The sequence below is a fragment of the Dromiciops gliroides genome, chromosome 5 (assembly GCF_019393635.1).
Source record: "Dromiciops gliroides isolate mDroGli1 chromosome 5, mDroGli1.pri, whole genome shotgun sequence".
In the NCBI taxonomy this organism is placed as follows: Eukaryota; Metazoa; Chordata; class Mammalia; order Microbiotheria; family Microbiotheriidae; genus Dromiciops; species Dromiciops gliroides.
The window spans coordinates 28592000-28664088 of record NC_057865.1 but is presented as its reverse complement, the minus strand read 5'-3'; the positions used below and the strand labels follow the sequence as shown (position 1 = coordinate 28664088).

At 42.0% G+C, this 72089-nt stretch overlaps 1 long non-coding RNA gene across 1 annotated transcript; it reads right to left on the bottom strand.

The window, feature by feature from the left end:
- Window positions 1–31871: 31871 nt before the first annotated feature.
- On the bottom strand, window positions 31872–59797 carry LOC122727858. Its single transcript, XR_006353208.1, has 3 exons — window positions 59664–59797; window positions 41441–41589; window positions 31872–31990 (listed from the first exon to the last, which is right to left on the bottom strand). It is a non-coding gene; the product is annotated as an uncharacterized LOC122727858 (long non-coding RNA).
- Window positions 59798–72089: the final 12292 nt, after the last annotated feature.

The window sequence follows — 72089 nt, the reverse complement described above, 5'->3', positions numbered from 1 at the left end:
AGGAGGCAAAGATGAGGGGGAGAAGCTGACTATCCCCAGGCCTAGGATACACTGCTCTGTCATGTCTGCCTAATAGAACCCCTGGATTTCTTCAAGGCTCCAGGGCCATCGCATACCTGATAAGGGAACGACTGCCCAACACTGGGCTGAGATAAGTGGAAAAGCCTGTGCTAGGAGCAATACAGTCAATCCCAGGTCAGGAAGTAGTCAGTCTAGCAATAAACATTTATTAAGCACTTATGGAGTACCAGGTCATAACCCACCACCCTCTCTCAGTCACAAGCCAGTTGCAAAAGCTGAGTTCAGATTGTTTTCTGCCATTTGGCTCATGCAGGGTTGTTGTTTGTCCTTTGTTTTCAAAGAGGACCAATGACACCATAAGTTATATTTGAGTTAGGCATAAATTGGAGTTAAGTGATACAGAGTTTCACAAAAATAATCTCTTCTTGAGTCACAGAAGTCTGCACACCTGCAGGAGGAAAAAAAAATGCATCATAGCTTTGAACTAATTACCAAATACCCACCCTCCTATCAAGTCATAAAACTGAATCTATTTCAAAATGAAATTTTAAAAGAGAAAATAAGGAATCTAGACATTAAAGTTGGATTGACTAGATGGCCTCTGATGTCCCTCCTTACAATTCTGGACCTATGATCCTCTGATCCCAGAATCCTTCCCCCAGGAGACCTACCCAACCTTCTGAGGGTCATCTTCACTATCTGTTGACATTAAAAGAAGACCACTGGAGAACACAAGCTTTCTGTTATCTTTCAAGCTTCCTATGGGACCTGCCCATCCATGTTTTTACTCATGCATACATTTCCTTGATACTATCCTTTATACCACTCTTCCTTCCTCAATGTCAATTCTTTGGATATTATAGTAACTCGGAAACATAAATTAGAAAAATAATAGCCTTAAGAAGATCAACTCAAAGATGATGACATTGAGGAAGGACCAAAGCCACTAAAACAACCACGCCATTCTCAGGCTCCAAAGTCAGAGGCTCTAGGGTTGGTAGAGGTTTTTACTCAGACTTCAAATGGCCAGACTCAGAGGCACAATGAGAATTGTAAAGAACATACAAAAGAAAGGAAACATGAGGGTCTTAGTCTGGTCTCTCCCTACCCCCCAGTTACTAGTATCCCCTCCTAAGAAATTATTTTCTAGATATTGTATAGTGAGAGGCATGACGATACCCAGTGGATGGGGAGCTGGCTGAAGAGTTAGGAAGACCCAGATTCAAATTCTGGTTGTAACCTGAAATGGTACATCACAGCTTCTCAGGGGTCCAGACAACCCTCTAATCCAGGGATGCTTGACCTGGGCTCCGTGAACTTGATTGTATTTTTTAATGTTTTTATCAATGTACTTCAGTAGAAAAGGTTTAGTTTTAATCCTACATATTTTATTTTATTCACTTAAAAATCTATTTCAGAGAAAGGGTCCTTAGACTTTGTCATAAAGTCAAAGGGGAAAATTTTTTTAAATTAAAAAAAAAATCCTCAGACATTTAACACTTCCTAGCTGTGTGACTCTGGGCAAGTCACTTAACCCCAGTTGCCTCACTAAAACAATTTAATTTAAAAAATAAAAAAATAAAGTCAAAGGGGTCCATGACAAAAAGGTTAAAAACTCCTACTTGGAGACTATAAGTGATAAAAAGGTGCCAATATTACACTGGTAGAGGGGGTTTCCTCACTGGGAAATCACAAGTCTAGTCCATCTCATCCATATTCTGTATTTAATTTTTTACATGAATCCTATTTTCCTTCAGTAGAATTTAAGTTCCTTGAGGGCAGAGATTGTTGGGGGGAGGGGGTTGTCCTTAGATCCTCAGAGACTTGCACAATGCTTGGCATATGCCAAGTACTCACTTAACTGATCAATGACATGGAGTCTTAGAGTCAGGAACGCCCACTTCTGACCCATCCAAGTCATGTGACCCTGTACAAGTCACTTAACCTCCCAGTTCTCCTGGCACCCATAGAAACCTATAAGTTTACCAGTGAGCTTGCTGATTTCAATTGGTGGATAGAGTTTCCACCCAAGGATTTCCTCACACTAATGAAATCAAAAGTTCAAACATCTACACACAAAGGGAACTAAATAGAACATAAACTCATAGGAATGATTGATTGACATTTGAGCAAATAGGTGCCGAGAGAGAGTTTTGATAACTGGATCCACAAAAAGTAAGGAAAACAAAAATGTTTTGAATCTAAACACCAAACGGTTGGAGGTGGACGTCAGAGAAGACAATAGTGCATCCCATAGCATGTGGCAATGCCTGGGCTGCCTGAAACATCCATCTACCCCAGTATGGCTTATGCCAGAACCGTAGAATTTCAGGCCTAGAAGGGACCTTAGAGATTATCTTGTCTGCCCCTGCTATGTTGTACAGATCCTAGAAGCATGGATTTAAAGGGAGAAAGGATCTTAGAACTCAGCTGTTTCAGTTCTCTTCATTTTATAGATGAGGTAGCTGAGGCTCATCCAAAGCTGAACAGCTAATGGGAAACATAGGCTGGATTTGAATCCTGGTCTCCTGTCTCTCTGCTTTAAAATATCAAGTTTTTTTCTTTTCTTCTTTTTTTGCCAACCTGAGCCCAATATGCAAATGAAACAGTGGCTACTTGAGAGAAATCTCCTGATCTTATGCTCAGATATTTGCATAATTTGTATCTAATTTTTCAAGTGGCTTTAACTATGAACAACTGTTGACTAAATGTGTCACTGGGATTTCTGTTCAATAATGATTACAATGAAATTAGAGTGGAGATACTTGACAGTGAAGGCAAGGCTCAGCTTCAATTAATTTTCTTCAGCTGGGCCAGTACATTAAGCAGAATTAACAAACAGGATTAACCCCAAAGAGGGGACTTATGGACCAGCAGCCTTGTTTTTCCTCTGGGCTAAAAGTAGCGGGCATCCACCATGCATCTTTCAAACACACAGAATAAAAATGATTTCTCAGGGCAGCTAGGTGGCGCAGTGGATAGAGCATCGACCCTGGAGTCAGGAGGACCTGAGTTCAAATCTGGCCTCAGACACTTAACACTTACTAGCTGTGTGACCCTGGGCAAGTCACTTAACCCCAATTGCCTCACAAAAAAACAAACAAAACAAAAAGCAAGAAAAATAAAATCAGTGAAAAATTATAAAAAAAAAAAAGATTTCTCTTTTCAGGTTGCTGTGTTCATTATCATCGTTCCATCAGGAAATGGGCTCCTTCTTTAGACATTGAGATTGCTTTCTGTGAAAATTAGAAATAGTCATAGTTTACTTTTGACATTTGTACAGTCCCAATTGGGCCACAAGCCACACATGAGTTGTGGTCTTCCAGTTGGGCTATACAGAATCGCAGGACACCCCAATTTGGGAATTATGGCTGGGGAGAAGAGGGGGAGACAACCATCTCTTCCTTTGCTCTATTCCATAACTTTGAAGATGACCCCTATCATCACACTAAGGTTCCATGTTTCAGAACGAGGAAAATGATAGAAGTTTTATGGCTAACAAAAGTTTCAGAAACCGATTGATCTCATAGTGAGAGACAAAATCTTCTTAGGGTCTATTCTTAGACTTACTCAAGATTCCCTGAGTGATCTAGGATGATATATATGGCAACTCTTTGTCTCCATTTTGTTTTCTTGTTTTAAAATGTTTATTGGTACATTTTTGGTTTTATATCATTTTAATTGATTATTATATCCATCCCTCCTTTCCTACTCAACAATATGTCCTCTGGAATAAAGAGAAAGGAAGGAGGGAGGGAGGGAGGGAGGGAGAGAGAGAGAGAGAGAGAGAGAGAGAGAGAGAGAGAGAGAGAGAGAGTGAGAGGGAGGGAGGAAGAAGGAGGAGGAGGAGGAGGAGGAAAAGAAGAGAAGGAGGAGAGAAAAAGCAGTTCAGTAAGACTAACCAATTCATCAATGGAGCCTGGCAGTATATGCAATGTTCCCTACCCATAGTCTCTCTCCTCTATAAAGGAGGTTGGCTCCATGTTTATAAGATCATCGATTTAGAGACAGAAGAGACCTTTGACCCAATCTGGTCCAACCTCCTCTTTAAAAAAACTGATTTAAAAAATTATTTCCAAAGAAGTTAGGACTTACTCAAGATCAAAGCAGTAGTAAGTGGCAGACTCAGGATTTGAACCTTTATCTTCTCCAAAACCAACACTCTTTCCACTAGGCCATCCTCTATGTTGGGAATATTGGCCCTTAGGACCTCTGTTAGTAATGTTACCATGCTTTAAAGATAATTTAAACCTCCATCATATGTAAAAATGGATTGTAAATGTGATGCTTACTCTGATCCCTTCTCTTGACATGACCATAACCTTGACTTCTGGAAGGCTTTGCCAGTGTACCACAAGTTTTGACAGGTTCTACCAAGGCAGATTGGCACCATTTCTGCAACTTATAGTCTCAGAGAGTTCCCTAGAACAGTGAAATAATTAGTCACCTGCCCGGAGTCCTGGAGCCAGTATGCGTCTGAGTAAGGACTTGAATGCAGGTCTCCATGTTTTTGAGGCTGGCTCTCTGTCAATTATGTACAAAATATGTACCTAATAAACAAGTGGTAATTTGGCAGAGTTTGAGTAGGGAACAACTCTGGGGAACAAGAAAGCCTTCCTGGGAAAAGTGATACTTGACCTGAGACTTGATGGGAGTTGGGGACCCAAGAGGCAGAGATGAGGTAGGTGAGTGTTCTAGATCTGGAAAAAAATCCTAAGCAAGGAACACTAATTAGAACATTGGGCTGGAATGTGGAGCATGTGATGGGGGAGGAAGGCAGGTTGGAGAGAGATTGTGAAGAGTGGGGAAACTGAGGCTCCATGCAGATTCACTAATTTACCTGTAGTTGAGTTATTGGACATAGGCAGTCCCTGAGCCAGGCTGTCCTAAGTACAAGTCCAGCACTCAACCCAGAACAATCTGAATACAATAATAATATAATGAAATCTTGGATGGGTTCCATGCTCTTCCTCTTCCAAGAGCTCAGAGCTTTTGTCTATATTTTCATAACATACGTGCAGTCTTCCTGGTGAGCAGTGCTTATTACTGCCATTTTACAGATGGAGAAACTGGGCACAGAGTGTTGCCAAGTAAGTGCTTGAGGGAGTCCCCCCAGACTGTGGAAGTGGCAGAAATGCCCCCAGAGCCCAGGCATCGACAGTAATCAGACTCAAATTTCTTAGCACCCACGACTCTTCCTCCTCTGCCCCCCTTAGGATTCCTAGACTCAAGCTCATTTTCCTCTGCTGCTAACTCTGTCCCATAATGCCCTCTATCTTCTCTCTCCCTGTTCAGATCCTTGCCATGCTTCAAGGCCCATTATTAAGTCCTACTTTTCTAGGAATGCTTCCCATTTATTTGGTTGTTTTGGAGCTCATGTATTGTCAACTGTGGTTTTCTGTCCCATGCCTTTGTACGGGGGAGAGAGAGAGTACAGTAGAGAGAAGGTTGGCTTTGGAGTTAGCCAGACCTGAGTTCAAGTCCTGACCCTGACACAGACAAATGTGTGATCTTGGGCAAGTCATTTACTCTCTGAATGGCCACCAAGGGAGTTCCCACGCTATCTTAACAATGATAAACATTCATTCAATAATTCATTCAATAAACATTATTAAGTTCCTGCTATGTGCCAAGCACTGTGCTAAGTGCTAGGGATAAAAAAGAGGCAGAAGACAGTCCCTACCCACAAGGAGCTTACTGTCTAACAGGCATGGGTTCAACCCTCCCCCCTTCAAAAATGACTTATCTTGATTTTTAAAAAGGCAACGTGGCGGGCAGCTAGGTGGCGCAGTGGATAGAGCACCGGCCCTGGAGTCAGGAGTACCTGAATTCAAATCCGGCCTCAGACACTTAACACTTGCTAGCTGTGTGACCCTGGGCAAGTCACTTAACCCCAATTGCCTCACTTAAAAAAAAAAAAAGGCAACATGGCATCATCAGTAAAAGGGCACAGAGTATTAGGCTCAAGAGACCTGGGTTCAGTACCAGACTCTGATACTTATAACCTGTCTGACTTTGGACAAGTCACTTCCCCTTCGATTTCTTCCCCTTTCTATAAAGGAGAGGTTGAGCTAGATGACCTCTGAGTCAATTTCCCTGCCATATACAAACTTTGGGAAGATGAGTTTGAGTCTTGAGCCTTTCCATCTTATTTCCTGATTCAGGCTTTTATAGTGCCCTGACTGGCCTTTGGTCCTGCAAAAGACCTTCCCTCTCCAAAGTCTATGAACAACACCCTTATTTCTAGTTATTTTAACTGTTGACTATGTCTCCATCAATTGAATGGAAGACCCTTGAGTTCAGAGGCGGCTTCATTTTTGTCCTTTTATCCCTAGTGTTTACCACAGTGCCTGGTGCATAGTAGGACACTTAGTTAATGCTCATTACTGAGTTGGTTGATTGATTAAACAAAATATGGGTTTTTTAGGACAAAGCCTCCTTTTAGGATATTTCATAGCACTTAGTACTCTGTCTTTTACTTAGCAGACAATCCAGGAAACATTTATTAAGCACCTGTTGTATTCATGGTGCTAGGCACTGGATGACAAAACAAGTTTAGACAAGACTTAAATTAGTAGGTTCTACTAAAAGTAAACTAAATTTTCCTTAAACCTATAAAAAATGTAATAATTGAGTCATGCTACTGGGGGGATGTTATTGGTAGTTTTCATTTTGAAAGATGATTTGCCCATTCATTGAATACGCATTTCTTGAGATCCTACTAAGTTCTAGGTTCATACTCCTATGTGCCATTTGGTCCCATTTGATCCTCACAACAACCCTATGAAATAGGTGTTATTATTATCCCCATTTTACAGTTGAGGAAACTGAGGGGCTCACCCAGGGTCACACAGTGTCTAAGGCTGGATTTTAACTTATGTTTTCCCAACTCTAGGCCAAGTGCCCTATCCACTGTGCTAAGTTCTGGAGATACAAAGAAAAGAAAAAAAGGTTCCTGTATTCAAGGAGTTTACATGCTGTTGAGAGAAACATGTAGCATATATAAGTACATATAAAATGTAGACAAAGCTAATTTAGGTGGGGATGAGGCACAGGACGGGGGGAGGGGGGATAGAGTGGGGAGGTGATGTCAGGGAAAAGTTTCCCATAGAATATGAGCCTTGAAGGAAGCCAGGAGTCCTGAGGTGGAAGTGAGGAAGGACAATATTGGAGCCATAGTGCGGGCACTGAGGAATCTAGATACAAGGTATAAAATCCCCTTTTTAAATTAAAAATATTTCCTTGCAGGTACAAGATAGAACTGAGCTTTATTGGGGGAGGGGGAATGAGCAGTGGACTGTATGGATTTAATTGTGGAGAGTTTGGGGTTTTTCACTTTTAAAAAGAGGGTGTGTACCCACTAGGGGTGCACATATGCCACAGCCCCAACTCCTCAGAGCCATGCTGGAAGCCAAGAAAATTGTTTTGAAAATCTGATCTCCTGGGGAGAGGATGATGTCAAGTGTATGGTGAATGACCACCCAGAAGGAGCAGCTCCAGTTTGCTTACTTAGATTGAGGCTTGCTTGGCTATCTCTCTGTGGTAAGACCATGAGCAGTGGACCAATTGAGTTATCTGCATGGCGGAAAAGCTGCAGGGGGAAAAGGGGGGTTGGGGTGGGGTGGGGTGGGGAGAGGGCGCTTGTCATCCCTGTAGCAGGCCCAGCCAGCTGGGTTCCACGCCTGTGGAAGGAATGTGGCCACACATCTGGCTAGCGGCAGAAGGATGGATTTTGCCAGCCCTGCATCCCTAGCTCACCACGTTCTTCCCTGAGTTGGCTAAGCAGAGATTGGAGGGAGCAGGGACTTGTGCCAGGCTCCTAGTATCAGATTAAGGGTTAGAGAGATCTTTTAGGTCATGGAGCCCCACCCCACCCCCTCATTTTACAGACGAGGAAACCAAGACCCAGTGCACGGAGCTCTATAACCAGTAAGTGTAGCAGGCACTTGAGTGGTACCCAGGTCTTCCAAACTCCAAGTCTAGCACTCTACCAACTACCCTTGGAAAACTGTTTGGGCATCTTCAAGACAAGGCAGTGAGGGATGGCCTGCCAAGAACAAGCCATAGGATATGACTTGGGGCCTATGTCACCTCCTCTTTGAGGGTGCTGGCTTGGGTACCAACCTGCCCTGTTGCTTCTTCAGCAAGGTCTACAGTCAGCCATGGACTTTTCTAACCCATCCCATGGAAAGGTTGTTGACAAGGCCTTCAGATGTTGAGACCAGGCCCCTCTCCTCTACGCTAGAAATGTTTGTGAACTGAAACAATTGAGAACAAAGCAGGAAAAGTCCTAATCACCTCTCAGGAAGCACACAGGCCCAGTTTGGTGCGCACAGAACAGAGAGGGCATTGGGTTTCATTGGCCTGGTCTCGCTGGAAGGCGTTGTGCCCCACAGGAAGGCCTTGCATTCCTGTCCTTTCTGTGAACCTGCCTGAAAGGAATACAGGAGTTATTGGGTAATCACGGCTTGTCAGCACCTTGGTTATGCAGCGTGGTTCAATCCAATAATGTGAATGGAGCCTGTAATAGCACTGATGAAAAGCACACCAGTTTCAAAAGGGCCTTGAATGATTTTTTTGTTCATTTTCTGTTTACATGTAATGTGTTATTGATGTCATTACCTTATAATACAGCTGCTTGTTTCATAGAAAAACCAGGAATTATTCATTATTTTTTTAAGGGGGGAAAAAAAGGAAGGAAGAAAGAAAGAAACCCTGTTACATGAAGAAAATTGCATTCGAATACTGCAACTGAAACATATTGATTTCTTGGCACCAGACTTTTTAGATTAAAAATGCCAATACTAAATTCCTTCATGACCTATAGTTCATATGAAGTTCGCGTGTCATTTACTATTATTCTGGGGGGTAAAAAAAAAAAGAAAAGACTGAATCTGTAATGAAAACAAGGGTTGAGAAGAATGTCTGTGAGTTCGTCGATTTGCATACTATTGTAATAAGGCTTGATTATGCGCTAAGCAGGCTGACAGGCGGGTGGGTTCCCTAATATTTCCAACTAAAAGCCATTTATCTGTTTTAATTGTGCACTTGTCTTGGCTTAATCACAGAATCATAGCACGTCAAAGCTGGAAGGGGCCATAGCGATAGTTTTGGCCAGCCCCCTCATTTTACCCTTGAGGAAACTCAGGCCAGAGAGGGCAAAGCTCCCCCCGCCCTTGTGAACCTGCTCATTGCTGGCCCAGGCAGGACTAGAACCTGAGTCTCTGAAATCCAGGAGGTTGAGTGTATGGAAACATCATCAGTCTTGATTGGGACCTTTGGCACTTTCACTAACAGAATTAAATGAGAAATGATGCCATTGATGGGAACTAGTGTTGGGCTAGGAACCAGAAAAGACTTGTGTCTGAATCCTGGCTGTGAGGCCAGTCATTTTACTTCTCTGGGCCTCAGTTTCTTCATCTGTAAAATGGGGATAATATTAGCATCCCTTACCTCATAAGGTTGTTGTTTGAGTACACTGCTTTGTAAGCCTTGAAGTGATAATAGGCATGTTGTTGTTTTGTTGTGTTTCTTCCTTCATTATTGAAGAGGACCAATGACATCCTGATGGTGATGTGTGAGGAGATATGTTACACTTTTCATTCATTGCCTAAATCTATAAGCATAAACAGCTCTAACTGGGAATTTTCCACCTGGCCAGAGTTGTGTCAACACAAAAGCTAATCTCCAGCCGCAGGTTGTTGTTCATCCTTTGTTTTTAAAGAGGAGCAATGACATCATGGGGGGGGGTGTCTTGACTTTGGTGTGAATTGGAGTTAAGTGAGGCAGAGTTGTGCAAAGTCCTCAGCTTCACTCTCTCTTCCTGAGTCATCAAAGTCCAGTGGCAGGACAAAAGTCCCAGCCACAGGAATGATTAAAGTAGGAGAGTGAACAATGTATTCTCCCCTTCCCCTCGTCCCCCATCTTTTAAGAGCCATTGAACCCCTCTGCTAGGTAGGTCCTACCTTCCCTCTAATGCCTCAGGAGCTTGTGGGAGAAATGCTCAGTAGAGAGGAGGCACATCTCCTTTCCTCCTTCTTCAGAGAGGAAGCATTCGCCCTAATGTGCCGTCCTAGTTCTGACTCGAAGTACAAGGGCCTTCCTTATTTGTGGTTTTATTGTAGTCCAAGGATCATTAATACTGAATGCTCATTGGAGGGCCAATTCATTAAGAATGTATAATAGGCACTCCCAAGTACCTTAGTATTCCTGAGGTCTTTGATGATTTTATACCCCCGTCAATTGCGTTATCAAGTGACCTGAAAGAAACCAGAAAATTCTTCAGTGGCCTCTTTGCTTCCATAAAGAAGACATTAATTGTGAACTCTCTTTGGAAGGGAAATCAGAATATATTTTGCTAAAGCAAACTTCCTTTAACAGTAGTCACCTTCATTGTCAAGGAAATATGTTTCATGGTGAGCTCTCTCTCACTTGCTAAGCCAAGAGTTAGGAGACTCCTTGAATTTGTCTTGGATGGGCTTGGAAAAGACTTATAATTTGCCAGCCTTGGCACACCTATCATTGAAAAGGGGATAAGCAGACCCCAGAAAAGGTAGCTGGAAGACTTTACGTACCTGTGTTGTCGGCCTTTTCCCTGCATGGCAAGGATGACCATGTCACCTCAGAACCTCCACTGAAGCACAGAGATCTGAGGTAGTAGAATGAGAGGTTCATTCCTTGTTTCTCCTCCTCCTCCTCCTCCTCTGCTACTAGTTGGATTCTCTCTCTCTTTTTTTGTTTAATTTTTTTTTTTTAGTGAGGCAATTGGGGTTAAGTGACTTGCCCAGGGTCACACAGCTAGTAAGTGTCAAGTGTCTGAGGCCAAATTTGAACTCAGGTCCTCCTGAATGCAGGGCTGCTGCTTTATCCACTGCGCCACCTAGCTGCCCCTTCTCTCTTTTTTAAAAAAATACTATCTTATTTTTCCAGTTATATGGAAAAAGAAAAAAGATTCATTTTTACAAAATTTTGAGGTCCATATTTGGCTCCCTCCCTCCCCTCATCCTATAATAGTAAGCAATTTGATATGGGTTATATATGTGCATGAATTCTCTCTTCATATTTTCCTACCCTCACCCTGTGCTGCCCCTAAGCCTACCCTGGTTTTTGTCTCAGCTTGACAACCAGAACATGGGATCTTGTCCTGGGAGAGTAGAAAGAGGCAAACCAAGGTCTGTCCCATGCTTCTTTGCAGCAGCCAATCACAAGCACACGTGTGCTTTTCTCTTCTTTCAGATTAGCTAATCGTTCTGTATCTTATGGAACTGACATATTTGTACTCATCCCCCATTAGAGTGTATGCTCCTGGAGGTTCCGGACCGTGCCTTTGCCTGTCTTTGTATCTGAAGGCTTAGCATAGAGCCTGGCACATGGTAAGCTCTTGATTAAGGCAAATTGGCTCCCTGACTACTCCCCTGAGTTGTCCCATTTTCCTCCCATCCTAATGGATTATCTTGTGCCCCACTTTGGTCTGGAGTAATCTGAACTCCAGATGACTGGATTTCAATACTATTTTAGAGTGTTTCTGGAACCCTGTATTGAATCTCTTTGCATCCTCCATATTCCACCTGGTTTTATGCTTCTTGCCTGTTCTAGATTCCCCCTAGGAAATCTTAAGCCCCTTAACGGCCTGGACTGTGTTGTTTTTCCTCATGGGGAAGGTCATGAAGGAATCTCCTATATCGACAAGCATTTATGTAACCCAGAGCTCAAGCCTATTTGAATATGGATCTCCTCAATGGTAGAGAATGATTATTGGAGGTTCACTTCCTGTGTGATGGTTGGAGTTAGCCAGAGGTGGGGAGACATTTTTGAAATGCACACTATAGACCGGCACACGTGCCGGAAATACAATGGAAGGTGAAAACGGGAGCTTGTATTCTCATAGGGGAAGCAAAATGCAAATAACTCTGCACAAAGAAGAGGTAGACTGAACAACTTGGGGTGAGCTCAGAGGGAAGGCGCCGAGCATTCAGGGGACTCTTAAAGAAAGTGGGGTTTGAGCCGAGACATGAAGAACCCCACGGACATCTCAGCAATACGAGGTTCCGTATCTCTAAGATCTGGACAAAATGAGACAAAACTGTGCTGTCTCTTAGCACATTCTCTCATCTAGATAGGCTCTCTCCTCTCCAAAATGCTGCCAGACTTGGCAGAATCTTTTTTTGGGGGGGCGGGAGCAATGGGGGTTAAGTGACTTGCCCAGGGTCACACAGCTAGTAAGTGTCAAGTGTCTGAGGCCGGATTTGAACTCAGGTACTCCTGAATCCAGGGCTGGTGCTCTATTCACTGCGCCACCTAGCTGCCCCCCTTGGCAGAGTCTTGACAGAGCATCTTGGGTATCTGAGCCCTCATAAACTATATGCAAAATGTTCTTTCATTGCCTCCACTGAAATTTGTTTATGTAACAATAGCCCTTGTAGAAAACACTTAGATGTTGACCCCCATCATATAGAATTCTCTCTGAGCCCTTTCTCAGTCATGATTCTTGAAGCCCTGGTCAAAAAAAAAAAAAACCAGGTATTCATTCATTCATTCCCCAAAGAAGTCAGAAATCTCCAAGCCAGTGTAAACAGGTCACTGGAGGGCCTCTGCACTTGGAGGGGATTTGGGGCCAAAGTTCAGAGGCAGCTTAGATGACAAAGAACAGGACTTTCAAAGGAAGAAAGAAGAAGAATGAGACTTGGGAAATGGCGTGTTTGTTTCCAGTCGTGCAGGATTCCTTTTTTTTTTTTTTTTTCCCTATAAGTGATGGGTTTATTTTCCCTTCCAATGAGACCTACTTTCCTCAGGGCTTGTATGGTAGATGGGCAGTTTAGGCATCTGACACGGTCACTCGGAGAACACAAGGGAGAGCGGCGGTAGAGATAGATCTCCATATTCCCCTTGGCTGGTCTCAGAGTTCACCTCCTATGTAATTCAGTTTTCACATTTGGTCAGTCCTGGGCCACTAAATAAAATTCTCAAGGAAGGTTGGGAATGGGGACGAAGGGGGTGGGGAGAGGAAGTCTTATTTAATATAGTAGTTGGTCAAGAAAAGGCGAGAGTATATTTGGAGAAATAACTACAATTTCCTGACTTGAAATCACCTTTGTTGATAAGCTTTGTCTTGTGCTAAGGGAGGTATTTAATGAACTTAGTGAATTACTGGTCAATTTAGTTTGGAGAGCCAAGGAAACCCAAAGCAGAACCATGTTATATCTTCTCTCTCTGAGTCTGTATTTTAAGATGAATAGATATGAATTCCCAATCATAAACCTTTGCATCTGTGAAGCGTTATTGAAAGGTTCGTTTGGATTTGGTTTCCATAGGTCATCATCACTAAAGAGAAGTACAAAGCCAGATAACGTAGAATGGAAGGAATGTGTCATGTATGGGGAATCATTAGTTTGCACTTCTGTCAAGAGGAAGGTAAGTTATAGGTAGGGAGGCCACTAAATTATAAATGCACAAATACGCATACACACATACATGTGTATACATAGATACACATATGTTTGTATATATTCGTATATGTATGCATGTAGACACACGTGTATACATGTGTGTGTGTTTTCTATAGGGACTTTACACCAAGAAATCAAACAAGATTGGAGCTGTGAACCGAAAATTACAAAATTAGATTCAGTGTGAAAAACTAAGCATGAGATGATATAAAACACACATATATTGGAGAAGAAAAGTAACACCAAAAATGGTGGCGAAAGCAAGAGTGGTGATTATAAACAGCAAATAGGATCTATTTGCAATGGACTCGGATGGTGAGCAAAGGAAAAAAAAAGGAGAGACCGCTAGATTGAAGAGGGCAAGAAGCCAAGAATCTTCCTCCCCAGAGCCCGGATGATGTCTTCATATTTCAGCACCTCAGCCTCCGAACCTTCACAAATTGGAGAAATTCTGGTAAAGAGGACCAGATTAAGGACCAGGAGCATTTGGCTTGAGGATGTTGCTGAAGCTTCCTGGAAACATGGAGACATTAGTGATGAGGGGATGAGATATTAATGAGTCATCATTATAAATGGCCTGAAAACAAAGGATGGGTATCCATGCATAGAAAGGAAGATGGTAAGGAAGAATGAGGTTGAAATTCATCACTGGGAATGTCATCTCCAGTTTCTGTAATATTTTTTCAGGTGAGGACACTTGTTAGGCTCTTTTATGGTTTTCCAAGGAAACTGGGGGAAGCTCCATCACTTGAGTCATTTTTAAACCCAGATTGAAGCCAGTCCTGGACAAGACATTCAGAGAATAATCCTGCACAGTCTGGGGGCTTTCCTCCGTAACCTAATCAGTCTCATTTCCATGACTGATGTTGAGGTTACCCAGAGAGGTGCCAATTAGCACCTGCTAAGTGTCAGGGGATCGCCTCTAATGTGGGTGTCCATTTACCTATGGATAATTACAAAAAGAACCTCTCTAAGCCCAGTTCATTAGAGGCAAGGAAGGCTAAACTGGTGAAAAGTCTGAATTAAGGAGGCTTTTCAAAGAGACATAGCTCCGTTGTTAGCTTTCGCTTTTATGTAGATGATAAAACAAACCCAGCAAAGTGGTGCCTAGAAGGGGCCCTTTGGGAAACTGTGTAAGGAGGTGAGCAATGGCTCCTTTTTCTATACTGAAGGGATTCTTAGCCTTTTGGGTGTCATGGTCCCCTTTCACAATCTGGGGGCACCTAGGGACCCCTCATCAAATGCTTAGGATTACAAAGGAAAAAGATTCTATTGAAACACAGTTATCAAAATACTAAAAACAAACAAATAAAAAGGGTCATGGGGGTTAAGAACCCTCACTATATAATGCTTTAGAGTTCAATACCTAGCTCTCCTTTCAGCAAGTGACTCAGCAAGAGAGACTACAAATAATATCATTCCCATCTTAGAGATAAGGACACTCCAGCTCAAAGAGCTTAAGTGACTTGCTTTGCAGGGCCACACAGCTGGGAGATCTAGAGATGACATTTAAATCCAGCTTTTCCCACATCAAGTCCAGAGCCCTTTAGACCCGTCAGTTCCTCCTTATTTATAAGATAACGGGATCATAAATAGAGATCTGGAAAGAACCTTACAAACTATCTAGTCCAGCCTCCTCTCATTTTTATAGATAAATTGAGACCAAGAGAGGCTAAGTCACTAGCACGAGACCACACAGGTGGGACTGGATTTACCTCTATGCCACCTGCCTCTCCATTTTGTCACAAGAATGATAAATAGTTACCAAAAGTAGAGGGTGCTTCTAGCATGCTCAAGGATGGTCAAGCACCATTTTTCTCTTATTTAAAACAATCTCTTGGCAATCGTGTTTATGTTATGAATTTGCTTAGCAAACTCTTCTTGGGACAAATATAAACTTCAAGCCAAACTCTGATCAAATTATCAAAATTAATGGAGTTTGTATTGAGCAACTAGGTGGCACAGTGTTTAGAGTGCCCGGCCTAGAGCCAGGAAGGCTTGTCTTCATAAGTTCAAATCTGGTCTCAGATACCTTCTAGCTGTGTGACCCTGGATAAGTCACTTCACCCTCAGTTTCTTCATCTGTAAAATGGAAATGGAAAACCACTCCAGTGTCTTTGCCAAGAAAAGGGGTCATGGGGTCATGAAGAGTCAGACACAACTGAGCAACAACAAAGAGTTTGAATTAATAGTTTCCTGTGCAATAGAGACTAAGCAACTCTTTTTACAGAAATCTTATATAAAGAACAGCAAGCTCTGGTTGAGAAAGGTTAAACCATTCAGCTACAAAAATGATGATGGTGGTGGTGGTGGTGGTGGTGACAATGACGCCATTTATGTGATACTTTAAAGCTTGCAGGACACTTTACAAATACTATCTCATTTCATCTTCATAATAACCCCAGGGGAGAGGTGCTATTAGTATCCTCATTTTACAGATGAGGAAACTGAGGCACAATGAGATTTTTTTTTTAAGTGACATACCCATAGTCACAAAGCTACTAAGATTTGAGGCTAGATTTGCTAAATGGTAGAGGGAGGGTTTGAATTCAGGTCTTCTGAACCTTTGAATTTTTCAACAAAAACAAAACAAAACTAGAACCTCAGTTTCTTGGGGAAAACTAAAACGTTTTGTTTGAAATATCAAATGCAAGGATCTCAAAAGCCAGTTGGTCCACCCCTTACCTCAACAAGAGTTGTCTGTACAACACACCAGATGAATGCTCGTCCAAGCCTTTATTTGGACAGCTCTGGTGAGGCTCTCCCCTGGATTGTGTCCTGACTGTCTGTCTATGTCTGTCTGTCCCCACCCCCCTACAGTTCTCTGTGCCTTCTCCTTTTTGATTCAATATGCACTTTTAAATGGATTTACCTGATGAATAGATGCACCATCAATGGTTTCCCTCTTTTCTTCTTCTGTTCGCAGTTGAGTTCAGTCACTATCAGCACTAAATTTTGCTCAGGGTTCACAGCCGTCAGAGCAGCTAGTGCAGTTTTAGGTTAAGCATATTTTATCCATAATTGCTATATTTGGTTCTCCAGTTATTATTGCAGGTCCTTGGGGTACATTTAAATCCACCTTATTGTAATAGATTATGGAATATAGTGGCTAATGTGTCTAATGTAGAATAAATGACTGTAATGATTTATGATGTGGCCCTTCAATTTTATTGAACATAAGGATCATTGTACGAAAATGGATGGTGTATTGCTGGTTTAGCATAAAATACTGAATAAAGTATTCAAGAAAATGAATGGATCGGCCAGTTCATAATATTCTGCTCCTTCAGCTGAGAGGTCTTTAATAAGCAAGCGTGTCATTACACTTGAAAATGTATGTGGAGGCAATCAGTTATCTAGAACCATGACAGGGACCGGCCAAAGCTCACTGTGAAGGGCCTTCTTTGTAAGGAAGGGGTCAGACGGCCTCTGGTCTGGGTAGATGCGATGTTAGGTTTGGGGGGGGGGTTGCCCCCCATGACTTTCATGAGCAGGGTCCCAAGTCATGATGAAAATGATGAAAAGGGATGGGACAAAGGTCAGGGGTGGTTTGGGCTCCTGGGGACTTGAGAACCTCACTATTCATTCCCCTTTGCCTTAGGCTACATGTTCCTTTGCATCAGCTGATCAGTCTTTCATTTTTAACACACCTGGTACCTGGTATAAATGATGTATCTCAGGCCAAATTTTTCCCCTGAAATCAGACCTGTCTTCGATGTTGCTGAGCCTGGGGAAGTGAGAGTCTTGTTAGGAAGCTCTTGGTTCCTCATTAATATTCATTTCCTAAGAACTAGGTTAACAAAGGTGATTTCCTCCTCAGGGAAACAAATGCATTGGACATTTCAGGCTATGGGGCCGAAGAAAAAGCCTGCAGTGACAGATGAGGGGCTTGAATCACTGGTTAAGTCCAATTTGCTGATGCTGCCCAATGCCAACATAATGGGGGGGGAGGGAGGCTCTGGGGAATCTTACATTCTCATCGGGGCTCACTGGGTTATCTCCTCCTGGGAGGTGGTTGGATGGGACAGAGTTTCTAATTAATGATGGGATCCTTTTAGGAGAGTCAGAACATCCTTCTCATTCCAACCCTCACTACCTTTGCCCAAGCTTTATCCAGGTGGGACAGGGAAGGATATACTCCTGGCTATATTATGAGTGCTGCCACAGTCAACTCCATCATCCTCAACATTAGGAAATATCATTTCCCATCAGTCATTCTGACCTTTAGCCTGTTTTTCACCCCTGACCCTGAATGAACAGATATACTGGCTAAACATTACAGGCTTATATAGCTCCCTATTCTCTGTTCATTTCCTCCACAATTGAGCCAACTGCCTAATAACCCACAGCAAACAAAAGGGGCCCCAGCCTTATTGGGGACTATATCTCCTGGCCCACCATTTCAGACATCCCTTCACTATCTTTATTCTCCAACCATGTCCTCCATTGCCAAGACAACTGGATTTCCCAGTGTACTTTCTAACTACTACCTCCACCCCATTCACCCACCCATCCATTTCTGGAGCCATGATCCCAACAATTCTGCCATTGTTCCTGGATACGTTGTGTCAGTCTATTCCTCTATGATCCCACTCATTCTACTGGTTACTTTCTAAAACAAAGAGACCCTCCCAGGTCACCACTGTCCTTTTTGCATTGTTGTCCCTTAATGTAAGATACTTGGAGAAAAGGACTGTCTGCTTTTGTATTTGTAATCTCAGCTGCAGAACTTGGTATATAGTATGTAGTTCATTCATAGATATAGACCTGAAAGGGACATTGGAGGTCCTGAGGTCTAACCCCTTCATTTTATAGACTATTCCCAGAGGAGATACAATGACTTATCCAAAGGCATCCAGCAAGTAAGAAGAAGGGTTGAGGGGCAGCTAGGTGGCGCAGTGGGTAAAACACCGGCCCTGGATTCAGGAGTACCTGAGTTCAAATCCGGCTTCAGACACTTGACACTTACTAGCTGTGTGACCCTGGGCAAGTCACTTAACCCCCATTGCCCCACACAAAAAAAAAAAAGAAAAAAAAAAAGAAGGGTTGAGATTCCTGCCCATCTCCTCTGATTCCAAAGCCATATCTCTTTCCACTCTAACCCCTGCCTACCCTGGAATGAAGAGACATCAAGCATCTCCTGGGCTCCTTGAGCAGATGACCATAAGAAAAAACCATTTCCTTTCACACTCATGTTTTCTGCACAAAGTAATAGTGGGTGGGCCAGTCTGGATCCCCTCCTGGGGCACTAGATTCCACCCACTGCCCAGGACAGACTGCTCTGCTGGGCACGGGTGGCCCAGGAAGGCAGCCTGATGTTTAAGAGAACAATATGTACATGAAATTGAGAAGTTTCACATTCCTGAAGACAAAAAATAATGTTTTGACAGTGGACCCTGAGCTGACTGATTTCCCAATGTTTATTTGTTCAGGAAAGACCCTGGGGCCACTTCTTCCTTTATTTGGAGGTGACACAGCGTGGAACCTTCGTATGTAACCAGAGATGACTTGTTAACCCAACTCTTAATTTGGGCAAGCGATGGCCTCTGTGTCTTGCCGTCCTGGAGCAGAGAAGGGATATTCTGTACCATTTTCAGATAAGGAGCACCTGCGTTTTTGACTGTTGGTTGGGATTACTTTATACAATTGCAGAAAAAATGTTTCCAGAGTACTAGGATATCAAGGAGGGTTTCTCACCTTTAATTAAGAAACCCTGCAATTAGACCCAAAGGGTGGTCCCTGAATAGTGTTATTCTTGAATCGTTTTAGCTAAATCCTTGACAAAACAGGGAATGCATATTCTCATTAAAGGACCTTTATTCCTGGGGAGCTAGGTGGCGCAGTGGATAAAGCACTGGCCCTGGATTCAGGAGAACCTGAGTTCAAATCTGGCCTCAGACACTTGACACTTACTAGTTGTGTGACCCTGGACAAGTCACTTAACTCTCATTGCCCTACAAAAAAAATAAAGGACCTATATCCCCTCCTCCAACTGATAGTGTCTTTTCCCAACAAAAATGACCTTGTATTTATTTTTCACATTTTTTTTCACATAATTATGCAGGTAAGCTCCTTGAAGGCAGCTACTGTTTTGTTCTTGTCTCATATCCCCAGGGCCTGGCACAAGTAGGTGCTTAATCAATGGCTATTGATTGATTGACTCATGCTGCTTTCTAGCTGGGCTGGTCATTCTATGGCTTATAGCCCTTGATGGGATTATCTCCAGTTGATCCATCTGTAACATATCTTGTTTTAACTTAGTAGTTTTAAGTTTTGTCTCCCTCGTTGGACTGGGAACTCCCTGAAATCAGAACCTGTCTTTTGCCTTTCTTTGTACCCTCAATGCTTAGATTAGTGCCTGGCATGTGATGAGTGCTTAGAATTGTATATTGATTGACTCACTGAAGGTAGCATGGTGGATCAGTTGTTGAATCTGGAGTCAGGAAGACCTGAATTCAAATCTGACCTCTGTTCCTTATGACCCTGACCTGGTCACTTAACTGCTATCTGCCTCAGTTTCCTCATCTATAAAATGGGGATAATAATAGTACTTCCAAACCAGGGTTGTTATGGAGATCAAATGAGATAATAAGTATAAATTCCTTAGCATAATTCCTGGCACATAGAAAATGCCATGTAGATGTTAGTTACTGTGATGATGGTGGTGGTGTTGATGGCCTCTGTCCATGTTTGGAAAGGGCTGCTTCTTAGGGTACTTCTGATATGAGCTGAATGGAATGGACAGAATAGCTCCTTGGAGGGTAGGATGGTATAGTGGGGAGAGTTTTCAAGTCAGAGGACCTGAGTTCAAATTTTGGCTCCTCATGTGCACATGTCTGACCATGAGCAATCAATCATTTATTAGGTACCTACGATGTGCCGAGGATTTTGCTAAGGGGTTTTATCTACAAAGACAAAAATGAAACAGCCCCTTCTCTTAAGGTATTGATGTTCTGTTGGAGGAAACATGTGCATCTCTAAGTCTATACAAAATAATAACAAACTTGAGAGGGGAGGGATTGGCACCTATGAGGAACAGGAAATGGGTCAAGCGAGAAGTCGCATCTGGGTTAAGCTTTGAAGGGAAGCCAAGGCAGAGAGGAAGAGTGAGTGTGTTGCAGGCAGGGAGGACAGCTTGTTTAAAGACCCAGAGACTGAAGATGGAGGGTCACACTGCGAAATGACTCCACCTCCACATTTGTGGGCTCAAATCTCCTCATCCATAACCCCCACCCCCCCGACCTCCAGCCATTTTCCAGATCAGATCTCCCAAGAAGTTAAGTGGCCGACCCAGAATTTGAAACCTGGGTTACCTGGCTTTAAAACCAGCATGTGTCTGTTTTAAATTGACCCATGCCATCTGCCCTTCCCATGAAGCTTCTTATAGGAATCCGCCCAATTTCCTATAAGAACAAGTATTCAAATACTTGCTCTTTGGAAAAGATTCACGAACTCGTCTGTATTTGATGTCTTCATTCCTTCAATTAATTTCACAATTTGATAAATTGGAGCTATGCATATAGACTGATTACACACATGGATGTTTGGAAACAAGGTCTAGCAATGACATCATCATACAGCTGTTAAGGGGGAGCTTAATTAATAAGCAGGTGTTATTATTTTATTCCTTTATTTCAATCTGCCAACCTTTCATTTTTAATTCTTCCCATGCCCTGTCTACATCATTTAATTCAGACTAAACCTTACTCCTGAGAAACAGAACCTGTCTTCCTCTACCTCTAAGGCTGAAGGTTGGGGTGGGGGGTGTATAGATGCTCCTGGGTAGTGGTGGCCTCGTGAGGCAGGGATTTCAGGTGGCTTTTCTGTGGGTGCCATGAACCCCGTGGGCAGTGTGGTGAAGTCAATGGAGCCTTCTCAGAAAAAGCATTTTCAGGGGGCAGCTAGGTGGTACAGTGGATAGAACACCAGCCCTGGATTCAGGAGGACCTGAGTTCAAATCCAGCCTCAGACACTTGACACTTACTAGCTGTGTGACCCTTGGCAAGTCACTTAACCCCAATTGCCTCACAAAAAACCAAACCATAAAACAAAGAAAAGGCATTTTCAGTAATCAAATAAAATGCATAGGATTACAGAGAAAGCTAATTAGTATATTGAAGCACAGTTACCAGAAATATTTCAAACAACAAGTTCAAAGATCTTCAGATTGAGAAACTTTGACTTAATGTAGGATTTAGTGCTGCACACTGTGGTGGGGAGAGGCCTGAATTGGGAGCTTCAGGGACAGGAGGTCAAATCACAAATGTGACACTTGCCAATTGTGAGATGATTAGTGAGTCATTCAGTGCTTCTGAACCTCTATTTCCTCATCTGTAAAATGGGAGTGATAGAAGATAGGGAGCCTACAGAGTTGTCGTGAGAATCCAGTAAAATGATGGAAGTCAAGTACTCTGCAAAAATGAAAAATATATCTGTGTGATGTGTGTATATTTGTTTGTACATGTATGTATATGTGTGTGTGCATATATATGCATATGTGTGAGTGTGGAGAGAGAGGGAGTGAGGGCCAGGCAGCAAGGTGGCACAATGGATAGAGCACTGGGCCTAGAATCCAAAAGATTCATCTTTTAGCTATGTGACCCTGAGAAGGATAATTAACCCTGTTTGCCTCAGTTTCCTCATCTGTGAAATGAGCTGGGAAGAAGGAAATGGCAAATCAGTCCAGTAATTTTTACCAAGAAAACTCCAAACTTTGTTGTTGTTCTGAGAGGGGTCGCAAAGAGTCAGACATAATTGAAATGGCTGAACAACAGTATAGATGTATGTGTGTATATGTATGCATGTCTTGTGTGCATGTGTTCATGTGTGTTTGTGTGCATATGCACATATGTACATGTGTAGCCCGAGTCTGACAGAAGGACCCTATAGATACCAAAATATTCACAAAAGCATTTTTTGTGATACCAAAAAAACTGAAAACAAAGTATGTGTCCATCCATCAATGAGGAAATGGCTGAACAAACTATGATATATGAATATAATGTAATGTGATTATACCCTAAGCAACAATGAATGTAAGGATCATAGGGCCACAGACTGAAAACTGGAAGAGACCTCAAAGACCATCTCATTCAATCCCCTCATTTTATAAATTTGTTAACTAGAGCCTAAGGAAGTGAAGTGACTTACCCAAGATCACGTGTAAGTGTCAGATGCAAGGGAAGACTTGTATGGACTGATGAAGAAAGAGGAACCAAGAAATCCAATTAACTCTGTAGGTATGTGTGTGTGTGTGTCTCTGTGTCTGTGTCTTTCTCTGTCTCCATCTCTCTCTCGCTCTCTCTCTATCTCTGTGTGTCTCTCTCATATATATATATATAATATATTTCATATAATATATAAGTATATATAGACATATCTCTTTGTGTATATATACATACACATGTGCACACACACATATATGTATGTATGTGAGTATGTGTGTGTGTGTGTGTATATATATATATCCCACCATAATGTAAATGAAAATGTGGCATCTGCTTTAAGATGCTTATTGGCAGCTCCCACTGACACCAACAAGCAGCTAAATCCCTGGGGACTAACTGCTCATTTGTGGCAATGGGAATTGTGATAAGAAAGGTCAGCCAAACTTAGGTTAAGTGCAATGACCAAAGTGTGTGCCAGAGGATTAATAATGAAATGTGCCTTCTTCTTTGGGGGAAGGGGGAAAAGGGGAGAGCTATTGGTATGGGTTATGGAATATGGCAGCAAATGTGATTGTTGTATTAGTTGGTCTTGATTGATTTTTTGTTGTTGTTCTGAGAGGAAATTGTGTTGGAAAATATTGAAATATTATTATGGTACTTAAAAGGCAATGATATAGATAAAAATACCTATAAAGAAATTGCATGCTGTCATCTGACTGAAGATTTGAATGAGATAACATATACAAGGAGCTTTGTACACCTCAGTGCTATACAAAATGTCAATTGCTATTATTATTTTACATGAGATAATGTGTTCATTTAATGCTTACCGTATATTGCCCTATACTATTTATCTGTTGCTGTATATGTCCTATTTTCTCAACTAGATTCTAAACCTTTATAGACAGAGGGAAGAGGAGAGAGAGAAAGAGAAAGACCAAGAGAGATGTTCCTTGCACACAATTGTCCATGTCCCATCTGTCTTTGTACTGTCTTGTGCCTCTTAGTTTCTTTGCCTTAGATTCCATTCAAACCCCAACAGGAGACTTTTCTCATCCCTCCCACACCCAGCCAGTGATTTCCCTTCTGAGATGCCCTTCCCCCCCATGCCATATAGCTCGTATATTTTCATATTTGTTTATATGTGGTCTCTCCCATTAGAATTTTATCTTCTTGGGGGCAAGGACCATGATGGGGGGGTATGCATGCATGTCTCTTTGACTCCCCAACACTTACAATGTTTGGCACATATTAAATGCTTAATAATGACCTTCTGACTTTGTATTTTCAATTTTTTTATCACAATGTTGGATGCATAACAGGCACTTGAATGTCTGCTGTTGATGACTGCTATGGAGGAAGAACAGGATGATGAGTCCTTGTGTCCAAGTTTAAGATAATTTAATAAGACATATGTTGTTCAATCATTTTCCAGCTGTGTGACCCAACTTGGGGTTTTCTTGTCAAAGATATAGGAATGGTTTGCCATTTCCTTCTCCAGCTCATTTTACACATGAGGAGACTGAGGCAAACAGAGTGAGGTGACTTGTCCAGGGTCACACAGCTAGGAAGTGTCTGAGGCCAGATTTGAACTCAGGAAGATGAGTCTTCCTGACTCCAGGCCCAGTGCTCTATTCACTGCCCCTAATAAGACACATACTGGAGCCAATCAGAAACTGTTTATACAGGATGGACACTTTTCTAATTGTGCTAAACTCCAGTGAGCTGTTCCTAAGTTATAGCACCAATTACCTAAAGGTTAATGGTGGGCAAACGGCGATGGGAGGATTGGGGTTTGTCCAAGAAATGGTCTGTGCAGCCTATTATGTTCAGGAAGACATCCAATGTATCATTAACATTGTAGAGTCGCTCACCTGTGGTACCTTTGAGTCATTTGGAGCCGATGAACACTTCAGAGTAGCAGCGCTCAAGCAAAGAGCCAGGGCTACCATGGGAGTGCTTCCTCAGGCAAAAGAGACAGACACAGGGGGACCCAGTGCTGTAACTAACCCAGCGTGAATGGAGCTTTTCCTCAGGGGGATGGTGTCTGAAGTGACTTAGCGTCCCCTGCTCATCCAAGGAGCGCACCCATCCCCAAGCTCCTTATTGCCTAGCACCCTTCACACACAGGGCCTGCTTTTTCTCCCATGCCCCCAGGATAAGGGTAAGACTATCCCTTGAATGGATGACCATCCCCAATGTCAGACCGTCTTGTGCTTCCCTGGAGGATCTCATCCACTCATGATTTTGTGAACTGCTTGCTACATTTGGGTTTGGGGACCATCTACTACTCTCCCTCTCTCAAAACCAAAAAATGAAAAAGTTATGTGTTTGTATGGAGAGAGCTTTATGATTAGAAGTTATTTCTTATTTTAAAATGATCAAAATAATGCTTTGAACAGAAGCACTGTGGATTATAATAATAACTAATATTTATGTAGGCGTACAAAACACTTTATAGGCATTTTTGTATTTGGTCCTCCCAGCAGCCCGGTAAGGTAGATAGATGCTATTATTATCCTCATTTTACAAGTAAAGTAACTGAGACAAACAGAGATTAAGTGACTTGCCCAGGGTATCATAGTTAGTAAGGAACTCAAAAATTAGTTCCATTTATTGGGAGACACCCAAATTCTGAATGATATAAGTTCTACACTCAAATGAGGAAGATCTGGGTTTAGAACGGTCTCTGGTACTTAAGCCATGTGGCCCTGGGCCAGTCCCTCAACCTCTGTGTTGCCTTCTAGCAACCCCCAGGATTCCTTCACAAAGTCTTTTGACAGTGTACATGTAGGTGGTATAAGGAGTTCATCACACCAGGAATGCCAGTAGGTGATGAAGCCATAAATCCTTTGAGGATTCACCTTGCTCTTACCCTTCAGGAGGAGTGAAAGGGATAAAGGCCCCAATGTCTAGTAGCTTCATATGATGCCTGCAGGCTCTTTAGTATTGGTTGTTTCTTGGAATTATCATCATTATCCTGACCAGAAGAGCCAGCAGGGGACCCCTGGTCTGTATGGAACTAATTGAAGTAAGAAAGCCAGTGTCATAAGAGCATGATCTCTGCCCCCCTGGGATTTTAAAATTAAATGCTTAGTTGGTTGGGTTGCTTAGGCTAACATGTTTCAACCCTGACAACCTTAGAACCATTTTCATGCCTTGTATATTCCTGAGTAGAATGTCCTTGGGGACATTGGTTTGTTTTTTTTATATCCACCATGCCTAGTCCAGAGCCTTGCAGTCAACAAGAGTGTATTAAGCTCTTGCTATATAGCTCTTGCATTGTGCTATTCAGCAGAGATACAAAGAAAGGGGGAAATATAGTTCCTACCCTCAAGGAGCTTACATTCTAATGTAATGTACATACTTATAGGTGTACAAGATATAAACAGAGTCAATTGGAGTAATCCCAATGGGAAAGCACTAATGGTGGAAGCAATTGGGAAAGGCCTCCTGCAGAAGGTGGAATTTGAGATGAGTCTTGAAGGAAGCTGTGAGGCGGAGAGTATTCTAGGCATAGGAAACTAGTGAAAAGATACCAGGGGATGCCTAATAAGTGGTTGTTGAATTGGATTGAATTGGTTTGGGTTGGATGGAGCAGTTAAATAATAGTCTGCTCATCAGATAATGTTCTTCTATCTGTAAATGATACAAGATGAATGGATGAATAAATAAAATGAAAACTATTTATCAAGCATACAGGATACACAGAGCTACTCACTGGCTACTCACCAGATCTACAAATAAAAAAGGGGAGAAAGACCCTGCTTTCAGAGCTCACACTCTAATGCGGGAGACAACACATATAGGAGGTTTGAGCTCCAAGTTAGATGGAGAGTCCCGGCATCCTTTAGGGTGAATTCAGGAAATCATGTGGAATTTGGTGGTGAGAAGTTGGTTTTTTTTCTGGGTCCTCAGTAGCTATAGATTCTTATACATCCCTTTTACAAGCAGTTGCCAGCTTCCATCACTACATGGGGTGCTCTCCCAGAAGATGACCGTAGGGGCTGGAGTGGGAATAAGGCCTTTCATGGAAGAGGGGGTGGGGGTGGGGGCAGGGTTCTTTGACTATTTCAATACCTCCCCTGAGGTATTGGAACTTCATTTATCTTTTACATTTGAATTGTAAGGCTCTATCAAGGGAGGGTAGAATGGCCTGGGGGAAAAAAAGAGTGACTCTTTCTTTGACACCTTCTGGAAAAGGCAGCTGGGGAGTGTGTGCTCTGTGTTATTTTCCATAAATTATTGATGACTTGAGCTGTAATCATTTACACCATTGAGCTTCGAGAGTATGAGACCAAAAGGAAGCTGAGAACATGCTTAATTCTCTACCTGTCTTTCAACTATAGTATGAATGAAAGAAAAATACTGAGCTCTCACTCAAGAGGGGCTCCTGGTATCTGACAGCCTTGGGAGGACTTTATTAGTGCTTTGCACAGGTATTCTACTTATGTGTATGCCTCATTTCTTCATCTTTGAAACCATAATATCATTAAGATTCTTCATTTTAATGTCCAACATTTCATATTATTTAATAATTTATCCAAGGTCAAATTAACATGGAATCCAATACATAATTTAAAACACTTTTATTTATGTTCAAATGTACTGTAACATTCTGAGAGGGAAAGCCACCTTGGGTCTAATTCTTTCTGCCTACCCAAACCATGGAAATCTTGTACCTACTTCATAATGTGGAAGACTATGCGAAGAAAGGATCTGGTTTATTTTAGGGGGGAGAGAGAGAGAGAGAGAGAGAGAGAGAGAGAGAGAGAGAGAGAGAGAGAGAGAGAGAGAGAGTGAGTGAGTGAGAGTAAGCGTGAGAGAGCACGAGCAAGCACACACAATTCTCCATATTCTCTATATTCATACTGGATCCATTGCTGGAACATATCAGTCAACTGTATTGGCTTTCCAGTCTCTGTGTATTATGTGAACATCAGGGTCCCAGTGAAGATATGCGATCTGGGGCCAATTAAGATATATTGAGATGCTTGGCGAGCCGTCCATTTTCAGAGAAAGAAGTTTGCACTCGGCAGTTTCCCCCCTAATGCCGCTTATTTCTCACATAACTCTGGCCTTGGTTTCTGGGCTGTGATCTATGTAATTTCTCAGAAAGAAATGAATAAGGAAGCCATTCAGGAGAGGACCACTAGAATGAGGCACGTGGGAGACACAAAATTGGTTTAAGTTGAGACCAGTGTGTGGGCAAATGAAAGATGAGACATCCATCCAGTGTATGTGTATGAAAGTCATAGGACAATGTGCAGTGTAAATCTCACAGCCTTTAAAGAACAGGACCCGGCTAACATTCTCTTCCAGCAGTAGTAGAGCAGAGTTTAACTTTTGAAACAAAATTAGTCCTGGGCATGGAAACATGATTATGGGTCACTTCTGTTGGGTCACATCAGGGAGTGGGGTGATGACAGAGGATTCCATGATCTCAGTGACAGGCACAGATCCTAACCTTATCATGCCTTCACATGCTACATGATTCTTGTTCATTTTCTCCCATAAATGCTCCAGAGAGGACCTGCTTAACATGCTGGAGGTTTTGAACCTTTTAACATGCCATGGTTGTTACCAAGACACCACCTGGGCTTTCCATCTGTAATCCCTCACTCTTACTACCTCCTTTCCTGAGGACTCATGTCATGGATAATGCCTTTTATATCACTTCTTGCAAATGTCACTGTTTTCTTGGCCCTCTCACTCCTGTCTCTTCAAATCATTATCTTTATACTTATCTCACGGCATATTATGTCACCAGTACAATACACATTCCTTGAGGACACCTATGGTTTTTCATTTTATTTTTGCATCCCCATTATGACGAGGATGGTGCTTACACATAGTCGGTGTTTAACAACTGCTTGCTATATTGTATTTTGATATTGGCTAAGACATTTCAACCTCAGTAACTCCATTATGTTTATTTCCTTTGCCCTTTGGGGGATATGCAATCTTGGTTCTTCAGAGATACCAGTCTTCCATGATTCACATCTATACCATAGGAGATGCATTTTGACATCAGAGGAACTGGGCCTAAAATTGGTATTCAAGAATATGGCTTTTGTCAACAAGAGAGAGCCCAAAGTTATTGGAAAGGCATCCTGCCTTTGTATTTACCTCATTTTAGTAAGTTACAGTTAATTCAATTCTTTTTAGAAGACTTCCTAGTGAGTGGCATTCACCAATGAATGACCAACATGAAATTTCTCATTCCCCTAGTAAGTGGTTGGTAGAATTGTGAATTACTCTGATGGTACTGGATAACAATTTGGAATTATTCAAGAAAAGTGACTGAATTATTCATACACTTTGACCCAGAAATCCCACTAAGGTAGGTACCCTAAGGATGTCTAAGACTAAAACAGAGGTCCAATATATTCCAAAATATTCATAGCAGCCCTATTTGTAGTAGAAAAAAATTGGAAATAAAGCTGGTCACCCATTGGTTGGGAAATGGCTGGATGAACAGTAGTATAAGAACTGTGTGATTGGAAATGACAATGAGGAATTCTGAGAATCATGGAAAGACTTGTATGTGCTGATGTACATACAAGCAGATATACACAATGTAAACAAAAGGGAGTCAAATTGAGCCCCTGAAAATACAATAATGGGAGTGGGAAGATGGAATACATATCCAGAGGTAGTTATGTGGCTGTAAAAATGAAAGGCACCAGCAAAATTGATTTTTATAAGTACTTAGTTGCATCTGAGTGTTTCACAACTAAATGATGTAGAATTGGGAACAATTTGCCTCAGCACTCACTTCTGAGAATTAATCTCACTTACCCAAATGGTAAACTCATCCCTTAGTTTGAAAGTATTAGGCTACTATGAATGAATGAATGAATGAAGTTTTTTAAAAAATGCTTACTATGGGCCAGGAACTATGCTAAGAACTGAATGTGTAAATCCTAAAACAAGCAATTCAATTCCTTCCCTTAAAGGGGGTAAATGACTTATAAAGGAGAGCTCAAAGGGAGGGAGGGGGATGCCCCTGGGGTCATGGTTTAGAAATTGGGAAGTGGTGCTGTGCTCACATCTTTAAGAAAAGGAACTTCAAATCCTTATCAATACCCATGCCTTAGATTAATTTTAGAAGGAGATATATGTGTGTGTGCTTATGTGGTCTCTTCAGGAATATTATTCTGCAAGCAGGAAAGGACTTGTTCCAACATAAATCACCCCAACAATGCAAAGTAGAAAATAGCAAAGCATTCCTGGTCCTCTTGGCTTCTTCCCTCAGCCTTCCTGAATCACTGCCTGTCCATCATAGAGAGTTTTCTCTGGAATGAAGAGTAACTAGTTGGAACACAGGGGAGGGAAATCATGGGAGGAAATGAAAAGGAGGTAGAGGAAGAGGGAGAGAGGTAGGAGGAGAGGTAAAGATTAACCTCAGTTCATTTCTAAAATAAGTACAAAGAATGAAATCCAAATATATTTGCCCTTTTAAATGCAGATCACTTGATAGCGGGTAAAAACTCAGCATCCTCCTAATACTCATTTCCATTCTTTATTCAACGTCAATATCAGCATCTTTCACAAGCATCTGGTAGAAGGTCTCCGCAATGCACTAAACCTGATACTTGTAAGTGAGTTGGACAAAGGCAGTCCTTGCCTTTTGCTCATACTTATGGCTCCCATCTTCAAGGCATTGCAAGTTTCTCAAAGAACTGTTCCCCTCTCTACCCTATAAGGTGGACCATGCCATTTTTACTCTCCTTATTTTGCAAGCGAAAAAATATGAAGTTCACGGTGTGGGAGCCACCAGGCTAGCAGCTAATACACGTCAAGGTTGGGATTCAAACCCAGTTCTGGGAGTGTTAAATCCAGTGCCCTTTCCGCTACACTGGGCTGCTTCTATTTTAAGACAAAACGTGCTCTCCATAGCAGACAAAAAGGATATGCAGATAACTGCTTTTGAAATTTTAAAAAGCATTGAACACATTAAAGAAATAGATCATAGCATCATAATGAACTTGTTAACCATTATACCCAAATCGTGCAAGAAGTGTCAGTTCTATAGTGGTGAGTGAAGACGTCTGAATGATGTGGGACTGGGGATAATTTGCCTCCTCTCTCCTGCTTAGTCTAGGAAGGCTTCCTGAAGAAGATGGAACTTTGAAATGCTTTGAAGTGTCTCTTGATAGACCCAGATTCATTGCTAAGGTCACTGTTGCTGTGAATTTGCTATTTTTTTCTGGTGAATTTTCTTTGGGATCTTTTCTTCCATCATGTCTGTTTACCTTGACTTTGATGACCAGATATGATGGAAACCAATCCCTCATCATGCTAGATTTTTTTATTTTCCTGTCCGTTTATTTCTTTGTCTTTGCCTGAAGGGTGTTTCGGTTCCTCCTCTGCTTTTTGCTCTTTCCCCCTTTTCTTTTATTGGCTGATTTTAAATTAGGAGATCTTTCTATTCACACAGAGAAAGGGAATGGTATGGAAGCACTAAGATCTTTGGTGACTTCTTGTGCTGCCATCTTATGAGAGCTCTGAAGACAGGTTGCTTCATTTGAATGAAGAAGAAGACCTAGGGGGGCTCATGTGGAAGTCAGTAGTGGGAGTGAAGTTACTATAAACAGTTATTGTGGACCTTATGGTCAGCCATGTCAAGGCTGGTAGACAGGGTGGATATCCTAACAGCTGGAAAGGACTGATGCTGAAGCCATGAAGGAAGGTCTTGCCATGGTGATTCCATTAATTTCCGCCTTTGAAAAGGTGAAGGGCTGCCCCCCATGGTAGAAGATGGAGAACCTTTGGCTTTGGATACAAATGATAATTCTTACAACTCACATTCATATAGCACTGTGTAGTTTACAAAGCATATTTTTATAAGCTATAAGTTACATAGACTTAGAGCTTGAAAAGACCTATAATCCCACCTAATCCAATATCCTCATTTTAGAAATGGGGAAACTGAGGCCCACAGGGACTAGTGACTTGCTCAAGGTAGTGGGTAGCAGGAGCTGGATTTGAACCCATGTGGCTGGACTGCAGATCTATCTGAGGGAGGTAGGCAGACATTTGAAATGGTAGGAGTTGCTTTGGCAACTAGCATTTCTCTGTAATTATGGAGTGGGATGAGTACAGTAGCAGTGAAGGTGGGTAATAGGATCTATCCAGGACCTAATGGTGCTATATGGTATGGTAGAAAGGGGATTAAAGGAATCTGATGAACCCCATATACTTACCTCAAGAGAATCACCAGTGTGAATTTTGAGGTGAGTCAACTGGGAAAATGTTTCAGTACTTTCGAAATTTCAGTCCAAGGCCAGATTTGGTTTGTGCCTAGACATGGCTTATTGAGCCAGAACTGAAATTCAACTTAATTCAATCCAGCTAAAAACAAACAAACAAAAAAAATGTTGCAGACACATAGCCTAGATTCAGTCTTAACAAATGGAAATTGAAAATCCTAATGGCTGCTTCTTTCTCCTGTTTTACCACTTCATCCTGTTTGCAAAAATCTACCTACCCACTTGGGTTTGGGAGAGGGACGGCCAATGGGTAGACAAATGCTGACTTCCTGCCAATTGCACTCTGAATTAGTCCTTTAAATAAAGGCTTCTAGGGGAAGGCTACCCAACCACTCCTTTTTCTGTACCATATGGCCCCTGTGTAGTGTCTGGATCACCTCCAGTTGGGCCCAGGAGGCTTTTCTTTGTTGGTTGGCCTAAGCTAGGCCTTTGCTTTCCATCCACATTAGTTCAATTAAATCCTAAAGTATCATTTCTGAACACGATTGTGATGTAAAAACCTTGACCAGCTCTATATGAATTGTCTAGTCAATACACCTTTTAAAAAGGAAGAAAAAAGGAAATGAAGGCTTCAAAAGGCGACCATTTTAGACATAAGGGTCAGAATGAAAGAAAGCAAGAGACCAAAGGAAAGAAGGGAAAAGGAGAGCTAGCCTTTGAAAGGTCATTCTGGGGAACAAAACATGCATGATAGTGGGTGTATAAGCCAAGGGCTCATGGAGGAGATGCTCAGACCAGGAACCTGGGGTTTATTGTGCCTGATCAGAGTTGATGAATATGTAACCAGCTTGAAAAAATAGTGGGTATTCTAATGGATACAGCAAATACATGGAGAATCTGGGATTCCATCAGCTTAAGGTACTCCCAAGGCCAGAACTTTCTCATTCCATATAGATTGCAACCCATTTGTGATTCAGTAAATGATAATTATAAGGCAGGTAAGTGGCACAGGGAGTAGAGCACTGGGCCTGGAATTAAGAAGACGAGTTCAAATCCAGCCTCAGACCCTTACTAGCTGTGTGACCCTGGGCAAGTCACTTCATCCAAACAGGATGCCTCAGTTTCCTCATCTATAAATGAGCTGGAGAAGGAAATGACAAACCAGTCCAGTATCTTGGGGTCACAAAGAGTTGGACACGACTGAGAGACTAAACAAAATGTGGTTTTCCTTAGTGGATGAAGTTATCGCATCAAACCTAGGTTGATGAAACTGCATTCACGTGTGAGAGCATTTCCCAAGTGGCCGAACTGACCAATAATAGTTAACATTACCTATCAGGGACTGTACTAAATGTTTTACTGTCGTTGTCTCATTTGATCTTCACAACAACCCTAGGAGGCGGGCACTGTTGTTATCCTGGTCTTATAAATGAGGAAATAGAGACAAACTGAGGTGAAGTCACCCAACTACCAAGTGTCTGAGGTTGGATTTGAACTCAAGTCTTCCTAACTCCAAGCATAGTACTCTATCCATTTTGCTACCTAGTTACCCCTAATTATGCAGAGAAAGGAAATGCAGAATCAGAATTTCCCCCTAGCAGCTGTTAGAGCATGGCTGCCCCTAACTAGTACCAGGAGGGGAGAAGGGGACTCCCACTCCCACTTCAGAATATCTATCTATGAGCTTCATTTCTCTTGGAAACACAAACAAACAAACAAACAAAACAAAAAACCCTGGTTTTCATTGTGACCACATTTGTAAGTTCTGCAGAGGAGAGCCCTCCAACCAGAAAGGTTGGCTAGGCTTCCAGGTTCCTCCTTATGTAAATGCTTGTGAAAACAACCCCAGTGAAAATAGGATTATGCTCTGGGATAAAAGCTGCTCTCCCTTTGTAGGTCTTTTGAAAGTAGTGCAATTCCTGGTCATTCTATATGATTGTACAGGCTTTGGAGAATAAAGTTCTAATCCCAACATATTTCACTTACTCATTCACACCTTTCTTTACATGGGGAGAAAAGTCTCATAGCACCCACTTTAAAAAAATGTTTTGTTTTGGGGGCAGCTAGGTGGCGCAGTGGATAGAGCACTGGCCCTGGAGTCAGGAGTACCTGAGTTCAAATCCGGCCTCAAACACTTAATACTTACTAGCTGTATGACCCTGGGCAAGTCACTTAACCCCAATTGCCTCACTGAAAAAAAAAAAAAAGAAAGAAAGAAAAAAAACAAATAAAATGTTTTGTTTTGTCTTCATGCTTACATAGGCTCTGGGTGAAAAGAATTTATCTGGGTTTCATTGACTTACTGATGGTAGTACTGAGAAAAAAAATCCATCAAGGACGCTAAATGCTTTCTTTCTATTTTTCCCTTTAGACACCTACTCCTAAGATCATTTTAGACCAGGAGAGCTGGTAGGTTGCAGTCAGATCTATACATCCCTATACAATGTGGAGGACATAGGTGGGTGTGAGCATGGACTTACTAGCCTGCCTGTTGATTCCAACCTCAACCCAGAAAATCTGTGCTTGAATACCAACCCCACCGGGTTAAAAGTCCTAATAGCATAAAGAGACTAAGCCAACCAGGCTGGCCTGAGCTGTTGGACCAGTGCTGCAGGAATCAAATTTCACCCCTGGTGTGTTTTTATAGTATTGAATAAGGAGGACCAGAGGATGCCAGGTAGACATTATTACCACATTTTTCCTCACTTTTGGTATTCTGCCAAAATGGGTTTAATTTTGGCAGTTCAAATATTAGCAGATTAGGTTGAATCACAATGAACAGAGCTAAAGGGAGACTATTAAGTGAACTAATAAAAAGCTAATTTTAAGCCATATTGATTAGAGATTTTTCTTCTGGAAAGAATACTCGAACTGCAGAACTGGACATATCCAGAAAATGAGAACCAACTTATTAAGGTGAAAGTGATTAAGCACAATGTAATCAGTTAATGATTTTTTTGGGAAGAGACTGGCTTTATGTGGAGGGTTCATGGTGTAATAAGAAGAGTGCTGGATTGAGATTCAGAGGACCTGGGTTCAAATCCTGCAGTGTTACTTCTCACTTGTGTGACCTCAGGCTAGTCTCCTTACCCCTGTGCCTCATTTCTAAAATGACAATGTAGATGATCTCTGTGAGCTATCATATTTCCTATTGACTCTAGTCAAATTGAAACACCTCAGCTTGGCACTTGAGGCCTTTTACTGTCTCTCTCTAGCCTGCCTTCCCATTCTTATTCCATACTATTCTCCTTCACACACTATAGATTTCCACCAAACAGGCCTTACCATGGTTTCCTGACCTCAGCATCCCATCTCCTGCCTAAATGTCTTTGCAAAGGCCTAGAATGCCATCCCTCCTCACTTTTCTTGCTGTAGACTCCCTTGCTTCCTTCAAGGTTTCCTTCAAAAACCACCTCCACAAAAAAAAAAAAAGCCTTTCCCAATCTCTCTAATTCCTCCTCCACTGAGCATGCATACTTGCTTCAATGTTGTACTCTGCTCACCTCACCACACGCAGACTGCAGGAAAAAGAAAGGTTTTCCACTTTATCTTTGTATTTCTAGCACCTGACATAGTGCCTGGCACCATCTTGTTCTGGATGGACGGGATCCTTATTTTGGTTATAAACAAAACGGACCTTGGGGGTATAAGAGAGAGCCCATGAAGTAGGACTACACAGGATAGGAAGGAGTAACTTGGTTCATTTGCACTGGTGAAAGGATTTTCCACATCAATGAGATCCTGGATCCTTTGAAGTATTGGTGCCCTCCACCAGGTCAATGTGGGGGCAAAGTAAGAATCCCTATAATCTCTTCCTTCTATTCTTTGCTATTTAGTTTTGTTGTTACTCTATTGGAAGGTCATAGCAAAAGAATATTGCCCTCTTCCCTTTGTCATACTCATCTTTGACACATTTCCCTTCCCCTTCTTCTTCAGCCTGGTCTTTATTTAGGTGAGACAAATTCTCTTCCATTAATTGGTGCCACTTGTCAAGCCCTGTCCTCTTGAGCACAAGGAAGGGTGGGCCAAGGTCAGGATAGCAGCCTAGATGGCAAAGGGATGCAATGAAGAGTGAGGGATAGGGCAGCTAGGTGGCGCTGTGGATAGAGCACCCACCCTGGAGTCAGGAGGACCTGAGTTCAAATCTGGCATCAGACACATGACACTTACTAGCTGTGTGACCTTGGGCAAGTCACTTGACCTCATTGCCCCGTGGAAAAAAAAAAGAAGAAGAGTGAGGGATCTGGGAAGCTAACTCAAAGGGAGCAGCAATGGAGGAATACCAAGACACAATCCAGGTCAAGCTGAAAAGAACGGGCTATGCAAGCTACAAATGGAAGAACAGCAGATGCAAATGGAAGTCAGTAGATCAATCCAGTTCAACCATCCTAAGGGTTCATTTTCTACCCCTTGCCCTGAGCACCATTTGGGGCATCTTGCCAAAGGAGCAGAATTTCTAGTTACCCCCCATTTTGCCCCAACGTAACCATCAAAACAAATGAAATAGAACAGGGGGAAAGGGGACAGAGTTGAAGGGGGAGGCTGAGGAATCTTATTTGTGAGGACAGCTGATAATTTGCACTACCTGGCAATTTTGAGTGTTCAGCAGGTTTCCACAGGGTGAATTAATTGCTTGGCCTTGCCTTTTCCTTTGCATAAAGCCAGGGAGATTTATCCACTCGTGTTTGGACAAGACATCTTTGCAAGTATGACCAGCTGGGTGACTGTTGGACTTGACTGTGATAATGCTGTAAGGGATCTCCAGGGTGGTTCATTGTCACTCTGGTTGGGAAATGCTAACAGAGGTCAATTATAGTTCAGTTTCCTACCTCCAGAATTATGGCAGGATGCAAGCAGTATGCATAAGATGGATAGATCAGCAGAAATATATTCTTGTCTTCCTAGTGGCAGCCAACTCTATTTTTAAGCCTCAAGTCCAAGAACCTGTTTGTTTTCATTAGGACTACAAGAATTCATTTCCCTAAACTGGAAATTAAAGACAAAGGACAAAGAAATCGAAAAAAATTCATGCCAGATAAAGCACCACCCCTCTGATGACACTGTAGGGGACACTGGATTTTTTAAAAAATCCTTATCTTCACTCTCAGATATACTGTGGTGACTCCATGCCATTTCCATATCATACTCATGACTAAAGTGGCATCATATCCCACCACCTCCTCCACATTTATCACACATTTCCTCGTTCCTTCCCCTATCAAAATCTACCTTTCTTATGTTCCAGTCCCTATAGGTGAAAGGAATGAATCGTTTCTGGAGACTTTTCTAGGACTTTCATCATCTACCTATGCTGAGCCCCATTTTCTCCAATGGGAATGTGCCCTCTCAGAATGTTAACAATCTCAAGTGTTTTTGGGAGGAAAGCTTATTGTAAACTTTAAAAAGAATAGTATAGAAATGATATTTGTTTTATCATAAGTACCTGCAAGGTGTGTTTCATAGGTAGTATTACCCCCATTTTACAAATAAGGAAACTGAGGCTCAAGGACATTAGATGACTTGCCTGTGGTCACGCACCTCCCAAGTGGTAGATACACAACTTAACCCAGTTTTTGAAAAATAGTTGATATCTTTCGTCTTAATATCACTTTTTATTTCTACACATTTTTTCTCCCTCCCTTTCTCAGAGAACTATGCCATATTTTTTTAATGAGAAAGAGAGGGGGTAGCTAGGTGTCACAGTGGATAAAGCACTGGCCCTAGATTCAGGAGGACCTGACATTTACTAGCTGTGAGACCCTGGGCAAGTCACTTAACCCTCATTACTCTGCAAAAAAAAAAAAAAATTTACAAAGAGGAAAATAAACCAGTTGAGCGAAACTAACCAGCATATCACGTACATCCAACATTAAATTCAGTGCTCAACAACCACAGTTAACCCAGTTTTTCTGCCTTCTTATCCCCGTGTTCTTTCTACCAGGCCCAGTAAAAGATGTAATTCTAAATCCCTCCTGACATAGCATTTATATCTTAACTGAGGCCTTATTTTCTTAGCTGACGGCAAGGAAAATTCTAGGTCTTGGGGCAAGGTCAGAGATATTTTTAGAGGAGCCCTTTGCACTAGCCAACACTACCTAAGTGGCCACCTATTTTGAGCACCTATCACCTTTCAGTATTCTGACTCCCTCCTGCCCACCATGAAGTATTCAGCAATTAGAAAGAAGCCTCTACCAAAGGATCTGGATCCTCATCGAAAGTTACTTCTTGCTCCTTCCTCTACTTTGTGGAATCCCAAGTCTTCTCCCAGTATACTCAAGTCCCATCTCCTGCATGAGGCCTTTAACCTGGTTGATAACTTACTCTGTCTTTCTCTTGAGGTTTTATCTGGTATCATTTTGTATACACTTTGTATTTGCTTTTGTACACATATTGTATCCCATAACAGAACTCTGATTCTTGCGTGGAAAGGACTATTTCCTTTTTGTTTATTTTTCTATCCCCAAGCCTAATGGTATATCTTGCACATACTAAATACTTAATGAACATTTCTTGAATTGAATTGAATCTTTTTTGCCTTGAAATTTCAGCTCATTCCGGAACAAAACAAACTCTTAAGATCTCTAAATTCTGGGAAATCTTTTCCAGTGAATCCCAGTGGGTCCCTAGGTCATGTTCTGTTTTCTTGGAATTTCACAAGATTTCAAAGCCCACCCCCATCCTTCAGCCCATCAGCCATGAATCCAAGAGCTCTAAGTTATGTGGTGGACAATGCGGGAATGGCATGGACCAAATAGGACACAAAAGGAAGAGTTTTGATGAAAACAGTTTTTTAAAGGAGCTTTTGCTTCTGCCCTAAATTTCCTGCTAGCATCGTGTCTCATGGTTTTCTGTGATTTATCCACTGCCCCTGTCATCCTGTATTTTTTTTTAATTCCATAAAACGTTTTTTGAGAGAATGCATATGTGAAAGACAATACTGTATCCCAAACAAGGTACTATTATAAAGAATGCCATCCCTAGGCTTTGTGTCTCTTTCTTCACAATAGCTCGGGCTGCCAGCATCAGCTCCAAACAGTGGGTCCCTTCGGCCTGGTTCCCATGGTGTCATTGTTCAGAGGTGTCAATGGGCATCAATCACAGACCGGAGACTTTCTCTGTACAACCCACAGTCTCTTTCTTTGGGCGCTTAAGCTTGGTGCTCCTGTTTCCAAACACAGAGGTGGGAGAAATCTGAACCTAGCTTTATTTAACGAATTGGTCTTTAAGGAATAAACCTCCAGCCGAGCAAGATATTATTTCCAATTAAAACCTGGATATCCTCATTGTTACTAAAACCTGGCTGGAGGGCATTAGATATTCATTCCTGAAAGGAGACTTAACCAGATAGTTTTTCATGGCATTCTATCTTTCATTTGGATATTTGGGGAGGAGCTGGTTGGTTTTCCTTCTTTCTTTGGTTCTTTCTTTCCCTTTCATTCTCTCCTGTTTTTTTTTTATTTCTATTTATCATTATCACTCTTTTCCCTTTTTCCTTTCTTTTTCTTTCACTTTTTTCTCAGTCTTTCTCTTAATATTTTGTTCTTTTTCTTTCTCTTCTCTCCCCCCCATTCTTTTTCTATTTCTTACTTTCTATTCCCAAATCTTATTTTCTCTTCTGCTTTTTTTTGTTGTTTGTTTGTTCTCTGGCTGTCTCTCTAGCTCTTTTTTTTTCTTTTTCCCTTGCATTCCTTTCTCTTTCCCTCTTTCTTCCTTTCTCTTTTCTCCTTTTTCCTTTCTTTCTCCTTTTCCCTCTTTCTCTCTTCTTTCCTCATTTTTTCTTTATTTCTCTCTTCTTTTCTTCCCTTTGTCTGTTTCATGCAGATAGAAACCCTTCCATGTTGTTAGTTTCTGAGCAACTCATCCTTTCATGCTCATCCTTCTGTTCACTTACGCTTTTGATTGTTTATCGATCACAGGAAAACAAATCAGATTTTCTTAATGAATTTTATACACTTGCATCTGATTTGGTTACAGGTCACCTATACTGTTCCTTGTCAGGGATTTCATTTGAATGCTGAGTCTATTATCTGGCCTTTAATGAGGCTTCCTTTGTAATACATTAATTTAGTTTCTAAGTGTGAAGCAGTATTTTCAAACACAATTAGAAAGCAAGCTAAGAAAGCATTTTTGGTTTTGATATGCAAGACGTTCGATTCAATTTTGCAACCATTTATTAAATACCAATTATATGTAGATCATTGTGCTTAGGACTGGGGAGACAAAGATCTCCTCTAGAAGCTTGTCATTTGAGTGGAGAATAAAGTAAGCACAAAAATAAAGAGACTATGAAGTAAGTTGTGATAAGGGTAAAGGACAGGTCTGGACAAAGGGCTGGAACAATTTTGAGGACGGAGAAATGGCTTCTGGCTAGTGTGAGCCTAGAAAACTTCATGGAGGAGGAATCAGTACCTGCATTGAACCTTAAAGGAGATGCTGGAAAAGCCATTTTGGATTGTGAGGAATGAAGCTTGACTAGGAAACCAGTTTTCTCAGATCTCAGTCTATGAAGGTATACTCTTCTAAGTCTTCTCATGTCCTGGCTAAATATGGTGGATCTTTTGTTTGGTTCTCATGTAGAAGGACCGCTAGGTCCTTCATGATCCTTGATCAGGAGGCACTCTAGTTTATCAAGTTCCTTCCTTAAATGCAGAATTCCGAATTGGTCAAAATAGTATTGATATTGTCTGGCAGGTGCAAAGTGCAGTGGCGCTATCCCCTCTCTACTACTGGACACTCTGACTTCCATCATATTAGCTATCAGTTACCATCCTTGATCTTCATTTTCTTTATTTGTAAGAATAGGGATGACAATCACACACAAACCACCAATCTCAAAGGGTTATTGGGAAGAAAGCACCTCTTAAGGCAACAAGTGCTATATTAACGTGAGCTCTTTTCCCATCACACTATCTTTCTTCCCGGAATCTCACCCCACTGAGGGACATGATACAATAAAAAGAAGAATGGGTCTGTAATCAGGGCACTTAGGTTCACATTCTGGCCCTGTCACTGCCAATGTGGCTTTGGACAGTTGCCTTTATCTTTCTGGGCTTCAATTCTTGCGGCTATAAAGTGAGGGGGCTTAGATTTGATGAGCCCCTAAGGCCCTCCCCAGCCCTGAATTTGTGGTCCTATGGTTCTTACTACCAGCTTCCTTGCCCCTACTCCTTGCAAGGTTAGAGTGTGATGATCTCCGCTACCCTCTTACAATTTAGATTATTCCCATGATTATTGTTGTTGAGTTGTTTCCAACTCTTCGTGACCCCATTTTGGTTTTTTATTGTTATTGTTGTTTTTGCAAAGATATTGGAATGGTTCTCCATTTCCTGCTACCTTGGGAGGGAACTGAGATGCCAGGGCATTTTTTGCCAAGGTGGGCCTATCTGAATTCCTAAAGTTACTTTAAACCTTGAAGCCACTACTGATCTCCAAGTGATCAGCCCATCAACATCAATGTGTAACTACCTGGATGTCCCTTTTAATTCTCTTTGTCCTGAGTTTTGCCTGGTTAGTGAGGCTGTAAGCCTAAATGAAGAGTTTTTCTTTCAACAATATCAGCCTCTTCATGCAACTGTAGGCTCTCTGTACATACCTGTTCCTTACCCCTTGAGCTGCTTGGTTCCTGGCAGACTCTCTCCTTGGTCCTACTGTTTTCTCCCAGTGAATGTCCATGAACCATACACAGCACTCACTGCCCCTTTTGTCCAGCCTTGTGGCTGACACGTAAGGCAGCCGGCCAATCTATGAAAGATTTTGTTTGTTACTGGCAATCCTGAAAGAGTCTCATTTTTATATCAACAAGGAAGAAAAGAATGTCAAGAGTCCATAGTGAGGTCATTGCAATATCATGACAACCTCAACTATCATGATCATAGAGAGGTAATGAGGTAGAGAGAAAAGAGCCACAGATTCAGAATCAGGGAACCTTGGTTTGAAGCTGGGCTTGTCCACTGTCTATACAACCTTGGGCAAGGAAGGCATTTAGTTTCTCTGGTCTTCAGTTTCCTGACCTGTAAAATTAAGGAGTTGGACATAAGACCTCTAAGGTCACTCAAAACTCATAGGATCATAGATTAGAGCTTAGCTGAACCTAAGGTTTCAGCCCCTTAATATTATGGATGAAGAAAATGAGATCCAAAGAGTTTGTGATCTGCTCAGTGTCACCAATCCAGTGTTTCAGGCAGGATTTGAACTCACCTCTTCCTGATTCAAATCCAGCCCCATACCCCACTATACCCTAGTAACTTTATAATTTTGGAGGTGGTTTATATCACGGGGGCACAAATGAGGCAATGACAAAGACACTGTGGCTACTATCTCCTTGACCACTGACTCTTAATGCAGTGGTTCATCTCATGTCTTTTTGAGAAGTGTGACAAGCATTTATTAAGCACCTACTATGTACAAGATATTGTGCTTTGCACTGTAAATACAAAGACAAAAAGAAAACAGAAAAGATAAATTATCCCTCTCCTTCAAGAGATTACATTCTTTCTGGGGAGGGATTCCCAAATAGAACTTTGAACCCATCAATGTGAGGGTTACCTTCATGTGCATCCCATGTATGGGTCTGGGACCCCTCTGGTTATATGGCTGCATCTGGGACTAACATATGTTTTCATTCCCAGAGCCTCAGTGTAATAGTATGAACATTTTAACTTGTAAATTGCTTAATGGCCAATGGCATATTAAATTCCACTGCATTGGTTTGGCTCATCAAATTTTGTCATGCTTCTGAATTGAGTAATCAAGAAAATCCTGCTGAAGCCCATTGTTCTAAAGAATATAGTGTATCTTGTTAAGATTGCATGCAACCACAAAGCTGGGTTTTTCTTCTCTGGAATTTCCTCTTGGGGGTGGTCTTTTTTCTGGTACCCAAACCTTATAGCAATATGCTCTCAAACTAGGAACATTTGCTGAAGCTTTAAGTGACTCTAAAAAATTAATAAAATAAAAAGTTAGTGAAAAGGAGAAAGGAAATCATCTTGTACTACAAAAAGAAATCTCCAAGATCCATACGGGGTTTTTAATTTTTATTATTACATTAGGTCAAAGGCTAAGAAACAAAATTTGTAAACCTCCTTACAGCATTGTTCCTTTAGTCATCCGATTTGATTAAGCAAAATATTAAGTGCTTACAGTGTGCAAGGCAGTGGAGATATAAAGACAAAAAGGAAAAAGTCCTGCTCTTAAAAAGTTAGTATTCTACTGGTAAATACAACTTTTGTGATAAGTAAATAATTTAGAATAAATAGTTTTAAATGGTTCATAATAAGTAAATAGAAGATAATCCTAGTAGTTAGGGATCACTGACTTCTTGGGAGTGGGAAACCAAGAAAGGCACCCAAGGTGAGATACCTTAAGGAAATGAAGAATTCTAGAGGTAGAAATGAAATAGGATCACCTTGTGAAGGTATATGGAAGATACTTGTATCCTCTTCTCTTTTTCATGATGAATTCATGAATCAGTAGAATTAGATGAGATCTGAGAGGTCATTTAGTCTGATTCCCCATGTTACATGAGGCAATGGAAACCCACAAAACTGACTTCCTGAGGGTCCTATAGATAGTAAATAGTCAAGTCAAAATGTGAATTTGGGAAAGAAATCTACAAATCTGGCCCTTTGACCAGTACACTGGGCCTGTTCTTCATTGGTAAAGAACTCTGCAGCCACATGTGTGTGCCTGATATTTCCTATGTCAAACCTGTGATGGTCCATCCCATCCTTGGGGAAATTATAGCATCAAAGGACTTACTATAAGGGACCTTGGAGATGACCTGTTTCATCATTTTATGGATGAAGAAACAAACCCAGAGATGTAGACTGACTCACCCGCTCCCTGACACCAATTGTACATAGCAGATCCTGGATCCTACCCCAGATTGCCTTGCAAATTCTCCCACTCTCTTTAATATTTTATCGTACTTATTACCTCTCATTGAGCTAACATGCACATAAAAGTTTGCAAAAAGTTTGTTCTTCCCTTTGGAGTATGAGCTCCTTGGGAGCAGGGACTATTGTTTACTTTCTTTGTATCTCCGGCACTTAGTATCATGCCCTGAACACAGTAAGCCATTAATACTTGTTGGCTTATGGCTTTGACTCGCTACCATTTGGGTGGATTCAAAGGTTGTTCACTGACTTCTATACGAGAAGAAGATGTTTTGATCTTGAGTCCATGTCCTGCCTTAGTAATCTGCTTCTGATGATCTGCAACCAAGACTAGAGCCTGGTTTGTGGGGCTTTCTACCAAGATTGTTAAAAGGACTGATCTGACCGATATCCACATGAACCACTTGCCGTAGGAGCTAAGATTACCTTAGCATGAGGACTGATCATGTAAAAGAGAAGCGCTCGAGCACACAGGTCTGGGGGAATGGCTCTCAGTCCTGGTTCAAATGAGACTCTGATGGTCTCTCATCCTGTGATGCGTGTGAAAAAGTGGATCAAGAGATGAACACATTCAAGCTCTTAGATAATTGTGAGCTATTGAAAAGGATTCCATTTGCAGTGTTTTCCTTTCCATTTCCTTCAAATCCAATTACCACAGGTTATATTTGATTATGAACATTATCATCATTTATAAAGCACCCATCTCCAAACAAATTCAAGCACATTGAAGATAAAATAAACAAAAATTAAGCCTGATTGGGCTTAGTATTTAAGGAGGGGCAGTCAACTGAATATAACTTGGCAAAAAAAAAAAAAAAAAAAAAGATCTCAAGTGCTGGTGTTAAGGAGAGACTAAGTGTATGTTGTCATATAAAGACTCTATCAGATAAATGTTTGGGGACAGGGGAAATGGCATGATTGCCCTGGCCAGGGGCCTGTGTCCCCTGATTCAGAGGGTGCTGAGAGCAAAGGGTAGAAACCTCTTTGCCAATTTGAACAGCAATAGGTAACCAGGCTACATTCATAAATATTGTGGATACCCTCCTCCAAGTCTTCTCTTGACTTTGGCTGATACTGACCATGGAAAATGTGAGATCATGGCACAGAATATTAGACTTGGCATCAGGAGACCTGACCTTGGGCAAGTTACCCACCCCCCAGCATAATGTAGTTCCTAGAGGCCAGGGAGTGTCGTATTTTTGTCTTTGTCTTCCTGGTACATAATATCTCCCTGTTGGGTTGGATTGGATTAGACTCAACCTCTCTTTCCTGGGCTTCAATTTAGTCATCTGTAAAAGGAAGGGCTTGTATGAATTAGGTGGTTTCTAAGTTTCCCTCCAGCTCTGAAACAAAGATGCTATGATCTTGCCTAAAATAAAAGCCAACCTGAATATTCTCAGAGGATCATCTGCTGAGAGTCAAAAGGGACCTCAGAAGTCATCTAGCCCAAACCTACTCATTCTTCAGATGAGGATACTGAGGTTCATAGAGTTGAATTAACTCACCCCAAATCACAAAGATAATAAGGGTAAAAACTAAGATTTAAATCCAGGTCCAATGTTGTGAGCACACAATCCTGTCAGCTTTTTCAACAATTCATTTGGATCATAGCGTGTTCAACTTGATCAATAATGTGATCAGCTGCCATAGCAAAATATTCAGAGGGGCCATCATATTCCTCTCATCTCACTTCCTCTTCAACCCTAAATGTAATCTGGCTCCTGGTATCATACAACTGTAGTTGCTTTCTCTAAAGGTACCAATGATCTCTTAATATTTTTTTTAATCCTGGTCATTCTTGACCTCTCTACAGCATTTGCTACCCTTGATCACCTTCTCTTCTTGAATATTCTCTCCTTTCTAAGTTTTTTTCTGATACTTCTCTCCCCTGGATTTTCTCCCATTTGTCAGAAAGCTCCTTCTCAGTTTCCTTTGCTGGTTGTTTGTATTTGTCAGGTCTACTAACTATGCATGTCCTCTCAATTTCTGTCTTGAATCCTCTTCTCTTCTACTTCAAAACAGTTTTGGTTAGTGATATTATTTTCTCCCTTCAATTAAGTTATTCATTTTATATTGATGATTTTCAGATTTTTATATCCATTCTCTCTTCTAAGAGGTCTTGCATCACCATCTACCTCTTAGACATGTCGAACTGGTTGTCTTGTGAACTTGTGGACAGAGGCAACTGGTGGCACAGTGGAATGAGTGCTAGTCCTGGGGTCAGAAAGGCCTGAATTCATATCCAGCTTTAGACATTTATTAGCTGTGTTACCCTGGGCAAGTCATTTAACCTCTGTCTCAATTTCCTCAGCTGTAAAATATAGACAATATTAGTGCCAACCTTACAGTATCGTAGTAAGGATCAAATAAGATAATATTTGTACAAATAGTGTAGATATCATGGAAATGCTTCTTCCCTTCCCATTTCACACTCACTATGTCTAAAAAAGAACACATTATCTTCCTCTCTAAACCTTCCCGTCTTTTGAACTTCTCTATGATATCACCAGGCCTAGAGTAAGAAAGACTCTCCTCTTCATGAGTTCAAATCAAATCTCAGATACTTACCAGCTCTGTCACCCTGAGAAAGTCACCTCAATGTTGTCTGCCTCAATTTTCTCATCTGTGAAATGAGGTGGAGAAGCAAATGGCAAAACCACTCCAATATCTTGGCCAAGAAAACGCCGAATGGGTTCATAGAGATGATTTGTTGTTTTCTCACCACAGTTTTTTCTACCATTTACTTAAATGTGTTTAACTTTTTGCAAGGAATTTGGCTTCTGTCTCCACTGGCCATTTTGACAAGTAAAGCTAGCAGTGTTTCTCAGGCTGTTGGGATCAGTGAGAATCCTACTATAAACCCATAAACCCTTTGTAATCCTCTTTATGCCTAAACGTTACTTCTTTTCAATTTCCTAAATTGGCTTCATTAACATTTCGGGGAAGATTTCTTGGCTTTGTGACCTTCTCAGAGGTTGATTATTATGATAACTATTTTCAATCAGATGTTAGAGCCTCTCTTAAAATACCCCAATGCATCCCCATATGGCCTTTGCCTGTCAACCAAGTACTTCGGGGTTCAACTATACCTGCCCACACCACAGGATTTGTCTATCTGGACTCCATCCAGCTCTAAGAGAGCTAATAATTCAGCGAAAGGCAAAGCAAAAGGTTGACAATGAATTCCTGTTTCTCTTTTGCATACTGAACTACTGACAAACAGGCCTCCGCTTGATAGATGGATTCATTATCCCTTCCTAATTACAAGCAGATTTCCAGGTGTGTTCATTACATTTTAAATGAAACCTGCCTGATATTACACAGTGCTGGCCCAAGGGTCAGCCTTCAGGGATCTATTGCTCCTCTTCTGTGATTAGAGTATATTACTTTGCTGTAGCTTTAACAGATGACCTGAAAAACCTGTCTGAGGATTCGTCCACTGTACCATTGACTGCTATCAGCCACCCCCAATACAGAGGGGAAAAAAACCTCACTAGGCCTTGTAGGCCTACCACTACCAGAACAGTAAGATCATCGATTTAGAGTTGGAAGAGACCCCCGAGGTCACCTGGTCCAAGCCCCTAATTTTCCAGATGAAGCAATTGAGGCCCAGGGAGATTTGGTATCTTTCCCATGGTGGGAGAGGTGGAAGTAGACCTGGGGTTTGAGCCTGAGTTCTGACTAAGTCCAATACTTTTTCCCCTTCACTAAACAGGTGCCAAAATACATAGGTTGATAATACTACTTCACCCAATAGGTTGTTAGATTTTACAGATGAAGAAACTGAGGTTCAAAGATGGCAGGGATATGGTACACTACAAAGTGCACTGCATTTGGAGTTGGAGAATCTGGATTCAAATCTTACCTCTGCTACTTTCTGCCTATGTGGCCTTGGGTAAAGCACTTGGCCTTTTTGCACCTGTTTCCTTATCCATCAAATGAGGTAATTAGAGTAGATGTCCTCAAAGTTGCCACTCTAGATCTATGATTCTTTGATTTATCCAAGGTCACTTAGCTTAGAGGGGAGGCTCTGAAATACATCCTCTGAATCCCAAGTCAAAGCTTTTCCTCTATGACATCTTGCCTTCAATGATCATTTGCGTGTGTGTGTGTGTGTGTGTGTGTGTATAGCCTAATTCCACATTTTGTTCCACTCTTGCCATCTAAATTTCATGGGATCATTTTCTTGCTTTCCTCTCAGTCTGTAGACTAGATCTAATGATCATTGGTATTGAAGGAGCAGGTTCTGCTCTAGCTTGATATAAGACATGAAGAAACTTAACAGTCTAAGCATTTGTACTTTGGAAATATTGGGCATTCACCCTTTTGGTTTCCACTAAGGACCATTCAAAACTGGTGGGTGGGGGCAGCTAGATGGCGCAGTGGATAGAGCACCGGCCCTGGAGTCAGGAGGACCTGAGTTCAAATCCAGCCACAGACACTTATCACTTACTAGCTGTGTGGCCCTGGGCAAGTCACTTAACCCCAATTGCCTAACCAAAAAACAAACAAACAAATAAAAACAACTGGATGGTGTCACTTCAATCAACAAATGAAACAATAGTATTCACTGCATTGACTTTGTTGTCAAAGGGCCTGGGTTGAAATCCTGCCTCTGATGCTTACTGACTATATGATCTTTGGCAAATCTCTCAACCTTCATGGCCTCAGTTTCCTCATTTGTTAAATAAGGTGGTTGGATTTTTAAGTCATGGCTCCTGAGGTCCTTTCATGATCTAGATCTGTGATTATTTGGACTCATTTATGAATGAATCAAATATTCAACAAGTATTTAGCAAATGTGATGTTTCCTTTTCTTGTTCATAAGGATAATTTTTTAAATGAAGCCTACATAAAGGGACCTGTAAAATTCACATTTTGATCATTCAGTAAATCAGAATCTGAATGGACGGGATTTTTGTTGTTGTTGTTGTATTTATCTGAAGTCAGAAGTGACTGATCTTAACCCTTTGCTATTTCACATTTTTATCAATAATTTGGATTGAGACACCTTCACCAATGTAAGACGGTAGAGGAGGAAGTAGTCTACAATTCTAAAAATAATCTAGGGGTCCGAATGGACCAGGCTCAACACAACTGTGTAGTATGGCTGCCCCCAAAGCCAATGAGGTGTTGGGTTGACTTTAAAGAGCTATAAGACAATATCCCTGACTTTCCCAGGGTCACACAGCTAGTAAGTGTCTGAGGCTGGATTTGAATTCATGAAGATGAGTCTTCCTTACTCCAGACCCTGTGCTCTATCCACTGTGGTGCCACCTACCCGCCCCTATCTTAACAATTAGGGTCATGCAAAAGCAGCATGGACCATTTTGGGACAAAACTAGTTTCCGTTTGCCTGGTGTCCTCAGGCTAAGGCTGGACAGCCATTTGTCAGGTATGTTTTACAGGATACTTTCTCAGATATTGGTTCAACTGCACAAGATATGCAGATTCCTACAAATTCCGACCCTCTATCCTTTTTATGGCCTTAAGTGTTACACCACATTTGGATGGTCTTTGTGAGCCCTATCCCAAATCGTTGTATTCATCTGTAGGTGAGAGAGATTCCCCATAGGGACAGCGACAAAGGAGCTAACTGCTTCCTCTCTCCCAGACAGACATTTTCAGGCACATGTCTATTGTGCATTAATAAGAAGTTTGTTTGGCCGGGCAGTATGATAAATGGCACTTGGGGTTATTCATTTGTTCTAGTGACTCACGGTGGGGATTTTTAAAAATAATCTTTTAATGTGTTAAGAGCCTCTACTGAGGATAGTAGCCATCAGTTAAATAAGCAAATCGTTAGATCGAGACATTTCTTTTTTATGTTTGGATAAGTAAGAAGAGTTCATCATTTATCATTTGCTCTTTTAAAAACTTTATAAACCAATTTACCATATCATTTTATGGGAGTTCTGGGCCATGGCTTAATGATACTGCATTGCGCTGTTAACTTTTAGCAACACGGGCCAAGCAAAGCACGATTTTAATGGGACAATTTAATGGGAGAGAGAAGATGAAGATTAAAGATGCCTCCGTTTTACAGATAATATAAAGCTGGGAGGGAGAGCTAACATGCTGGATAACAGAGTCAGGATTCAAAGAGATATTGACAGACCAAAGCACTGGGCTGGATCTCATAAGTAACATTCAGTAAGCATAAATGTAAAGTCTTACACTTGGGTACAAGAAATCAACTTCATAAGTATAAGGTGGAGGAAGGACGGGCTGAATAGAAGTTGTTATAGAAAAGGTCTGGGGGTCTTAGTGGACTACAAGCTAAAGATGAATCAACAGGGTGATTGGTCAACCAAAACAAACAAAGAGACAAACAAAACCATAAGTCTATTTTGGTCGCAACAAGTGAGGTATGTCTTCAATAAATATGGAAGTCATAGTCTCACTGTGTTCTGCACTCACCAGAACTCATTTGATTATCATGTTCAGCTCTGTGCCCCACAGGTTAAGGGCATTAATAAGCTGGAAAATGCCCAGAAAATGACCAGGGTGTAAAGGCCATCAAGTTCATAGTATATGAGAAGCATTTAAAGCAACTGAGGGTGTTGAGCCTGGAAGAGACTTGGGGTGGGGGGAGGAGTGTGCTAGCTGTCTCCAACATTCTGATGGGGTATTTTTTGGAGGATGAATTAGACTCATTTTGTGTGGTACCAGAAGCCACTATAGAAGTTACAGAGAGAACAATTTAGCTTTGGGGTCAGGACACATTTCTGCAGTTGAGTGGCTCAGTGGATAGAAGTGCCAGGCCTGGAGTTGGGAAGAACTGAGTTCAAATCCAACCTCAGACACTAGCTAAGGGACCCTGGGCAAGTCACTTAACCTCCCTTTGCCTCAGTTTGCTCTGGGGCTAGGATGCCAAGCCCTTTGTAGTTCCTGGAAGATGCTCATGTCACACCTTTTCCTGCTAAAATCCTTCCATTCCTTCAAGGACAAGCACAACTCTATCTCCTTCAAGTCCCCAACCAAGAGGAATTTTTCCCTCTGAACATACATTTATTCTCTATCTCTCTCTTTCTCTTTCTTTCTTTCTTCCTTCCTTCCTTCCTTCCTTCTTTCCTTCCTTCCTTTCTTCCTCCCTTCCTCCCTTCCTTCCTCCCTTCCTCCCTTCCTCCCTCCCTTCCTCCCTTCCTCCCTCCCTTCCTCTCTTTTTTTTATTTTGTAACTTTCTGAACAGGCTCAGAGCACCTTCTCTGGAGTGCTCCACTGGGTCTTTCACAGTCTACCTTGTGTCATAACTATCTCTATACATAACTGACCCCTCAGATTGCAAGCTCCCTGAGGACAAGGACTGTACCTTGTTTTGTCCTTAGGTCTCCAGAGCCTAGCACAGTGCCTTCTCCATGCATAGTGGGTACTCCATGATTGTCAGTTGCACTGAATTGAATCTCCCACTATTGAAAATTGTGTATTTATGTCCCCTTGTGACCCACTTGTTGCTCTGGGAACCAAAGTCCTCCAGGGGTCCCCTAGCTTGCAGAAATGTGCAGATTACAAATTCAGGACATTTTAAAAGCCCCAATTCTTTTCCTCAGGTTAGCACAAATGAATGCTGGAAGTTTTCCCTGCAGAGATGCCGTTTACTGGTGATGTAATGAACTTAGCATCTCCCAGTAAACTTATCCCATTCTCTTGGGTCACACCCCCAGAGCCTCAGCAAAGACTTTTCCAAAACAAATACAGAGGATGTGCAAATCTGAGACTCCATTTCCTTCTGGAGGAAGTGAGAGCCACCAGGCCAGCCTCGATTAGGTGGAGTGGTCACATGCAGCCCCCTTGGGTCCATGCACAAAGCCAAGGCAGACATACATACCCTACCAATACAGCACCATTCCCTCATCAGGGAGAAGCGAGCAGTTTTTCTTCAGCTTAATCATCTATTAATCCATTACGTCGATTGGTATTCTCCACGCAGTGTGGGAAATGCTGGGTCAGTGATTAATACGCTGTCTTGATTCTGCTTTGCCTCTTGCTATCTTCAAGAGAAATAACGTGACCCACAGCTATTGAGACAAGCGGAACATTGTATGAATGACGGATACTGTAGGGGCCTGCCCAGTGAAATAAGGTTTATCAGCAGTGAGAAAAACTAAAAGTGGACTTTGTCTGATATCTCTCTGTCTCTGTGTGTCTTTGTTTGGCTCTGTGTCTCCTTCCTTTCCTTTCTTTTTCTCTCTCTCCCCTCCTTCTCTCTCTCTCTCTCTCTCTCTCTCTCTCTCTCACACACACACACACACAATACCAACCATGTTGAAAACAGCATTGACCAACAGTGTTCAATGAATGCCATCTTTGACTCTTAGCCCATGGAGCAGTAGACTCAAAACTATACTGAAAAACATAGGTTGATTTTGTTAGAGGGTGTTAAAAAAATAGCCTGGACATTTTCTCATTCCTAGTCTAACTGTGGAATCATGTTTGTCAGAGAGAAGCTGTATGCAAATGCTTTTTTTTTCTTTTCTACTTAAAAAGTGAATAATGAAAATAAAGTCTTATCTTTGAGCAGATAAAAACTGTCAAATTATCTCAGCTTCTGTAGCACTTAGCATGTCCTGAAATAGGTAAGTAATGGGAAGGAAAACTTCAGGGCTGCCTTTCAAAGGATTTAATTTGGATTATAGGGAAGAGGAAAAGGGAAAAGACACAATTTACAAATTGAATAAGATTCGTGGCATGGGGAAGGTTCAGAAATAAATCTGCTTGGAAAAAGTTGGGAATTTCCTACCTCCTCCCCAAAATCAAAGTGTTCATAGAAATAACTGGTGTTATTAACTGTCCAGAAGTTTCAGGGAGCCTTAGGAGCATTGCTGCATTTGTGCAGATTATGGGCAGAATTAGGTCCATTTTTACCGAGGAGCAAACTGAGGCTCAGAAAGGGCAGGTGAGTGGCTCATGGTCACACGGCTAAGAAGGGCTGAGATAGGATTCCTGGCTCCGAGTACAGCCCTCTCTCCAGAATGCCTCCCTCTCCCACGTCTCACTTTCTCTCTCTCCTTCCAGGGCAAGATAAGCTGGCCCGGTCTCCTTCTTAGAATAATTGTGCCAGAAACTCTTTCACGTTGGTTCCCTGTGTGTGCCAAGTAGTATCAGACTCTAGCTCTCTATCGTAAAATTTAGGACGACTTCTCAAGCTCACCAGGTTTAGGTCAAGTATTAGGCTTATTTCATCATATGATCAAGTTTTTATAAAATAGACATGAGTACACTGTAGTGGAACAGGCTTGGCTATTAGTGTCCAATGGTCCAATCCTGCCTTTGACCTCCAGCTTCCTCATTGGAAAAATGAGGGGGTAGATTAGATGGATTAGATGCCTCTGGTCCCATTTAAGTTTTGAGCCCAGTAGCCTATGGTTGATACACTAAGGATCTATAATCCTGATGGAATCTGTTAGTGGATGTCTTAAGGAAGTGCTGGTGCCTCAGGTGAGCGGATAGGTGGCGCCATAGTGCACAGATTGCCAGTCCTGGAGTTAGGAAGACTCATCTCCCTAAATTCAAATCCAGTCCAAGAGACTCCCTAGCTGTGTGACCCTGGGCAAGTCACTTAACCCTGTTTGCCTCAGTTTCCTCATCTGTAAAATGAGCTAGAGAAGGGGCAGCTAGGTGGCGCAGTGGATAGAGCACCGGCCCTGGAGTCAGGAGTACCTGAGTTCAAATCCAGCCTCAGACACTTGACACTTACTAGCTGTGTGACCCTGGGCAAGTCACTTAACCCCCATTGCCCCACAAAAAAAAAAAATGAGCTAAAGAAGGAAATGGCCAACCACTCCAGTATCTCTGCCGAGAAAACTCCAAATGGGATCACAAAGAGTCAGGTATGACTGAAAAATGACCCGACTCAATACATGAATTATGCCTACTGGTCAAGTAGGTATTGGAAGTAAGATTTGAATCCTGACATACAAGTTCAGAGCCCTGCCCACTCTATTAATATTACTAGCACTGCTACCATCACCACCACTTCCTCCTCCTCTCTTCCTCCTTCTCCTTCTCCTCCTATCATCACCACTACTACCACTATTACTATTCACCATCACCATCATCGTCGTCATTGTCATTATCGTATCTAGCATTTTATATCATACCTACTATGTGTCAGGTGCTTTTCAAATGTCTCATCTCATCATCATAGGTACAGATCAGGAAACTGAGGCAAATAGAGGTTAAGTGACTTTTCCAAGGTCACTCAGCTAGTAAATGTTTGAGGCTGGATTTGAACTCAGTTCTTCAGGACTCTAGGCCCAGTTCTCCGCCCTCTGTCTCAGCTAGCAACCTGTGGCCATTTTAGCCTCAAGCCTACTTTTTAGCTCACCTTTCAACTTCCTTGTCCAATTGTCCTACAGTTTTTCAACCCAAATCTCAGACATCATTTTTGTTTGTTTGTCAGATATTTGTTGTTCACCTACTATGTGCAAATCACTGGAGGTGACCATCTAACTGGGGAAAACAAAACTAGAGGGCTCACTGTGGGCATCAAGATTGTGTCTCTCATCTTCAAAACTACTGAGCTGAACAATGACAATTAAAAGAGAGCCTCATTTGAGGCTGCAAAATCCCCACGTTGCATGAGCATGAGACTCCAGGCTTCCTGGGCAAGGGCACTTTGCAGATGGTTTACAGAATCTCCATTTCAGAAGGCACTTTGGGGAACAGATGGCACCACGAATTCCCATGGCAAACAGGGCTTTGTCATGCACGCAAGGCATGCATCAGTATTTCCCCCGTCTCTCTGATGAAGGGAAGGGAAGGATTTGGTGCATCTGGGTTATAAGTCATTGCAATCAGGCCTCCTTCTGCAAGGCAGAAAGTCCCAAGGAGAGGTGCACCTTTGCCACTGATTGTGACATCTGTGCCCGTCCTCTACTCCTCCCGGGGCTGCACCCACTACCACCCACATGGCTCTGTCTTTCTCAGCCTCCCTCCTTAGTCTTTGTAATGAATAGGTCAGTGTGACCCACAGAGGTTAGAAGGTCGAGAGATAAGCCAACATTAATCTTAATATTCCCTGTACTTGGCACAAAAGTGGATATAGATATTTTTTTTGCTTATTTTCATCAATCTTTTTTTAAAAGAGCATTATGTATATAATCTTAACCTCTCACTGCCTCCAACAACACTCTAAGACAAAAAGTTACCAGATCTGCATCCCCAGAGGAAGTTCTCATACTGGGAATCGCCATGCCTAAGATGAGATCATAGGTCCAAACCAAAGAAAAATAAAAAAAGAAATTATACCTCCTATTTATTTTCACTTTAGTATCCAAGAGTTCTTTCAGAAATCAATGCATCAGTTAAAGCTCAGGGTCATTTATTCACATGTAAAGAGCCAAAAATAATGTTCTCATGAACAAGTGTTTCTGCATCTTCCTTCCACATTAGCCAAGAAAGGTGATGGGAGCTTAGGAAATAAATAAATAAATAAGCCAAAACCCAATATCAAACAAAGAAGAGATCAATTAGATTAATGCAGAAGCTATTATGGTGGATGTAAAATATACTCCATATGATGGCATATTCCCTAATTACCTAAGGCCGCTTGTAAAATTGATTTTATGTAAACACGACAATGTCCTGAAACCACCAGCCTCTTGCAGCTGAACATAAGTTGTTGGAAATTTATTGTCCTGTCGTTCACACGTGTTACTTCACTACCACTTAATGGTCTCTTTAGATAGTCTTGGTGGTTATGAACTCCCGCACGTTGACGGGGAGCTGCCATGTTGAGAAAATATGGAGGTCCCACTCCAAAGCATGCAGGGAGGTGCCCTCATTAGTTATCTTCTAATCGAAAGCTGGATTTTCTTCAACAAGTTGATGAGGAAGGAGGAGGGACCTGCCTTCAATGTACAAGGCCACTCAGCCCGTGAACAGCCAGATATTTGATGAGGGTCAACATGCAGGACATAATAAACTGAGGACAGGGATTCTTTTGTTATTGTCTTAGTAGGCCAAGCCTCTAGCGCAATGCTTTGCACAAAGTAGGTGCTGGCATCCCCATGCCTTCATTTATTTTCCATCTCTCCTGGTCTACTGGTCCATTCCCTTTTTGTCTACAGAAATGCCCATATCTTCCCTATCCTGGGGGGAAATATCGCTTGATTCATCCCTTCCTTCTTATTCTCCTCCTGTGTCTCCTCTGCCCTTTATAGCTAAACTCCTCAAAAAGGAGAAGTGTCTTCACTTTTTCTCCTCCCACTCTTATCTTAAATCCTTATAATCAAGCTTCTGACCTTATCATTCTATTAAACCTGCCCTCTCCAAAGTTACCTGTGATCTCTTCGGAGCTGGATCCAAAGGCCTTTTCTGAGTCCTCTTCCTCCTTGCCCTCTCCTCAGCCTTGGACACTCCTGAGCCCTCTCTCCTCCTTGACACTCTTTTCTGGAGGTTTTCAGGACACTGGTCTCTCCAGGGCCTCCTTCCACCTTTCTGACCGCCCCTTCTCCATCTCCTTTGCTGGATCCTCCTTCAGATCACACCCTGTCACCACAGGTGTGCCTCAGGACTCTGTCCTGGGCCCTCTCTTCTTTCTCTATACTCCTTCATAGGTGATCTCCACAGCTCCCATGCATTGAATGACCATCTCGATGCTGCTGACCCTCAAATCTACCTCTCCTGCCCCAGTGGCTCTTCTGATCTCCAGCCACCCATCACCGGCTGCCTTTCAGATATTCCCAACTGCATGTCCGGTAGACATCATAAACTCAATGGGTCCAAAGCTGAATTCATTATCTTTCATCCTAAACTTCTCCCCCCTCCTCCTTCCCTGTTACTGTAAAGAACACCACCAGCCTCCCAGTCCCTTGCATTCACAACCTAGGAATCATTCTGGACCCCTCCCTGTCCCCCACCTCACCATATCCAGGCCATTGCCAAGGCCTGTTGATTCACCTCTACAGCATCTCTCAAGTCCACCTGCTTCTCTCCCCTGACATTGCCCTCATCGCCTCACACCTGGATTATTGCAATAGCTACTTGTGTCTCTGCCTGCCACCAATCTCTCCTCAGTCCAGTCCATCCTCCCTTTAGCCACCAAAGTCATTTTCATAAAGCCCATACAGGTCCACTCATGTCACTATTCTACTCCATAAACTCCACTGGTTCCCTGTGACCTCCAGGATCAAATACAAAATGCTCTGTTTGGCTTTCAAAGATCTTAACTCAGCCCCCTCCTACCTTTCCAGTCTTACACCTCACTCCCCAGCCTGTATTCCCTGATCCAGTGACACTCAGATGTTCTACAAACAAGACACTTCATCTCTTTACAACAGGCTTTCTGGCCTCTCCCATGCCTGGAAGGCATTCATTCCTTCCTCCACCCCAACTACTGACCTCTCTGGCTTCCTTCAAGCCCCAGCTAAAAACTCACCTTCTATGGAAGCCTTCTTCAAGCTTTCTTAGTTCTAGTGACTTCCTTCTGTTATTACCTCCTATTTATCCCATGTATAACTTGTTTGTACATATTTGTTCACTAGTCTCCCCGATTATGGTGTAAGTTTGTGGAAGACAGGGACTATCTTTTACCACTTTTTGTATTCCCAAAATTTCGGATGGTGCCTGGAAGTAGGTGTCTTTAGAATGGTTATTGATGGATGGATAAATGCTTGTTGGGTTGAATTAAATGGAATGTTAGGTTCTATGGTGAATACAAAAATGTAGTCGCTGACGTCAAAGAGCTTACAGTCTAATAGTAATGCACCAAAACTTCTATAATATGATGCATCCTGAAGCATGCTACAGTAATTAGTGTCACCATGATCTCATCAATATGAACACTCCCTATCTTGTTTGATTCTAGTCTGTATCTTCCCATAAGTCTTCAACAGAAAATTCACCCAATCCTGGATATTTTCCTCTGGGTCTTTTAACATTTTTAAGGTACCCCCAAAAGAATATAATCTCTTTGAGAGCACCTATTGTCTGTTTTCTTTCCTTTTTTCTCCTTTTCTTCTTCTCTTTTTAATATCTCTAGCACTTAGCACAGTGCCTGGCATATAGTAGATACTTAACAAATGCTTTTTGATTGTTTGATTGATATATAAACTATTCACCTTTTAGCCTTCTGTTCTTACTACCTGACCAACTCACCCCTTTTTCAATCATATATTTCTAAAAAGAAAATATCCTTTCTGGGGCAGCTAGGTGGCACAGTGGATAAAGCACCGGCCCTGGATTCAGGAGGACCTGAGTTCAAATCCAGCCTCAGACACTTGAGACTTACTGGCTGTGTGACTCTGGGCAAGTCACTTAACCCTCATTGCCCTGGAAAAAAAAAATCTATATATATATCCTTTCTGTTCTAAGATGTAAGAACCATAAAAGCTATGGTAGGGGCATCTAGATAGCGCAGTGGATAGAATACCGGCCCTGGATTCAGTAGGACCTGAGTTCAAATCCAGCCTCAGACACTTAACAATTACTAGCTGTATGACCCTGGGCAAGTCACTTAACTCCAATTGCCTCACCAAAAAAAAAAAAAAAAAAGCTATGGTAGATCACAAGAGTAGTTGTGGGTAGGATGGGAGAGGAACTGTCTGATTTTGGACCTCATGGAATAGAAACGTCCACCTTTAATCTAACTATAGTGTTTATTAATAATTTACAAACCACCAGTAGAACATTTACTCATATAAAAAGATACTGGGAGACTAGGTGCTTCTATCTCATTGACATCCATACAAAGCTTTGCAGCGAATCACAACTCAGGAGATTGATTCTAACAGAACTATGGACTATTTCCAAGTGACCCCAGTAAGTTAGTGTCAATGGAGTTTTATACCAATGTGGAAGAAGGAAAGTGGGAGTCTCCTACAAATATAGTTATCCTTCCCACATCATGGGGGTAAGGGGCACAGCACCCCTGCAGTCTGGAAAATCCATGTAAAATTTTTTGGCTCTCCCTTCATACCAAAGAAGTCTTCTGACTTCACAAATTTTCTTCTCTTTTTTCTTGATATTATACACATATTTTATGCATTTCTGAGTTTCTAAACATTTTCTGTGTCATCTGTGGCTTCTGCAAAACTCCCCCAAATTCCCATTTAATTTCTTATACCGACCCGCGATATATCAGAGCTGTGATGGGGAAAGTCAAAATGTGGAAGGGATAACTATACTCCAGTCTAAAGTGAGCAAACATTAGGTGTCTTTAAAGTAATCATGGTCAAAATAAGACCAGCAACAACAACCAAGGTTAATAGAATTGCTTTTCTGTCAAGGTTGTAATTATGAACTCTTCAGTCACTGTAGCTAGTTCTATTTACTTTGTCTCTTTCTCTCTTCCCCCTGTGGCAAGGGCTCAGTTGAGTACCTTGACTTCCATCAGAGAATTTCAGGGAAGGTTTTAAGGACAGGGTGGCTCTGAGGTTTGGAACCTTTATCAGTGATAGAACAGTGTTACCATTAATGAAATCAAGAGCATAGCTTGGCAGTGAGAACAGTGAAAAGTGAGACAGATACCTGGGGAAGGTAAGACAAGTTTGAAACACAAGACTAAAACTGAGCAGAATGGAAAACAAATCTAGCTAAAAACTGATTGAATGACCCCCTGGTCACCTTGGAGCCCCTGCTCTGCACCACCCCCCACCCCTGCATTCAGATATGTTGGGAATACAAAGGGGGGCAATAGAAAGTTTAAGGACAGTGTGGTAGAGCCTCTCTAAGTTATAATTCAAGAGAAAATGATAGAATCATAGGCTGTGAGTCTCAAAGGACCTTGCATCGCATCAGGTCCAACCACCTCATTTTAACACATAAGGAAACTAAGGTAGAGGTGGAAGTGAAGCACCTGGACAAGGACCAGAATCATGCAAGATGAGAAGGTGTGATCCATTTCAATCTGCCAAACAGAGTACCTACATCAAGGAAATAATAACTTATTCATGCGCAGGGCTGTAAGCCCGAAGTTACCTTAGAGATCACCTGGTCACAGGATTTAAAGCCCCGGTCTTCTGGCTTCATATCTGTCGCTCTTTATGTTTTCCATGCTGCCCAGGCCACTTCATAGGAACCTCTGAGGCCATACAGTCCACCTCACTCCCTTGTTTGGGGGCGGGGATTGTTTGTGTACAGATTGGGAGACTGAGATTCCGAAGAGTTGAGTGACATCTCATCTACATAGCACATGTCCTTGGCCCTCATCGTACAAATCACATGAATGATTTTTAATGCAACTCACTTTCTGAATTTGATATCTAGGGGAAATCAGCCAGCTGACCTCAAAGGAACTTTTGTGACATTCTTTACTCACTTTCCACTTCCTACAAAGAGTGTGCATTTCTTATCCCAACCAAATAAAATATGGTGGGTGATTTGTGATAGTCCTTTACTATGTAAAGTGAAGAATAAGTCGGTCTGCCCAGTATAGAGGTCACACCTGTAAAGAAAAAGTGGGAAGAAAAGAGAATAAATCCACGAGCCACACACAGAGAAATCAATCTCTTTATCTCATGGTTGGCACAGTAGATAGAGTTCTGGCCTTCAAGTCAGGAAAACCTCAGTACATTTCCTGCTTCATACACACAGGTCTTCTGGGTGACCCTGGAAAAGTTACTTAACCATTACTGTGCCTCAGTTTCCTCATCAGTAATATGGGGATAATAACACTGCCTCACAAGTTTATTATGGGGACCAAATGAGGTCATGTATGTAAATCACTTTGCAAACCTCAAAGGATAGGAGGCAGCTAGGTGGTGCAGTGGATAAAGTGCCGGCTCTGGATTCAGGAGGACCTGAGTTCAAATCCAGCCTCAGACACTTGACACTTACTAGCTGTGTGACCCTGGGCAAGTCACTTAACCCTCATTGCCCTGCAATTAAAAAAAACCCTCAAAGGATAAAAGAAATATCTATTAATATTATTTCCATCATTATTTTTATTAACTTATACAAAACTACCTACCAAATAAGAAACAAGTATTTATATATAATTGGGCATTTTTTACCTCTCTTGCTCTGACAAGACACTTTCCCTTTTTTTGGACTCATTTTACTCATCTCTTAAATAAACTTTTTTTGGACTAGCTGATCTTTTAGGTTCCTTTTTGTTTTAAATCTGTGATGCTATGATCATGAGACTGACTTAAACCAGTGAGTCAAAAGTTAGGAAAGGAATAAAGAATTAACCCAATTACCACAGTCCTTAGCATCATAGATTTAAGACTAGACATCTGTTCATTCAAGACTCTTCTTTTACAGATAAAGAAACAGATCCAGAGTGAGGGCATGATTTGCCCAATGGTATATAGGTAAGGGGCAGAGAAAGGATTCGAACCCAGGTGGTCTGACTCCAAAGCCAGTGCTCTGGCGGATCAGGAAAGGGCAAGAAAACAAATTAAGGATTGTTCTGCTCAAGGCCTAACCATGGTGTTTCTAAGCCAAGGCTATCATGTGGCTTCCAAAAGGTCCATGGAAGAATCATTGGATTCTGCCATGAAGGGGAGTGGGGCAAGTTCTCTTGGTCCCCACCTTCTATACAGGGTCTCAATGTGACAGCAGAGTCACAAAAAGGTTGCTCAGAGTGCTAGAGCTCCTGACTCTCAGCCTAAGGCTCAAATCATCCAGATTGTTTTTCTCCCGAGCTCCCTATCCCTCCTGTGAACCCAGTCTTTAATGTAAACCAGAGCTCCTAGGAACTCCAACTCTGTCCCTGGCACTCGATGCTCCCAGGACTCCCGCATGGCTCTGGGCAGAGAGCCCTAACCCCCGACTGGGTTTTTCCTGGGCCTATGCTTTCCGGAATGCTGTTGCCTTGAAAACTCCCCTGACCCAGCTAGTCCTTGTCAGAAGGAATCCTTCCTTCCCACTGAATTATTTTTCCCCTTCTTCCTTTCCGTGATTTATCCCACATGCCAACCTCCAGGGAAATTGCTTTTAGTGGAGGAAAGACACAAATCAAAACAAAAAACAGGACTTGAGTGGTCAGACCCCTCCCCCCCCCAAAAAAAGTCAAAAACAAGTTCCCTATATTTTCCAACATTTGGGAGCATTTGAAAAGCTGATATTCTTAAATGCCATGGGGATAATATCTGCAATCCAATTAGTCTCCCCCCCACATCCATCTCTCTTCATTGATCTTCTTACCCTCCCTCTTAGTCTCTTTCCCTTTTCTCAGTCCTTGCCTCAGATTCCTTTGTGCTTGTCTCACTGCTTCCTTATAATCCATCGAGCTTTTCTAGAAATATAAAAGTTCTCTCAAAGCATCAGTTCGTGTCTTTCCTTTACATCTGCCCTTCTGTAGAGTTATTTTTGCCCATCTCCCTTCTGCTTTATTATTCTCTCTTTACTGTTTATTATTTCTCTTCCTTCACTCTGGTTTACTTTTTTCGGATCGTCAAGTCTTTCTCAATCCCTTGTGACACAAGGAAAGAAAGAAGGAATTAAAGAATTTGGGACCCAAGCAGAGGATAACCCATACTCTTAGCTGGGTGGGGGGGGGGAAGTGAGCCATCTTAAGTCTAGCTCCAGGGAGGTTGCTGGTTCTTGAGGTAGCTGTTAAGGAAGGCTTGCAGAGTAGGGACATTTCAAAGGAATGTCTTCATTTGCTCAGGTGTACAGGGAGAGTGGAAGACAGAAACTCAGCATCTCAGCTACTAAATTACTCAGGTTGAATGTGCCCAAAGAGCAAACAATCTTTTGTTGTTATTATTAATCCCATTTTCCTTTTCAAGTATCTAGCTCTCTATCCATCTGCGCTCCAAGGACCTAAGTGGGATAAGTGAGTGAGTGGTTCGGGGTGGGGGTGGGAGTGGCCAATCAAGGGGTGGGGAGCTGCCCCATTCAGGCGATGCTGCCAATGGAAACAGCCCTGAGTCCTGGGTTTGAACTCTTACTCTGAATGCATTGAGCTCGAGGTGCCTGATAGACATCAAGGTGGAGGTACCCAGCAGGCAGTTGGTGAAATGAGACTGACTGCAACTTAGGTAAGAACTGAGGGCTGGTTGTATAGACAACGTGGAGTGATCCATCCATGGGAGATGAGAACACCAAAATTTTCATTCCCTCCATCAACAATGGGGAGATTAATTCTTCATCCATGTATGAATGACTAATGGCCCTTTAACCCTCCTAGAGTTATTTCCTTGTTTAAGAGAGGCTGCTTCTCAAGCCAAATGATTCTCTAAATTGGTAAAATTCAGATAACAAGAGAGAGCTCAAGAACTCAGACAATTTGAAGGAACTAAGAGGTGAGTGGCTGGTGGCACTTTTCAAAGCTCTTTTAGGGATTCAATTCAACAAACATTTATGAAGTTTGTTGAAATTGCTACTGAAAAGGATATGTTACCTTACTCTCCAAAGCTTCCACTCACCATTCTATGACTTTCCAAATTAATATACTCTTGCCTAGCCATCACTTCTCCTCTTCCTTCTTCTCTTCCTCGTCCTCCTCCTCCTCCTCCTTCTTCTTTTTCATCATCATCTTCTTCATCATGGCTATTATTTATATAGCATCTACTATGTGCTGTCACTGTGCTAAGCACTTTACAGATATTATTCCATTAGAACATACACTTTTTTTTTTTAGTGAGGCAATTGGGGTTAAGTGACTTGCCCAAGGTCACACAGCTAGTATGTGTTAAGTGTCTGAGGCTGGATTTGAACTCAGGTACTCCTGACTCCAGAGCCGGTGCTCTATCCACTGTGCCACCTAGCTGTCCTGAACATACACTTCTCGAGGCAAGGTTTATCTCCAATTTTGTATTTCCATCTTCATTACTTAGCACAGTCTTGGGCACATATTTCTTTCATTCATTCACTCATTTACTCACTCATTCATTCATTCATTCTCAGTGTCTTTATATTTCTAGTGCTTCCCTAGAGTCTGCAATGCAATAAACATATTGTTGAGTTGAAGTAGACATCTCAGAATGGTGCATAGGGCTTCTTGGGCTTGAGAATCTCTTCTTAAAGCTGCTAGATTCTTAAAAGGCTCATCAAAGAAGACCTTCACATAGAGGTTTACTCTTGCTTTGGGCTTTGAGTCTCCAGTGGCACATGACTGGTACTCAATAAAGTACAATTACAATTGTTAAACTAAAGTGAAAAGGGGCAGGGGGAAGAGCCGACCTGTGTCTAACATCCTAAGCATGTAGATTTCTATTTCAGATCTCCCTAAGTTCACTTGACAAGCCATGCCACCAGCCCCCCTCCTAGGCTTGGGCTGTGTAGACAAAGCTTATCAGGGGCAGATAGCCAAGGTGTTATCTAAAAAAGGCTTGCCTTCTCTGCCAGGATCTCCGTCACAGAGAGCCAAGTTAATATTTATTTATTGTTGTTATTTCCTGTGAGCTGGAAGAGCGGGGTAAGCATCTGAGTAAACGCAATGACACCTCAAGGAAAGAGGTCTCCTGTCTGCCAAATGCCTGTGCCTTTCACAGCCGTTACAAACCATGCTCTCTCCAAGGGATTAACAACAACCCAATCACTTTAAAATGTTGGAGTATAGGGCAGAAGAAAAAGGAACAGGGAAGTAGTAGAGAAGTTGTTTTAAAAACTTTACGCCCTCTAGTTGGGTAATAAGACCCTGCTCGCCAGTGTCCCCCTCCCCAGGGATTGATGTTTTGTTTCCCCACACACACCCAGTAGGGCCTCATTACAGTGAGTGGCTTGGTTTGTGTGGCCCAGTCGGCATTAAGGAAGCTCAGTCATTTCCACTGGCTAAATTCTAGAAAGAAAAAATTAAAGATTTCATAGAGTTGGGGCTGGAAGAGGTCACAGAATCAATCATGCAGAAATCACAGATTTGATCCTGAAAGGAAACCTCAGAAGCCAACTAGTCCAACTCCCCCTCAGTTGGCCATTCAGCTAACATTTATTCCAACCCTACTATGTGCCAAGCACATAGTAAGTCCTGGGGATACAAAGAAAGGCAAAAGAAAGTCCCTTCCCTCAAGGAGTTTGCAGTCAAATTCGGAGTTAAGTGACTTGCCTAGGGTCACAGAAGTTGTGAGTGACACAGGCCAAATTTAGATATAGGTCTTCCGTCTCCAAAACTTTTACACTTTTCCAAGGGCCCTACCCAAGGTCATCTGGTTCAGGCTATTCATTGTACAGATGAGGAAACTGAGAACAAGGAGGTAAGTGATAGTCTTAAGACCACCCAGGTAGTAAATGGTTCAGCCAGGGCTTGAACCCACGTCCTCTAGATCTAAATCAGCTCTCTTTTCTGTTAAGTGACCGTAAATCCATTGAACTCCAGTGGCCAATTGTATATAGGATTCACTTCCATTTGACAAAACATCATTAGGCAATTACTCTATGTAAGGCACCATGCTGGATGGCAGGTTATCCAAAGACATGAGATGAGCCCCAAAGGGAGATAAGAATTCCAAGAAACAGAGATGAGGAGGGGGTGCATTATTCCAAGCAGGTGAAACTGCCTCAATAGAGTAAGAAATCCTTGGGAACCATAAGCAAGTTGTTTTCTCTGGAGCATATAGTATGGGAAATGGAATAATGGAAAATAACTCTTGAAAAGTGGGCTGAGGCGACACTGTGGGAGGCTGGAAATGTCAACCTAGGAGTTTGTGCCTCATCCAAAAGGCCATAGGGAGCCACTGAAGATTCTTGATCAGGGCAGTGACATAGTCACTCAATATAGAAGAGTCGTTTTAAAGCTCCATGAAACAAGGTGATATGAAAAGTGGAAACACCTGTCTTAAAACCAGCATTTGGACTTTAGTGGTCCTCCCAAATGACAGAGAGAGCCAGAGAGGTCTGAGAGCTAGATGGAACATGAGTTCTCTTGTCTCTTTCTCACTGATTGCTGGAGATGGAGGTCCTTCCACACCCTCACTACCCTGAATAGTTTTCTGACTCCTGATCTTCATGGGCCTTTGGTAGGAGCCCTGCAGTGAGAATTACACTTTAGTAACGGTACCCTAAAGAGCTGAGAGGGTATTTTTGTCAGTGTGTGTGTGTGTGTGTGTGTGTGTGTGTGTGTGTGTGTGTGTGTGAGTATGTGTGTGTGTGAGTGTGTGTGTGAGTATGTGTGTGTGTATGTGTGTGCATGTTTGTATCTTGGACAAGTCAACCCTACCCAAGGTTGTTGAACCAGACGAACTTTAGCATCCCTTTGAACTCTAACAGCCTGTGATTTGGCGCCAGTTTTAGTAGTTCATTAGTTTCTGAAATCTCATAACTGGTATTGTATATGAGTGTCATGTCTCCCATGTGGTTGGTGTTTACATTCAGAGATTAACTTCAGGCTGCTTCAGGGTGGCTTCTCACAACCATCCCTCCATACCCACTCTGGAAGTATGATGCCAGTCTTTAGCCTAGAGACTTTATGCCCACATAGAAGGCTTGGCGGGAGGCAGAATGGGATTCTGCAAGTGTCTTTGAGTATCAGAAAGATGATCACCTGAAGAGAGGGGATTAGATTTGTTATGATGGAGCCCGATAGAACTAAGCAGGATGGGTAGAAGCCAGAAAGTGGCTGATTTAATCTTGACATCAGGAAAAATTTGCTTCCCGTTAGATCTGTCTGAAAAGGCAAAAGATGACTTAGAGAGGTGGTCAGTTCCCCCTCACAGGGGTTCTTCAAGCAAAGGCTAAATAACCAATTGATCAAGAAACCGACAAGTATTTATTAAGTACCTACTATGTGCCGGTACTGTTAATGAGAGCCAACATTACTATGGTGTTTTAAGGACCACAGAGAGTTTTATAGACATCATCTCCTCTGATCACCATATGAGGTTCTAGGAACACAGAGACAACATGAAGCAGTAGATAGCTCAAGAAGCTCCCATTCTGTTGGGACATGTTGAAGAGGGGAATCTCACTCCAGTTTGGGTTGGCCACTAAAGTCCCTGGTACCTCTGGGATTCTGGAAGGAAGGCTACAGAAAACATATTCCTGGATGTCCCTGCACCCATGTCACCCAGTGCTCAACTCCTGGTCCCTGGCTTCCACTCTGAAATATTATGTGCTGGAAGTTCGATTTCCCCAGAATAAAATGGTTCGCATTTACCTACCTAGCAGCTGTCAAAGCCTGCAATTTTTTCTGTAGGCGTAAGCAATTTTTTTTTCTTAAATGTGGCTTCATCTCTAGTTTGTTATCTGCCAGCAACAGCGAACAGAGGTTCTACAGTCCCCATGCTTTCTCCTACGAGTAACAATTAAAGCAAAAATCTGCCGAGAGTACAAATGCGTCTTTCAAGGATTGTCACTCTTGTGTCATGTGCTGAAGAGGCTTAATAGGTTTGCCGGGAGACCTTCTGAGGCAGAAATGGGTCTGTAATTTTCAATGGGAACTCAACAGGGGAATGGAGTTGCTTAACTAGTTAGGGGCCAGAGCAAAATGAAGCCTCCCTGGGCCGGCATTGACAAGGGGGCACTGGCACTGGGATAGAGGAAAAAACAAGAGACAAGCTTTTAAGTGAGGGATGAGGGGAAAAAATATATAGAAAGGAAAATGCTTGGGAGAGCAAAATCAGATTAAATACTGTGTTGACCTCATTCCCAAGGGTGGAAAGCCTGCTGGCTGAAAATTATCTGTGGTCAAGTATATTGAGGAGAAAAAGAAAGAGGAGGGAGGGAAGGAAGGGAGGAAGGGAGGAAGGGAGGAAGGGAGGAAGGGAGGGAGGAAAGGAAAGGAAAGGAAAGGAAAGGAAAGGAAAGGAAAGGAAAGGAAAGGAAAGGAAAGGAAAGGAAAGGAAAGGAAAGGAAAGGAAAGGAAAGGAAAGGAAAGGAAAGGAAAGGAAAGGAAAGGAAAGGAAAGGAAAGGAAAGGAAAGGAAAGGAAAGGGATGGAAGGAAAGAGGCAGGGAGGGGAGAAAGAAGAAAGAGGGAAGGAGGAAGGAACAAAGAAGAAAGGAAAAGAGAGAGATAGAAGGGAAAGTGTGGAATAAGGAAGGAAGGGAGTGAGGGAGAAAGGAAGGAAAGAAGAGAAGAAGGAAGGAAAGAAAGGAAGGAAGGGAAGGAGAGAGAAAGGAAGGAGGGAAAGGGACAGAGGAAGTGAGAGAGGAAGAATGAAAGAAGATGGTTGCCTCCCGAGTGCCCTTTTTTCAAGTCTTGGCATGTGGTTTGTCTAGCACTCCACCAATTCTCAATCTGCCAGGTTGAACAATGTTTCATTATGGCCTCAGCAAGATAAGCTCCAGCCCCTCCTCTTAGTCCACCACCAGCACCACAAGGAAGCTATTTCCCCTGAGGATGGAGGACCCTCAGCAGGCTGGCCTATGAAGTGGGAGGGGGCATTTTTCGAGGTCCTTTTCTCTTCCATCTCACTCAGACTTTCTGCCATCCGCTTAATGAGGTCCCACTTCGGTTAATGCTTTTGTTAGGTAGCAAATGATGTTTCCAGCCTTCTCACAAAGCCTCTTTTGTGTTCTCTGTCAAAATATTCTCTTACCAAAAATGATGGAAATGCCCAGAAGCATCCCTGCCCTCCCCTCTGGGGTTTGAAGAAGAGGGTGTTAAATGTTTAACCTGGATTGATGAGCTTTACTAAAACTATTCCATGAAATGAAAACTTTCTTAGGAGAATAAATCATGCTGTGACTATTCTCTCAAATGGGCAAGTTGAGAGCGCTCTCTCTCTCTCTCTCTCTCTCTCTCTCTCTCTCTCTCTCTCACATTGATTTTGTATTTGGTTAATGATTCCAACCCTGAGATCACAAGGCAAGTTAGAACGTAAAGGATATGGAATGATAACTTTAACCTCTAAATTTTAACTACATGTTGATTTTGACACTGAAATATTGCAATTAGCTGGGACTGTTTTCCAATGTTTTAATTTTTGCTGACGCTCCAAAATGTTGCAGAAAAGCTGATTCCTAATTATTACATACGGCAATGCATACATTTCTTCCTAATTAAAAAGCCTCTAAATTCTGAATAATCAATTTGTGAAGGCATATGGTTTTGAAAAATTATGCATTTAATTTCTCAAGATTTATTAGTAATTTGAACTGTAGCTAGTTAATTATGGTTATAAAACTGATGCAGTAATACTGGAGATTGATGTAACGATATGACTGCAAATTTATTTTGATATGTCTCCCTTAATATCAGAACATTACAATACACTTACATTTCCAGCGACTTCTTAATTATGCTCAGAAGCATTAGTTTAATGAAAGATATAAGGATTTGATAAGTGTACATTGGAATTTATTTTCAAAACTATTTTCAACATGAAACAAACATGTTATTTATTTTTTTGCCCCTGGCAAAATTAAATTTGTAGTTAGCTACAAATGAGTAGATAGCAGCTATGCCTTAAAATTAAATAGTCCTTGAGAAAGAGATTTCCATTAACTGTTGTGACACATCACAGAGATGTTTGCATGAGAAAGTAGTTAAACTGTACAAGGGAAGCCTGCTGGTGAGAATGAATAGAACTGAATGTAAACAATGATTGCATTGTAAATATTCACAATGGGGGGGGGGGGGAGGCAACGCTGTTTTTTTCTATTTCCTTTGTCATGTGAATTTTTAGGCAAAGAAAAAATCTCAACAAAATAGCTCTTTTGAATATGAAATAAAACCAAAGCTTTGGATCTGTGTGTTGTTGTTTTAGTTTTAGGAGAGAAAGTGGGGGCTTAATTGATTGTTAGGAAACTCTGCTGATCTGTTTCACTTGAAATAAACATACACTTTCCTAATAAGCTAATGCACAGAACCTTATCACTGGCCCCAAGAAAGGGAGGAAAGGGAAAAGGAAGAAATATGTTTTTTCTAGGATGTGTCAAGAGATATGTGTTTAAATGGACTTAATCTGGAGAATGAGGGATTGGAAGGTCACAATAGGGATGGATTTGCAGATCTTGAGTGTTGTTCAGCATCAGAATGGATGACAGAGGTGGGTTGCTTGGCTAAGCTTTCTCACTGGATGGTTGGGGGTATCTTGGATCATGTTGGGACAGCTCAGGTGAAGGGGCAGAAGGATTGACCAGATGACCTTTCGATGTCCTCTGCAGCTACATGAAAATGAGAACACATAGATTCTGGCCAAGATTTGCAATCAAAATACCTTTGGTTTTTTACTGTACTCAGCCTGTTTCTTAGGAAGATGCTAGTTTGGGAATGTGCTTTCCATTCAAGTTTAACAAGAATTTGTGGTGCCTACTAAATGCTAAACAAGGTGCTAGATACTGGGGATACAAAAGGGGAAACAAAACAGCCCCTGACCTCCTGAAGCTTCCATTCTATGGGGGAGGGTGATTGTAGTAAGTATCTAGATAAAGAAATAAGTGCAAAGTAATTTCAGAGGGAGGAAGGAAGAAAGTTCTAACCCAAGAGAGGAAAAGGAAAGGGCAAGAATGAAAAATTTCATGTAGGGAGGTAAAACCAGAGCTGTGTATTTTATTTATTTTTTTGTTTGTTTTTTTAAGTGAGGCAGTTGGGGTTAAGTGACTTGCCCAGGGTCACACAACTAGTAAGTGTTAGTGTCTGAGGCCAGATTTGAACTCAGGTACTCCTGACTCCAGGGCCGGTGCTCTATCCACCGTGCCACCTAGCTACCCCCAGAGCTGTGTATTTTAAAAAGAAAGCTGGGGGTTCTAAGAGGCCCAGAGGAAGAGGGGATTTTATTTCATCTTTCTTTCCTGTCTCTATTAGGGATCTGCCATGTTATATTTCTGTGCCACTGGGAAGGTGGGGGGGGGGGGGAGAAGAGGGTGAGAGGAAAGACAGAGGCAGAGTGAAGGGAGAACTTTAAACTGTCCAGAGAGGAGAGCCAAATGGTTCACACATCCCTGGGAATGAGCAAGTGGGGTTTGCCCACTTGCTGAGCTCACCAGAGGTATACTTCTTGAATAAAAGGGACACTGTATGTAGGAATCAATCAATAAGTACTTATTAACGTTCTGCCTCCCAGTCACTGTGCTTGGGTGCTAAGGATAAAAGCACACTAAATGGAAACAAGCCCTACTTTGAGGAGCTTACTTTATCTAAGGCTGGGAGACAAAGACAAATATAATAATAATAATAATAATAACAACAATAATAATAATAATACCAACAACAACAACTGGGAATCCTATGCTTCCATAGAGTATATTCTCTTTTTTGGGGGGGGAGAGGGGAGAGGAAGGGCAATGAGGATTAAGTGACTTGTCCAGGGTCACACAGCTAGTATGTGTCAAGTGTCTGAGGCTGGATTTGAACTCAGGTCCTCCTGAATCCAAGACCAGTGCTTTATCCACTGTGCCACCTAGCTGCCCCCCATTGAGTATATTCTGTAGATGCTTATGGTTTGTAACTCCATCCTGTGAAAGTTGAATTAATTCCTTCAGGCCATCAGGTTTTCAATTATTATCCCCTAGGTACTTGGGGTTTTAGCTTCCAAAGGAGTGACAGGACATATCTACAAGATAAAGTACCCCATGTAAAGATAGGCCAGTTGAGCACTTTGCCAAGTTGATTTTGCTAAAACAAAACAAAACAAAAAACTGGAATCAAGTAGATGCCACTAAGGTCAGGGGGCTAGTCATGGCCCAAAAGGAAGCACTCAGTCCCAAGACAGGTCTGGATCTGTAGAAGCTGAAGTGTCTGGGGATGAGAAAAATCATGAAGGAAAGGCTTAGAAAGAGTGGTACTTTAGGGGGGCAGCTAGGTGGCACAGTGGGTAAAACACTGTCCCTGGGTTCAGGAGGACTTGAGTTCAAATCCAGCCTCAGACTCTTGATACTTACTAGCTGTGTGACCCTGGGCAAGTCACTTAGCCATCACTGCCCCACAAAAAAAAAGAAAAGAGAAAGGAAGGAAGGAAGGAAGAAACAAAGAAACAAAGAGAAAGAGAAAGAAAGAGAGAAAGGAAGAGAGAAAGAAAGAAAGAGAAAGAAAGAGAGAGAGAGAGAGAGAGAGAGAGAAAGAAAGAAAGAAAGAAAGAAAGAAAGAAAGAAAGAAAGAAAGAAAGAAAGAAAGAAAGGAAGGAAGGAAGGAAGAAAGAAAGAAAGAAAGAAAGAAAGAAAGAAAGAAAGAAAGAAAGAAAGAAAGAAAGAAAGAAAGAAAGAAAGAAAGAAAGAAAGAAAGAAAGAAAGAAAGAAAGAAAGAAAGAAAGAAAGAAAGAAGGAGGCACTTTACAGAAGAGTTCCTGGGACCTCTGTACTATCCAGTTCAGCTCATAATTGGCAAAAGCTATTTCATCTTCTTCCAGAGCACTTCTAATAGTGGAAGACAATGAGTATCTAAATAGTGCTTACTATGTGCCGGGGACTTTACAAATATTATCTTATTTGATCTTCACAAGAACCCTAGGAGGTAGCTGCTATCATTTCCCACTTTACAGATAAGGAGGGGCAGTTAGGTGGCGCAGTGGCTAGAGCACTGGCCAGGGAGTCAGGAGGACCTGAGTTCAAACCTCACCTCAGATATTTGACACGTACTA